Source organism: Sorghum bicolor, chromosome 4 (genome assembly GCF_000003195.3).
Source record: "Sorghum bicolor cultivar BTx623 chromosome 4, Sorghum_bicolor_NCBIv3, whole genome shotgun sequence".
Taxonomy (NCBI): domain Eukaryota; kingdom Viridiplantae; phylum Streptophyta; class Magnoliopsida; order Poales; family Poaceae; genus Sorghum; species Sorghum bicolor.
This window is the reverse complement of record NC_012873.2, coordinates 66,427,962-66,485,201: the sequence shown is the minus strand read 5'-3', so window position 1 is coordinate 66,485,201 and position 57,240 is coordinate 66,427,962. Positions and strand designations below refer to the sequence as shown.

General features: G+C 44.7%; 8 protein-coding genes across 11 annotated transcripts; 5 read left to right on the top strand and 3 right to left on the bottom strand.

Moving 5' to 3' along the window:
* LOC110434826 (aspartate aminotransferase, chloroplastic) lies at window positions 1,115-5,141 on the bottom strand. The gene is made up of 11 exons (XM_021459565.1): window positions 4,806-5,141; window positions 4,628-4,693; window positions 3,591-3,785; window positions 3,476-3,514; window positions 3,298-3,387; window positions 2,955-3,063; window positions 2,697-2,806; window positions 2,351-2,494; window positions 2,108-2,274; window positions 1,602-1,866; window positions 1,115-1,458 (listed from the first exon to the last, which is right to left on the bottom strand). The coding sequence occupies exons 1-11, from the start codon at window positions 4,866-4,868 to the stop codon at window positions 1,327-1,329; spliced, it is 1,380 nt and encodes a 459-aa protein (XP_021315240.1). The 5' UTR covers window positions 4,869-5,141; the 3' UTR covers window positions 1,115-1,326.
* LOC8056390 (DNA replication licensing factor MCM5) lies at window positions 7,259-11,830 on the top strand. The gene is made up of 19 exons (XM_002454668.2): window positions 7,259-7,512; window positions 7,600-7,714; window positions 7,793-7,936; window positions 8,023-8,202; window positions 8,494-8,592; window positions 8,687-8,814; window positions 8,897-9,002; window positions 9,083-9,217; window positions 9,322-9,399; window positions 9,603-9,707; window positions 9,789-9,880; window positions 9,999-10,131; window positions 10,234-10,329; window positions 10,401-10,495; window positions 10,574-10,664; window positions 10,747-10,856; window positions 10,991-11,120; window positions 11,202-11,303; window positions 11,398-11,830. The coding sequence occupies exons 1-19, from the start codon at window positions 7,346-7,348 to the stop codon at window positions 11,479-11,481; spliced, it is 2,190 nt and encodes a 729-aa protein (XP_002454713.1). The 5' UTR covers window positions 7,259-7,345; the 3' UTR covers window positions 11,482-11,830.
* Window positions 11,817-15,362, bottom strand: LOC8056389 (ATPase 2, plasma membrane-type). Its single transcript, XM_002452938.2, has 2 exons — window positions 15,019-15,362; window positions 11,817-14,914 (listed from the first exon to the last, which is right to left on the bottom strand). Exons 1-2 carry the CDS (start codon window positions 15,064-15,066, stop codon window positions 12,107-12,109), a joined length of 2,856 nt encoding a protein of 951 aa, XP_002452983.1. The 5' UTR covers window positions 15,067-15,362; the 3' UTR covers window positions 11,817-12,106.
* On the bottom strand, window positions 21,564-22,292 carry LOC8084645 (60S ribosomal protein L39). Its single transcript, XM_002452937.2, has 3 exons — window positions 22,162-22,292; window positions 21,953-22,056; window positions 21,564-21,865 (listed from the first exon to the last, which is right to left on the bottom strand). Exons 1-3 carry the CDS (start codon window positions 22,162-22,164, stop codon window positions 21,817-21,819), a joined length of 156 nt encoding a protein of 51 aa, XP_002452982.1. The 5' UTR covers window positions 22,165-22,292; the 3' UTR covers window positions 21,564-21,816.
* Window positions 30,274-31,268, top strand: LOC8084644 (ethylene-responsive transcription factor ERF003). The gene is made up of 2 exons (XM_002454667.2): window positions 30,274-30,552; window positions 30,647-31,268. Exons 1-2 carry the CDS (start codon window positions 30,470-30,472, stop codon window positions 31,029-31,031), a joined length of 468 nt encoding a protein of 155 aa, XP_002454712.1. The 5' UTR covers window positions 30,274-30,469; the 3' UTR covers window positions 31,032-31,268.
* On the top strand, window positions 33,587-36,232 carry LOC8084643. Of its 2 annotated transcripts, none has more exons than XM_021458839.1 (7): window positions 33,587-33,860; window positions 34,754-35,056; window positions 35,153-35,196; window positions 35,284-35,346; window positions 35,473-35,605; window positions 35,699-35,753; window positions 35,821-36,232. In XM_021458839.1, the coding sequence occupies exons 1-6, from the start codon at window positions 33,731-33,733 to the stop codon at window positions 35,734-35,736; spliced, it is 711 nt and encodes a 236-aa protein (XP_021314514.1). In that variant the 5' UTR covers window positions 33,587-33,730; the 3' UTR covers window positions 35,737-35,753; window positions 35,821-36,232. The 2 variants fall into 2 exon arrangements, with proteins under 2 accessions (XP_021314514.1, XP_002454711.1); XM_002454666.2 differs by having other exon boundaries at window positions 33,590-33,860; window positions 35,835-36,232.
* Window positions 36,843-45,622, top strand: LOC8084642 (probable serine/threonine-protein kinase vps15). 2 transcript variants are annotated; one of them, XM_002454665.2, is made up of 12 exons: window positions 36,843-37,233; window positions 37,345-37,419; window positions 37,870-37,992; window positions 38,241-38,286; window positions 38,371-38,531; window positions 39,059-39,138; window positions 39,858-39,963; window positions 41,047-41,223; window positions 41,305-44,226; window positions 44,471-44,706; window positions 44,798-44,933; window positions 45,071-45,622. In XM_002454665.2, exons 1-12 carry the CDS (start codon window positions 37,033-37,035, stop codon window positions 45,248-45,250), a joined length of 4,443 nt encoding a protein of 1,480 aa, XP_002454710.1. In that variant the 5' UTR covers window positions 36,843-37,032; the 3' UTR covers window positions 45,251-45,622. The 2 variants fall into 2 exon arrangements, with proteins under 2 accessions (XP_002454710.1, XP_021314649.1); XM_021458974.1 differs by lacking the exon at window positions 36,843-37,233 and having other exon boundaries at window positions 38,206-38,286.
* LOC8084641 (protein ABHD17C) lies at window positions 50,052-54,188 on the top strand. Of its 2 annotated transcripts, none has more exons than XM_021458201.1 (6): window positions 50,052-50,534; window positions 51,644-51,680; window positions 52,410-52,646; window positions 52,741-52,788; window positions 53,441-53,697; window positions 53,810-54,188. In XM_021458201.1, exons 1-6 carry the CDS (start codon window positions 50,230-50,232, stop codon window positions 53,832-53,834), a joined length of 909 nt encoding a protein of 302 aa, XP_021313876.1. In that variant the 5' UTR covers window positions 50,052-50,229; the 3' UTR covers window positions 53,835-54,188. The 2 variants fall into 2 exon arrangements, with proteins under 2 accessions (XP_021313876.1, XP_021313875.1); XM_021458200.1 differs by having other exon boundaries at window positions 53,804-54,188.

Sequence of the window (57,240 nt, the reverse complement as noted above, 5' to 3'; positions counted from 1 at the left end):
CTTCTCGTAGTCTCGCCGTGTCACCAAAAGTTTAGAAATCGCGACTCGTGATCGATATGTGTGGCAACTCGTGTATAAGCATTGGTGACTTGACTCCTTTTGGTTCACGATTTTTTTGTGATAAATCATTACACCATATATATGTATATATTAATAAACAAAGACTATAGCTAAAGGATATGTTGTATTATATACTTAGGTTTGGGCCCCCATCTCGCAAGGGCCCTCGGCCGTCGCACCTCCTAATTAGTTTTTATTTTTATTTATATTTAATACTCCATGCATACGTTTAAAGATTCGATGTGACGGGAAATCTTAAAAAAAATTAGGTGAAAGTAAACAAAGCCTTGATAGTCTCAATCAGTTTCCAATCAGTAGCTCCATGTGAGGCTGTCACGACTGCTACCACCTGAAGGATATCCTCTTGCTACATGCTACACCTGAAGTATGACCTTGTTTAGTTTATGAAGGACAAAATTTCGCTATAGTGTAGCACTTTTATTTATTTGTGGTAATTATTGTCTAAATATAGACTAACTAGGCTCAAAAGATTTGTCTCGTCAATTCCGACTAAACTTTGCAATTAGTTTTTATTTTCGTCTATATTTAATACTCCATGTATGTATATAAAGATTCGATGTGACGAATAATCTTGAAAATTTTTGGATTTTTAGATGGAAGTAAACAAGGCCTATATCTGCAGCTCCTTCCACGCTGTTCGCTGGGCCATGATTGAGGCCTTATTTAGATGCCTTTAAATTTGCAAAAGTTTACAATGTACATAAAATATTAAATATAGATAAAAAAATTAACTAATTGTATAGTTTATTTATAATTTGTGAGACACTTTTTTTTAAGCCTAGTTAGTCCATGATTGGACAATAATTGTCAAATACAACAAAAGTACTACAGTAGCAAAATACAAAAAAAAAAATCTAAACACGGCCTAAAAATACTATTCGCTGATGGTATATGCTAAATAGCTAAACACGTAAGCTCAAGCTCAACCCAACTAAAATAAAAAACCGAGCTGTCGAAATCTCCAAGATAAGAGTTCTGCAGCACATACCGGCCAGTTGGCCGTCGAGCAAACAGTATGCACGCAGGAGTAATATGGGGGGCAATTAATATCGGTAATATCATTGTTTCATTCAAGTGTTACGATCCTGTAGCCACGTACTGATTTTACAAGTAAAATAAGCACATGAGTTTTGACAAAATTTATTTAATCAAAGTTACACCAAATGGAATACACAGGAAAAACTGTATAGCTGGAAGGACCCAAAAATCCCAGCCTAGTTGACCCTCAACTATTTGTACCTCAACCTAGTTGACGTTATGGAAGGAATCGATGATGGCGTCGGCAAGATAATCGCATTTAGCTAGGGACAGCCCAGCTAATGAGATCCGCCCATCCTTGGTCATGTAAACATGCCATTTATCTGTCATGTTATCACTCTGCAGACAAAGAATGGAAATTATGGGTTTGTGTTTTTCTGTAGATGATATGTAAATGTTTCGACAAATGGAGGGCAACCCGTGATTGGAACTTTAATTTAGCGTGTAAGTCTGCAATGGAGCACAAGTGGAAGCAGTGATACCTGTGCTTTGTTCAACCCAGTGTAGGAGAACATGCCAATCTGCCTCAGAATGAAAGACCAGTCTTTGCCACTCTGGTCCTTCGCAGACAAACTATCGTAGAGCTTCTGTCTTACATTCTTGATCCGCCCAGCCATTTCCTCCATCTCTTGTTTCCATTCACCAAACATAGTCGGATCACCAACAACATTGGCAACTATCCTGGCACCATGAATAGGGGGGTTCGAGTACATGGGTCGTGCCAATCGTTTCAGCTGGCTCTTTACCCTGAAAGAAAGCGATGTGGAATGCAGTAAAGAGATAAGTCTATTGCAGCAATAGGAAGACTATATTGCCTGCCAATTCTGTATATGAAGCAACTATTGGAAAAAATTGATTGCTAATGAAAGAGAAAAAAAAAACAAACGGGTTGCCTATAGTGCTTGTTCAAGCAGTTGCAACTACTGAATGAAATTGGATCGAGGGGGACTGTTGTACGCAAGCAATCAGTAAAAAAACAAAAGAATACCTATCTGCAATGTCTGGTGCTGAGCACACAACATTTATTGCACCAATCCTTTCAGAATATAGACCAAGATTCTTGCTGTAAGATTGTGCAACAAACACTTCCATGCCACGTTTAACAAAAAGCCTCACAGAAAATGCATCTTCATCAAGGCTTCCACTGGCAAAACCCTAAAAGGAAAACCTACCAGTCAGTGGAAGAGATATTGTGATTAGAAGAAAAGGTACTCAAGCGAAAACAAATCACCTGATATGCAACATCAAAGAAGGGCATATGTTTTTTCTCTTGGATGACATCTGCAATTTTCTCCCACTGTTCAGGAGTTGGGTCTATTCCAGTTGGGTTGTGAGCACAACCATGTAGCAGAACAAAAGATCCTTCAGGAGCAGCCTGTTGTGAAAAGAGGAAATGAATAGATAAAGGCATAATCAATCAATTGAAAGTGAATTGTTCATTTTCAGAACAAAAAATTCTTTAGGCGAATTCAGGACTAATTTATTAAAGCATTACTCCTTAGACACAACAAAGGTCATAAAATGGAAGATACATAGCAAAAATAACAATAGTGGAATAAATGCGAACATCCAAGTACCTCAATGTCAGCTATCATTCCCTCAAAATCCAACCCAACAGTCTTGGGGTCATAATACCGGTACTCTGACCAAGGTACCCTAGCATCATTGAAGATATTCTTGTGGTTACCTGTCAACAAGTAGAATGAGTGAAATTAGAAGTCCGCCACTGAGACACTTCACATTTCACCAAAAACAATGATAGCCCAAGACTTATGAGAGTCATGATTTGGATAGGTACATCAAGTCATGAAGAATAGTTGCATCAACATACTTACCCCAGGTGGGCGATGATATGATTACTTTAGCTTCAGGGAAGTATCTTTGTATGAATGCTGCAGCGAGACGCAGTGATCCAGTGCCCGAGAGAGACTGAATTGTAGCAACCTGCAAAAGAAGAGATGTTAACTAAATGAAGCATAGGAAACACCTCCCTTTGTATCGAATACACATGAGATCTGCACATCTTTGCATTAAGAAGAAATAGTATGATAGATGACGTGCATGCCTTGGCTGCACAAGTACAAACAGATCAACCTAAATTCTGAATTCTAGGCCTTCAGCATTGCATAATACAATATACTGGTACAATAACGGCAGCAAGAGCTGCATAGCACATACCAGCCCTTGCTTAATAACAGGGTTATCAGCTCCAAGCAATAGCTCTGCTGTTGCTTTGTTAAACGCGGCTAAACCTTCAATGGGAAGATACTGCAGCGCAAACCATAGTTTCAGTGACTTCATATATATATAAAGCATAAAACTCAGGAGAAATGAAACATTGTGATCGTCGATGTACCTCTTTGTTATCTCCTTTCTCCAACATAAGCTTTTCAGCCTATAATAACATGCAAAAGAGAACATGAAAACAGGAAGCTCGACTGTTAAGCAAATCTGCTTGTGATTAGGCTCACCTTCTTGACTACATTGAGCACATAGGGCTGCAACTCTTCTGTCCTATAGGCACCAACACCAAGATTGAGCTTCAGATCATTTTTATCCGCTTTAAAAGCCTCTGAAACCCCAAGAATTGGGTCTGGAGGAGCCATTGGCACTCCTTCAAAACGAGAAACATCCACTGCAAGGGCCATCATAACACGGCCAAAGTTCTGCATTTAAGAAAGGAACGATGTAACTAAAAGCATAAATTAATTACATCATTGTACCAATAGACGTCAAAGAATCAGACAGGAACAAACATTAAATGAAGGTGGCACAAATACACTAAACATCATACTTAACGACAGCAAAAAAAAAATGCTTGCATAACTAGCTGGCCTGTTGATTGTGATGTGTCTTAGTTTCGACATAAGAAATTCTAGAGTGTACCTATCAGCACACTAGAATACAGGTATTGGTAATATACTATTCCTAGAATAATCCTACAGCACTTGGTGCACCATTTTGTTTATTATGAAATGTGAATGACCTCAGTTCCTCTAAGGGCCGAGGGCCCTAATAAAAGTCATGTTTGCCTATGCCCTGACAGCTGTGTTCATTAGTTAACTTATGCTATTTTTGCATGCAGAAACACAGTAACATATTAGCGATAATTGTCCTCCATGCAAAGATGGCGAGTCTACAAAATTCTGATAGATCAATGGTTAGCAAGAAGTTTGTGCTTGTCTAGCTCTAGCATATGCGAAGGCAGATGCCCAGTGGATATCCATAGCCAAAAGTTAACAAAAACCATATGCATCTATTGTCCAAGAAAACTACAGTGTCAATCATAGAGACGCCAAAATTTGCAAAAGCCACTAGCAATACCAATTCCTGAATTTGCTAATCATGGAACTCCTAATCACAGACCATGAGACCATGCATGATCGACCATACCCATGGCCATCTAACGCTACAGGACCCAAGGTCCCAAGCAATTCACGAAACCAGCAGCAGGATCTACGACAATCAACTGGAGCAACTAGAAAAGCCAGCAGGCGGTGGCGGTCACCTTCCGCGTGATACCGACGCGGCAGCCAGTTCTATTTCTCCCCAGATTAGCTCCACGTCCAAGCACCTGCAGCCATCAAACAAAACCAGCACAGGAGACGTTCAGACCCCCGGCCCACTGAAACCAAGCGCAAATGAGCAGGAACTGAATGACGATCGGGGACGGCGCTGGGCCCTGCCTTGGATCGCGCGGCGACGGCGGAGGCCGCCGGCGAGGAGACGGCGAAGGCGGCGGAGGCCATCTCCGGACGGCGAGGGAGCAGCTAGCGGATCGGAGGCGGGCGTGGGCCGGGCGGCCTGCTGCTGATGCTGCTGCACTGAAGAATAGAGGAGAGATCAGGAGCGGAGTGGATATGACGCCCGTCGCTTGCGGTTGTGGGGAGATCAAGCCCAAGCGGAGGGGGCGGGGCGGGGCGGCCGGAAGCGGAGCGGGTGGATGGCGCTGGCCTCGGTGTCTCCGTCGCAAAAACTGCCAAACTGGGAGTTTTTTCTTTTTCTTCTTCTTTTTTGAAAGGCACGAACTGGGAGTTGAGGGACGAATCCTTGAGGTTCTGGTAGCCGTGAGTGGTACCGTGGGCGACCTGAGCCACCGGATTTTGACCCAAATGAGGCCCCATTGATCGAGCCTACAGATTTTTCACTAATACTCAATAAAATCTGATTTGTGTTGACACAAAGATAATTAATAATTCATTTTATTTTCTATAGGAAGATAAGGACAGACTTGTACTAGTTAGAGGTAGAAGAGTGTTGTCTGAAATTATCTTAAAATTCGAGCACTTAAAATATAGGAGAAATGTTTCAAAATTAGCTTAGTTTTCGCTGATATAGGTTGCCATCTAACTTTTATATATCACTCTGGTCTTCTAGCTTGTGGGATTCATGTGAGGGTATAGCCAAAAAGGTGAAAACACCAACCATGAGACTTGTACATAACTAATGTGCCATAGACCAACCATGTTATATGACACACATAGACCAATCATGCTCATAACGGATCTTTCTAATGTTGAGCATGTTCCATAAAAACCATCATTGTGGAACTGAGCATGGTATATATATGCTACGCCTTTCCAAACTCTATATTTTTACACGTATGAGAGTTGTGAGTGCTACACATCGAGGTGATGATCAAGGTGGTCAAATATATTTTTGAAACCAAAAAATATTGGCATGTGGACTAATGAAGTAATGTGTCACACGTTATTCCTTTTTAGGGTGAGTCACGCCTTGTTAATTTGCTTGAAATGGCAGGTGATGCTTTTATTTATTATTACTGAGTTCACTCGTCGATGGGTGGCAAACTTATTGTTCATTTTATTGGTGACTTAAAGTTTATCCTAAGTTAAACTATTATAAGTTTAATATAGTTTATATAACATGTAGATTAATATGCATCATAAGCGAGTCAAGCTATTATAATTTTTTTATAGTTTATATTTAAAAATAATTTAAAAAATGCATCATAAGCTAGAAGTCATTCTATTATAAGTTTGGTCAATGTAGCCGTGCAATGAGTTATATGTAAAAGGGACAAGAGACAAATAAATAAATATTTGGAGTTCATACCTTGTTTTTGCAAACATATACAATGAACAAACTATTAATCCGTATGCCCATTTTTATTTTGCACTCATCGTAAAAACTAAACCAATCAATGTTAGACTAACAATTTCCCATAGACCGCTTGTTTTATGTGCCAGAAGAGCAAAATGCCAATTGGAGAAACTAAATACTAAGAGTCAAATAGATGATAAAAGCACATCATATTATTAGACCACACCAATAAAAGAATACAAATATAAGAACCTAATAAGATACATAAATACTAAAATCACCTGTAGAATGATACATGCATTTATTATAATATTAAAGCATGTACTACCTCCATTCCAAACTATAAGTCGTTTCACTTTTTCTGGAGAGTCAAAGCATATCAAAATTGACCAAACTATTGGAATAAATACAAGGATTTATAATATCAAATAGCTATACTATGATAATATAATCTGCTCGTATGAGTTAGAATCGACTCCGACATAGTGGAGCGTCACAAAAGTCAATTCAAGATAAATGTTGTAGGGCATTGAAATTGTAGTCTGCAGACATATAACATATACTTATGGTTGCATCACATGTACATATGTTTGCCACTATTATTCCTTTTTTAGCGAAGGTCTCGTTTTGTTAGCACTTACTCTCTCCATCTACAATAAATAACTTTATATACATTTGCCAGCAGATTAAGCACGCTGACAAAGAACGCATATACTCTCATTTTCTTTCCTTTGTGTAGAGCATATCGCCTGAATTTGGTACTTAGCATTTACATGCACCATAACTAGCTTCCACATTAGAAGACAATCTAATATAGAATGATATATTTTTTTGACAAATTTTAAATATCATATAAAGCTATTTATTTTGGAACGGGAGGAAGTTGCAACCAATGAAGGTTCAAGCTTCCATAGAGGCCCACAATCTCGAAGCCAGCCCAGCCCATGAATAGCAGGCCTGTTTAAGCCTCCCCTTCCTCCGCCAACCGCCCAACCCTAGCGGCGAGCAGCTCCCCTCCTCCCGCCAAAAGCTCCGCCGTTTTCCCGCCAAACCCCTCCTCTATTACCCCCTTCCCGCCACACCCGACCCCGTCCCGTCGCCGTCATCCCAGTCCACGCCCACGCCAACGCACCCGCATCCCTCTCTCGCCTCCGCCGCAACGATGTCGGGCTGGGACGAGGGCGCCGTGTTCTATAGCGACCAGGCGCAGTTCCCCCGCGGCGGCCCCGGCGGCGACCCAGCCGCCGACCTCACCCGCCACTCCGCCCTCCGCAAGTTCAAGGAGTTCCTCAGAGGCTTCACCGGCCCCACCGGCGACTTCCCCTACCGGTGCGCCCCCCATCACTCTCCCCCCTCCCCATAGATTTGACGCGTCCACTGCGAAACAGAGCTGATTCATGTGTTCATTTGGTTCAGTGAGAGCCTAGTACACAACCGCGACCATGTCACCGTCGCCATCGAGGACCTCGACGCCTTCGATGCCGAGCTCTCTGACAGGATCCGCAAGTCGCCGGCCGATTATCTTCCGCTGGTACGTTGTTTTTCAGAGTTTTCGTTACCTGTCTGGGCTGTGGACTTGTAATTGACTCTCGCACATGGGTCCGTGTAGTTTGAGACGGCTGCGGCCGAGGTTCTCGCAAGCCTCCGTTCGAAGGTCGCCGGCGAGACCGGGGAGATGGAGGAGCCCGTCACGGGAGATGTCCAGATCTTCCTCTCCTCCAAGGAGAACTGCCTGTCCATGAGATCTGTTGGGGTCAGTAGCGAAGCAATCCTAAAAGGGATTTCGGTGTTTTGTGCATTCTAGAGAATTCATGTCGGTATTGCTCTTTGAAATGTCAGGCTGATTACATGTCGAAGCTGGTTAAGATTGCGGGAATCACAATTGCTGCATCGAGAGTAAAAGCCAAGGCCACTCATGTAACTCTTATCTGCAAGAATTGCCGGAGTGTGAGGACAGTGCCTTGCAGGCCAGGCCTCGGCGGGGCTATTGTTCCACGTTCTTGTGACCATGTTCCTCAGGTACATTCCTCAGCAATCTACTCAACTGTCAGCAGCATACTGACCACCCTCCAAAAAAGAAACATTTTTAATTATTCCTCTGACTTGAAACCCAAGCTAGTAGGTCCAATAGAAAAACTTTGATAAAGATTGTTTGACATCACGGCTACAAATAACATCCAAAGCCTAGCCCAAATTAATCTTCACATATAACAGGAAAGAACATCTGAACAGACTTGTTGTGAGTCTGTATTATCCTTGTCGTTAAATGGTTATTTTCTGACAGTTATGTATATGATTTCTTACCCTTAGCCTGGAGAAGAGCCCTGCCCCCTGGACCCTTGGATTGCCGTCCCGGATAAGAGCAAGTATGTGGATCTCCAGACCCTCAAACTGCAGGAGAATCCTGAGGTTAGTTGCTATTCATCCTTGATGCAAGTTGCTGAGTCAAAGCAATCATGCTCGTGTCTTGTAAAATGACTGATAATGATATCCTTTTGGCCAGGATGTTCCAACTGGTGAGCTTCCAAGGAATGTGCTTCTTTCTGTAGATAGGCACCTAGTTCAGACTATTGTTCCAGGGACTAGATTAACTGTTGTTGGCATCTACAGCGTCTACCAAGCATCCGCAACGTATGATGAAATCTAAAGCTTTTCACTTAATCTGAACTTGGGCAAGTACATGATTAATAATGCCACTGAGACCATTTTGCAGCCAGAAGGGCGCTGTTGGTGTTAAACAGCCTTACATTAGAGTTGTGGGTTTGGAGCAATCTCGAGACAATAACTCAAATGGCCCCTCAAACTTCACTCTCGATGAGGTGGTTTCTTTTTTCAAGGTTTACATTGATAAGGGAGATACATTTATCTGTAAGGCTGATTTTTTCTTGCTGTCTTGTAGGAAATGGAATTCAAAGAATTTGCACAGAGACCAGATGCATATGCCAAGCTTTGCTCAATGATTGGTCCTTCAATTTATGGTCATTCTGATGTCAAGAAAGCTATTGCATGCTTGTTATTTGGGGGATCTAAGAAGGTATGCATTCTTAGCAAGAAGCTGATATGTGTTCATAAAAAAAATGCCATTCCATTTGTCCTAATTGTGTTCCCATGCTGTGCTTCAAACTACTCTTATTGCAGAGGCTACCTGATGGTGTACGTTTGAGAGGGGATATTCATGTCTTGCTTCTGGGTGATCCATCCACAGCAAAATCACAGGCAAGTATTGTTTGGTGTTGTCATAGCATTTAGTTTGATGGAAAATAGTGTGGCAACAAGACTCATCTGTCATAACTTGTGATTTTGATGTGAATTGTACTGTAATTCAGTTTGAGTAATTCGACACTATTCTACATGAATTCTTTTTGGCTATTTAATACCAAAGGTCTCTGATTCAGTGACACTAATGTGTCTTTCAACAGTTCCTCAAATTTGTAGAGAAGACTGCACCTATTGCAGTCTATACATCTGGCAAAGGATCATCTGCAGCTGGTCTTACAGCATCTGTAACTCGGGATGGTAGCTCGGTAAGTTTGTTTCACTGAACTGTTTGCTGTTTACTGAAGTTTGGTTATCATAGGCTGTAAACATTTCTTTTTTTTCTACAGCGTGAGTTTTATTTGGAAGGAGGAGCCATGGTACTGGCTGATGGTGGAGTAGTCTGTATCGATGAATTTGACAAGATGAGACCTGAAGACAGGTATGCATCAATTTATGCATTTGGTGGAACTATAATAAACATATCACATATTTTCCTTTTCTGGTCTGTACTCTCGAAAGCACATTAACCCAGCCCCCATTTTCTTATGCAATTCCAGAGTTGCAATTCATGAGGCCATGGAGCAGCAGACAATATCTATTGCCAAAGCTGGCATTACAACAGTTCTCAATTCAAGGACTTCAGTTCTTGCAGCTGCCAATCCAATTGCAGGACGCTATGATGATCTTAAGGTTGGTAAACATGTTCTTTACTGACTCATTAAGTATAAGCTGTTCTAGCAATACATGCAAGACAATTAATTTAACAATTTTTAATATTTTGCTGCTCATCAGACTGCACAAGATAATATTGATCTGCAGACGACCATTCTTTCTAGATTTGATCTAATCTTTATCGTCAAAGATATCAGAATGTATGATCAAGATAAGGTATGAAGCAAAATCCTTTCTACAGCTTTTCTATTCTAGCAGCTGAGACTAAGCGCAACTTCAAAATACAGCGAATAGCAAGCCACATTATCAAGGTGCATGCCAGTGGTGCTGCAGCTTCTTCCACAGGCACAGAGGCAAGTGATGGAGAGAATTGGCTGAAAAGGTGTGACCTGCGTCTTGTGTTTCTATAAATTTGACTTTGTTTCATTGTCTTCTAATGCATAAAACCTTTTATGTATAGGTACATTGAGTACTGCCGTGCCACATGCAGACCACGGCTTTCAGAAAAAGCAGCTGAGATGCTGCAGAACAAATATATTGAGATTAGACAGGTATGCAGCGGATATTATTCACACAATTAGCTGGTTTAGGATTCTTCATTCATTTGTATTTATCTTAAAATTCATTGCACAGAAAATGAGGCAGCAAGCTCATGAGACAGGGAGGGCAGCAGCGATACCCATCACTGTGAGGCAGCTTGAAGCCATCATACGTTTGAGTGAATCTCTTGCAAAGATGAGATTGTAAGTACTAGATGATCACATGCTATATGTTTTAATGACATTGATCACATGCTGCATAAATTCTGCCTCAAGTGCTGTGGCTGTAACTCTCGCTTTTTGATTGCATTCATGGCTGATGTTTGAATGACTCTTAGGACAAGTGTGGCTACACCAGAACATGTCGAAGAGGCATTCAGACTGTTTAATGTCTCCACCGTTGATGCTGCAAGATCCGGAATCAACGAGCATTTGAACCTGTCACCGGAGATTGCTAATGAAATCAAGGTTAGCCTCTGCAGCCCAGAGTACAAAATTCAGCTCTTGAACCTTGCATTTTTCTCAACCTCTTGCATTTTGTCCTGACAGCAAGCGGAAGCACAAATAAAGAGAAGAATGGGCATTGGAAGCCACATATCTGAGCGACGGCTGATTGATGAACTAAATAGGATGGGAATGAATGAATCCATTGTACGAACCTTTTGTATCTTAAACCTGAACTAGTTAATGGCTTTTAAGTTAGAACCATTCATTTTTCTAATAATGTCTTCAAACTTTGTTTCAGGTCAGAAGAGCCCTTCTGATCATGCATCAAAGAGATGAGGTGGAGTACAAGCGAGAGCGCCACGTGATTGTCCGAAAGGCTTGAGGTGCAGAGTCCAGTCAGATTCATGGGTGGCAGACAACATAAATTGAAGGCGTCCTTCCTCTTCAGACGTGTGTATACCTTCACTGAAACTGCACCTCTGTCCAGAGGACGAGGCACGCCTTAGTTGATCTCTGACATGACTGTTGTAACCTGCAAACGAATGGATGCAACTTGTTGCTTCGTGGAAATGAAGCTGTGTAGCTGTACCGCAGTAGTTTGTTACTGCCTGTGATCTTAAACCATCTAGTGTGTGAGCATTGTTTCGGAAGTAACCAAAGGTTCTGAACCTGCATTGTGCTGTGTAAACTCGTCAATCAATTCTGAAATGCGAAATATGTTGTCTGCATCACCAGGAGTGTAGGACAGACAATGTGTGGAGTTTAGTAGTAATAATCATACATGCTTTCACCAAGACACGCTGTGGCCTGTGGGCATTCACAGGGAGGAAGTGGTGATTGCTACAACGACGCGCCATGAATTCAGGAAGAGTTTACAGGAGCAACTTACAAGGAGGGAGGAGGACAGTTAGAAATCTTCCCGGTGTAAATGAAAATACGAACGAATCTTTACAAATAATATGTGTGTGTATGTATGTGTCTAATCCAAAAGAAACCTGAGTTTGAGTTTACACGGTGTAGCTCTGATTAATGGTGTCAATGTCGAGGCCCTTGAGCTTGACGACGGATTCGACGTGGCCCTTGAGCGTGTGCAGCTCCCTGAGCCTGGCCACCTCGGCGCGCTTGGCGGCCTGGTCGGCGAGCTCGGACAGCTCTCGGTAGCCCTGGTTGTCGCCGAAGAGGTCGGAGGTGGCGGTGGCCTGGTTGAGGCCGTGCAGCGTCCTCTGCGCGGTGGCCCACTGCGCCTCCCGCTCGCCCTTGCCGTAGTCGGTGCGGTTGGTGAAGGCCGTCTTGTTGTTGATGTTGTTCCAGGCCTTGCCGGAGAGCGCGTAGCGGATGGCGAACTTGAGCACGTCCAGCGGGAAGTAGGTGACGACACTGAACGCCCAGATGGCTCCTCCCCAGCCCCAGCCGATGCCCTGCATCTTGCAGAACTCCCAGTTGGCGTACACGGCGATGCACGTCGCCACCAGCTGCGCCGCCAGGAAGGCGATCACCAGCAGCGCGCCGGGCCGCTCCACGAAGGACCAGCTCCGGGACCGGGTCACGAAGATGAGCGCCTGGCTGATGATGCTCACTTGCAGGTACAGCGCCGCCATCAGCTCCTTGTCGTTCTCCTTGATGGACCGCACGCCGAAGGTCTCGCTGAAGAATTCGGTGTCGTGCGCGAGGTAGAAGAAGAGCGCCGTGGCGAGCGCCATGTAGGTTCCGAGCACGATCCCCGTGGCGAAGATCTCCTTGAGCTTCCACGAGTCCGGCGTCGGCGACGGCTTCACGCGGTCCTTGGAGATGGTCATGATGGTGCCGTCGTTGAGGATGGCGATGATGAGCACCATGAAGGGCGCGAAGTCGAACTCCCAGACGAGCGCGACGAGGAGGAAGCCCAGCACGATGCGGATGGTGATGGACACGGCGTAGATGGTGTAGTTCTTCATCCGCTGGAAGATGGCGCGGCTGGTGAGCACGGCGCTCACGATCACGCTCAGCCCGGGCTCCGTCAGCACGATGTCCGACGCGCTACGGGCCGCGTCCGTCGCGTCGTCCACCGCGATGCCGATGTCCGCCTTCTTCAGCGCCGGCGCGTCGTTCACGCCGTCGCCGGTCATGCCGCAGATGTGCTTCCGGTCCTGCAGCCGCTTCACGATCTCGTACTTGTGCTCCGGGAACACCCCCGCGAACCCGTCCGCCTTCTCGATCAGCTCGTCGATGTTCAGCCCGCCCATCTCGCCGCCCTTGTTGTCGCCCAGCAGGGTGGTGGACGGGTACATGTTGCTGCCCATGCCAAGGCGCCGCGCCGTCTCCTTGCCGATGGCCAGCTGGTCGCCGGTGATCATCTTCACGTTCACGCCCAGGTGGAGCGCGCGACGGATGGTCTCCGCGCTGTCGTGCCGCGGCGGGTCGAACAGCGGCAGGAGACCGATGAACTGCCACGGCTCGCCGGCGCTCTCCTTGCTCTTCTCGGGCACCTGCTGGTACGACACGCCCAGGGAGCGGAGGCCGCGGTCGGCGTAGCCGTCGATGACCGCGTGGATCTTCTTCTCGGCGTCCTTGCTCATCCGGCACAGCTCGATGATCTGCTCGGGGGCGCCCTTGCTGACCCTGTGCCAGTCGCCGTTGCCGTCGATGTAGGTGATGGCCGTGCGCTTCTCCACGGGGTTAAAGGGGAGGAAGTGGACCTCCTTGATGCCGGCGCGGGCCTCCTTGGGGTCGGCCAGCATGCCGACGATGCAGGTGTCGATGGCGTCCTGGTTCTCGACGCGGGAGGCTCTGGCGGCGTAGAGGAGCACCATGTCCTTGTCGACGCCCTTGCCGCACACCTCGATGAGGGTCTTGTCGACGGTGAGCTTGTTGAGGGTGAGCGTGCCGGTCTTGTCGCTGCACAGCACGTCCATGCCGGCCATCTCCTCGATGGCGGTCATGCGCTTGGTGATGGCGCCCTGCTGGGACAGGCGGTGGGAGCCGATGGCCATGGTGACGGACAGCACGGTGGGCATGGCGATGGGGATGCCGCCGATGAGCAGGACGAGGAGGTTGTCGATGCCGTCGCGGTACGCGCGGTGCTGGATCGGGTACATGACGATGATCTCGATGACCATCCCGACGGCGATGGAGATGATGCAGAAGTTGCCGATGGCCGTGAGCACGAGCTGGAAGTGGCCCACGTTGTTGGTGCTGTCCACCAGGTGCGCCGCCTTGCCGAAGAATGTGTGCACGCCGGTGGCGATGACGACGGCCTCGATCTCTCCCTGCTTCACGGTGGAGCCCGAGAAGACACCCTGCCCCGAGTGCTTGTTGACGGGCAGCGACTCGCCGGTCAGCGCCGCCTGGTCGACCTTGAGCGGGTCGCCCTCAAGCAGCCTGGCGTCGGCGGGGATGATGTCACCGAGCTTGATGCTGATGATGTCACCGGGCACGAGGATGGACGCGTCCTCCTCCTTCCACTTGCCGTCCCTGAGCACCTTGGTCTTGGGCGCGAGGCCCGCCATGAGCGCGGCCGCCGCGTTGCCGGCGTTGTTCTCCTCGATGAAGCTGATGGTGGAGTTGATGAAGAGGAGGACGACGATGCCGACGAAGTCCTGCCAGTCGGGCGGCTTCCCTCCGCCGTTGGCGAGCACGATGGCCATGATGGCGGCTGCCTCCATGACCCAGGAGAGCGGGTTCCACATGAAGCCCAGGAACTTGAGCAGCTTGCTCTCCGACTTCTCCTCCAGCTTGTTGGGACCGAAGATCTTGAGCCGGTTCTCGCCCTCCGCGCTGGAGAGCCCCTGCTTGCTGCATTTCAGGTGCTGGAACACCTCCTGCACCGGGACGGTCTCCTGCACGAAGCAAGCACCACCGTGCCGTGCCAAGCGATTAATTAATGGAAGGGAAAAAAAAATTAAAGGCGGAGGTGCCAAGCGGGTGGGGTGGGCGCGCGTACGAGGTCGACGGTCTCGTTGCGGACGTCCTCGAGGGAGATGGACGCCATGGTTGTTTATTAGTCGATGATGATGTTGTTGCTGCTTCTGCTAGCTAGCTAGCTAATGGGTGGAGCGGCGTCGGCGGTCGTCGGGGGTCGATCGGCGCCGGCGTCGTGCGGTGGTGGCGGCCGGCGCGCGGCGGACCCGAGGGAGGGAGGCGGCAGCTAGCGCTGGCTTCGCTCCCGGTTGGCCGCTCGCGCTCACTCGCGCCCTACTAAAGCCTGCCCGCGCGGGTTAGGCCTTCATGGAACGGGACGGAGCCGGGCCTGCCCTTCGCCTCGGTCCGCGCGCTGCTTGAAGACGAGATGGCCGCGACCCGCCGGTGCGACTCTTATACTTGTTGCGGGCGACTGCCACGCGACGCGAGACGGGCGCGCGGGACGCGCGGCGGGCCGCTGCCTCCCGCCCGCCTCTGGCTGCCATGCCGTGCCACTCGGCTCGCGCTGCGCCATCCGTACCCAACGGCTCTCCTTCTGCCTATCCGCAAAGATTTTGAGGCTGTTTGGATGCCCGCCGCCAACCTTCCACACCGCACTTGTGGCAGATTATGGCGCGCCGCCACAGCTCGTGGCATAGGAATCGGCAGCCACCAAAGTATGGTGAGATTAGTGAGAGGTTTTCCAATATCCGTGGCACTTCGCATGCAACCTGAGGAGAGGAACCAAACAACCCCCTTTAAAAACTGGCATCTCGTCTTCAAGCCTGCAACGAACAGCCGTTGGGTGCACCAAGTGTTAAGTAGTAGCTAGTAAGTTGCAAGAGCAAGTGTTTGGCACTTTGGCTATTAGCTAAGTTGCAAGAGCCAAGTTATACAATAATAGTCTATTTTTTATCTAAAAAAATTATTGCTAATTTTACTTATGCCCCGCCTTCCTTTTTCTAATCCTTCTCACATTCATTTAGTGTATGGACCTACCACCGCATATGCATTCGTGCTCAGCTTGTCGCTTGTATGAGAGCCAAATTTTCCTCTCACTTCTCCCTTCTCTACTCCACATCATCATTTGCTTCTATTTCTCACGTGTTTGGATCTTGGATAAGGTATTTTGTTCCAAGGCTAAGAAAACAAATGATAGTGGGGGATAGCAGCCATCTGCTAGATTTTATGGTTGAATAAAAATGATGCGGTGTTTCAGAACAAAATTGCTAACTTCTATTTGCAGGTAATTTTTATGGGGACGTACTGGATACGACAATAGTCTCTGTTGTCTAAAGAGGAAGAGACGAGAAGAATGAAGGATAGTTGCAGGCAGGTGAAAGGTGTGGCTCTACATTTCTTTGGTTTCTTGTGGAAACAGAGGAGAAGGATAGGAATGTAGAGTCGGTGGAGGCTTTTGTTATAGTCCGCTGATTCGGCGCTGATTGCTTCCTAGATGTTGTTGGTAATATGTTTGGTGTGCATTCCCAGGTGGTCGTTGCTTGGTTAAGTTTCTATGTCTTTGTTCTAGGTGTTCCTAGGTGTTTGTTTAGGTGTTTGTTTAGTTTGCTCGCTGAACTGGTTTTGGGCTGTGTCCCTTATTTGTTTCATTGTGTAAGGTGCCGATATTGTTGTTGGACCTCCCGCTTTGCGGTTTTTAGGCTAGGTCCCATTTTTTTATGGATTGGCTATTAGCAATCGCTTGTGATTGCGAAGGTCAGAATGTTTCATTCCTTTATCTAAAAAAATAAGCCAATTATTGTATCAACTCTAAGCATCTTCAAGAGTAATGAGTAGTTCTTGCTCCTCGAGTCCTACAGTTCTACTGTTCTGGTTTTGTGCAGCCTTGCAGGAGCAAAGGTGCCACATGTTGACATTTTTGGAGAGTTACAGTCCCTGTTAAAGTTCACTCGGGCAAGGGAGTCCAGTTTCATCTCTAGTTGGCTTCGCCCTAGCTAGAAAGTTGCCCCACATGTCATGGGTGCAACAAAGAAAAATGGATAAACTTGTGTGTGCATCTACCATTTGTTTCTTTGGCTTCCAAGAGAATGGATGAGAAATATCTGGGACACTAGGGCCTTGTTTAGTTCCGAAAAGATTTCGGATTTCGGTACTATAGTATTTTCGTTTTTATTTGACAAATATTATCCAATCATGGACTAACTAGGCTCAAAAGATTCATCTCGTAATTTACAGTTAAACTGTGTGATTAGTTTTTATTTTCGTTTATATTTAATGCTTCATGCATGTGCCGCAAGATTCGATGTGACAAGGAATCTTGAAAACTTTTTGAATTTTGGGGTGAACTAAACAAGGCCTAGTATAACAGTCACTACTACTTCAATTTGGCTCTTCTGAAGACCAGAAAACGAGATATAGAGAGAATAGTCGCTCCTGGTGTGTGAGTAAAGACTAGCCCATTCTGCTCCTTGCGTGTGAGAGAGGGAAGAAAATCAGAGAAGAAAGAGATAGACAAGGAGACTAGAGAGAAGATTCGTTCTTGTGAAACTTCAAATCCATATCCTTGGTGTCTCTAATCTGAGTTCTACCATCATTTGATGATGTCTTTTCACTCTCAAATAGCAGCTTAAAATCTTATTGTTGCTATACAAGATCTGTAAATCTTGATGTATAGTTGCCTCTAGTGGTACCTACAGATGAACTTTTAATCCCACAGGCATATAGTGGAAGAAGTTTTAGTTTGCTTGGTCCCGTGGTTTTACCCTGTTTTTTTAGAAGGGGTGGCCGGGGGGGGGGGGGGGGGGGGTCTTCCATGTTAAATCAGGTGTCTCTTGTTGATGCGTGGATCAGTTACAAGTTGTTGCTACTATTGTCATTTTCTCTATTTATATGTATGATGCATATGTTTTCCTCTTGTGAATAGGCTGAAACCTTGGGCTGATTTTGGGCCTGTTTGGTTCACGACCACGATGTGCCATCCATAATTGTTTTAGTAATTGTTTGGTTCGCGGACACAACTACAACGTGCCGCACTTTCTCAGCACCGTATTCCATACATCTTAGGCTTATTTTCTTGTGAAACTTTACCACAAATATGGCTTTAATTTTGCTTGCAAGGAAATAAAAAATCATTCTCACACTCCGTGCTAAATGACATACACCTATGATATACAGAGTATTATTTAGCTCACACTTGGTTTGGATGTTGATACTAGGGGAGTTGAATTGAATTGGGTTCAATACTAAAGCAGTCATGGTATTGAAATGATCACAATTCGAATACTATTGTTTGGATAACCATTAAATTGACTTTTGGAATTGGCTCAATACCATTTTCTGTTTAGATGCAAAAGAATAGAATTGAAACGTTGAGCCACGATAGTGGAGCTAAATTGCGACATGGGGGAGCTTGGCCCCGGCAACGACGAGGGGACCTCGACCCCGGACAAAATGGTAGGCGGATGTTGCGCTACCGTCCATTGTGGATCTCGCACTGCTGGTCATGGGGGAGGAACGAGGAGGTCGCACCAATGTCCATGGGGAAGAGGAAGTGGATCTCGTGCCGCCGTACATGGAGAAGCGGAAGAGGTCACCGGCCATAGGAAAGAGAAGAGGAGGTCGCGTTGCCAGCCACGGGGAAGAGGAAGGAGATCTAGCGCTGCCGACCATGGAGAAGAGGAAGACGAAGTAGCGAGGCATGGGTCAGGCAAGAGGAAGAAGGTGGCGCCGACGAAGAGTGCGCTAGCGGATCTTGTGCCACCACCAACCCAACCGTTGCCTCGCTGCCGCTCACCTGCTCGCCTTGTGCTGCCACTAGCCCGCATGGCCCGCATCACCGCTCGCTCCATGGCCTGCGCCATCACCCACCTGTCTCGAGCCGCCACTCGTCTCGTGTGGTCGCCCGCCTGGCTCGCGTCGCCTGCAATGAGGAAGGAGGGAGTGCTGTTCGCCGAAGAGTAGTGAGTCTGTGTCCGCCCAATACACATGGTCGCAGCTTTGTATTGAGGGCAAGGGGGTAGAGATACAACGAATACTCCTTTGGCATTAAAGATGATTTCCAAATCCAAAGTCTAAGTCATCCAAACAACAGCATTTGGTGCTATCCAATGCCAAAGCCAATTCCAGAGCATCAATGTGTACATCTAAACACAGCCTAAGACAATTATTAATGTCTGCTTTAATCCTTACCACTACTAGAATCATTCTCACTCTTAGTGCCAAAGGACTTTCTCCTTTGAAGAACATGTTATGTCTTAGACATTGATGTGTACTTTAATCCCGACAAGATCACTCCAAGAGCTGAGCTCTACTGTCTATAGAAATAGACATCTATATCTCTTATATAGATAAACCCCACTAGCTAATTCTCTTGACATGCAAAGCATCCACATCATCATCCACTAGAGCATCTCACTAACTAATTCTCTTGTCATGCAAAGCGTCCACATCAACATCCACTAAATCATCCACTAATACATTATCCCGTCATGTAAAGTGTTCACATTATTATCCACTAATAAATCGAATTAACACATATCATTTATCCTGCATCTATGTTATTCACATTAGCAAACCATATCATTTTCTAACATATATTTAGTTGTCCATGCTAGAATACTAAAAATCAACCATTAGCATATTTTATGATAGTATAATTTTACCGGTAATTCCCGCAGCAACACGTGGGGCATTCTCCTTGTATGTGACAATTTTTAATGTCTACTTTAATTTGATGAGACCACTCCTAGAGCAATATCTATAGACTATAGTAAAGATGTTTCACAACAACATTGTCCTCCTTCAAGGACATCGGCAAGGTCATTGTTCGTTTGGTTCCTAGGCAAGAGATGGGATGGTCCCAAACCTGTTTCTGGGGAGGCCCGTCCTATATTTGATTACAATGGTTAGGATTATATCTAGGTCTTGTTTACTGGCAAAATATTTTACAAAATGTAAATAGTACCAATTTTGTTGTATTTGACAAATATTGTTTAATCATAGACTAACTAGGCTCAAAAGATTTGTCTCGTCAATTCCGACCAAACTGTGTAATTAGTTTTTATTTTCGTCTATATTTAATACTTCATGTATATGTTTAAAGATTCGATGTGATGGAGGATATGAAAATTTTTTAAGAACTAAACAAGGCCCTATTTTGTGTTTTGTGTTTCGTTCGAGAACATTTAATATAGAATAAGCCGTACTTTTATGTACGGCTGCCTTTTTCTTCATTGAAAATTCTCAACGTTGTGCGCACTCCGCCAGCCACAAGATTGGAGTCGCCACATCGTTTATACAGGTAATCACGCAAGATCGGAGTCGCCACATAGTTCAGTGAACATATCCGAAAATATACGAACAAGATTCAGCAAACAAAAACAACGTTGACGCACAAAAAGGAAAAGAAGACAAGCAATACGTGACAAGCAAAGCAATACGTGGGATTACTCTGGGATTTTCAACGCAACAAAATAGCGCCAATCACACCAGACCAACACACCACGAGAACTGCGCACAACAAACAATTAAATAAATCAACTTGGTTTGCTATGGGCACCAGAATCAAAATCCTGACAATATCCTCACATCAAAATACACCACCAGAACGCAGAAAACACCAAAGATTAAACTATTCTAACGAACAGAGTAAAAACGAGTGCAACAAAATGCACAACAAAATACACCCGTCATTCAGATTACTGGAAATGATTCTTATTACCCCCAACAAGTTTCTGAAATGATATAGAAATAGCTCTATGATATTGGTAATAATAACACAAGTCATCCTACATCGTGAATAGTTGTGGCGGCTTATAGGTATATAAGCTGAGACATAATAGTTCATTGCCTAAGATGTACTATCCATGCTTTCTAAAGATCATAGAACAGGGGGGGCTTCCCAACATCACAAAAAACACAGTACCTTCATAACACAGGCACCTGTTTTTTAAAACCTTTTTAGACGGAACAAACATCATCCGTTGGCTCCCTCTGCCTCCACTACCCCCCCCCCCCTCTCTCTCTCTCTCTTCTTCAAACCGCCACAATCAACAGGCTTGTATACCAAGTTACCAACCACAGACCGTTTCTAAGTCCGGCAGACATGAAAACCGTTCTCCAGAGACCATACTCCTCTAGTTGCAGCCACTGATGCAACTGTTGGGCAATTTGAATGCCGCCTTTCACACCAATTTCAGGCGTTGAACTATAGACAATGTGCAATTTGAATGTCGCCTTTCACACCAATTTCAGGCATCTGAATTCTAATACCCATCACAAACAACCATACATAGCCACTAGGTTTATCCTCCCAGAAATCATATATGGATCTAGTACACTTAAGACATAGGACTCTAGGAGACAAGCAAAGAGTTCACTAGCAAAAACAGGCATTCACGAATATACACACACAGTCCATACAAAAGAAAAGGAGCAATGAAGTCACAATGGTCGATTCCTAAAAGGTTGTTTTAGAACTAAATAAGCCACACACCTACTACACTGACAAAGTGACAATTTATTCTATAGAAAGTAGTATGAATGGCTCCTGTTTCTATTCTAACGAAAACAATGTGCTACTCAGCAACATAACAAAGAAAGACACATGGATCCATACAGATGATCAAATTTAGGCCTCAGTTACTGCAAAAACATATATATAATGATAAGGTAACAAGGGTTCTTTACTTAGCATAGCAATGCAGCATGTAATCCTGAGTACACCACAGTAGTACCAATTCTCTTGACATCAGCAAAATCTTAACAAAAGCATCATGGCATCACTTGCTAGCTTACAGAAACACTGTGGCAATGATAAAACAAAAGGAAGATAGCTCTTAGACCCTAGAGTTCCGACGAAGCAGCCGGCCAATCTCCTCGCTCAGAAGCCGAGCTTGGTGCGGCGCCAGTGCCTGCGCTTGGCGTTGTACCTGAAACAACACAGAACGCAGCAGCTGGGTCAGCACAGCCGAATCCAGATCAAACAAGCGGGAGTTAGTGGGGTCGCGGTCAATCACCTAATGGTGTTGTCGGTGCGCATGCGGATCCAGTAGGGGATGGGGCGGTTCTGGCGCATCTTCTTCGCCAGCTTCTTCTTGATCCGGAAGGTCTTGTGCGACGGCTGCGCGAACAAGGAAGCAAACCAGCAAACACGTCAGAGAAACACCGAAATCAAGGCGGCACAGGCCATCTCCATGGGAAAAGAGGGCTAGGGCGAGGCTGTTACCATCGTTGCGGCTGAGACGAAGAAGCAGCAGCGGCAGCGGCAGCGGCGGCGGCGCGAAAACCCTAGGAGCGTGAAGAGACGAGGTGGCGGACAGCGGGGATTATATAGTGGAGGAAGCGAGAGGCGCGATATTGGGGTGGGCTTGTTCGGCTCATGGGCTGGTCTCCTCGTCGTCCGATGCTTGCATGTTGCTGGGCAATATAATGGGCCGTATATGCAATAGGCCCCATCAGCCTGTAAAGCTTTATACGGGCTGGATTGGACGGAGAATGGTTTGGGCTTGATGCCCTGGTTGAAATTGGATCGGAGTTTTTTTTTTTCCCGAAGAAAGGGATGTATATATAATTGTAGTATATTCGGTACCGATCATGATGATTTATTCAGGGACTGATTGGTTGCTCTGAGCTTGGTCATCCGGTATGGAGGACCTATTCAGCCTCTTCCTATCCTGGGTGAAACGGTTCACCTAGCTTTGTTTGGTTGCAACTTCTTAGGGCATACAGGAGGACAATCATCTTGTTTGGTTGCCCCTCTGGATTGATTTAATGGTACAAGTTGGTGCTTGCCTTCCTGTTTGGTTGGCCGCACGGCATAAAGTGCAAGCACCCAAGTAGCGTTTTGGTGTGGTTACCACCATTCTCAAGAGAACAAACAAGGGTAGAAGAGTTTCTAAAAAAACAAGAATACAGAAAAAACATATTTTTTTTGCCTCAGTTCACCGAGCCTATTGTCATTGATAATGACCTTGGAGCATCTAATGACATAATTAAACCATACAACATTAAACCAATGTAACTGGGATGGATTGGTTGCCCAGAAAAGTTACAATACCTCACAAGGTCATTGTCATTACATTTGTTCATGGCAGTTAGCAACATCACAGGCAATTTGAAACTATCACAGGAAATTAATGATCAACAGATTGGCCTCAGCTAAACGACATGCATAATAATTTCATCATTGGTGGCACAAATAAACAATGACTTCACAAAAGTCCACTGTCAGCCATCCAGAATGGCATTGACCATTCGGTTGCATTGACAAAGGATCAAAAACAGGGTAACAAAAAGAGCCACCTCAGATTAGAAGTAGTTGCATCATAGGCCAAGCAAGAACCCAACCATTACCTCCATCATGAACAGAACCTATGAGCAAATATAACCTACATCATCAACCAAACCCATGAGCACATAAATCTTGCATCACAAAACAAACCAAATCCACAGCAGGTCCCAGGACATCCACCTCCAAGGTGGATCTGTCCACATCACAGAATCCCCACATCGGCACATAGACAGACAGGGCTGTCGCACTAACAAGTGCTCCTCCACCGTCTAATCTAGCAGAAAATAGTAATAATCATCGACCCATGCACTGTGCTCAGTTAAATCCATACCAGAATCATAGTAAAACGAACAGATCTGAGCCAGGAACTAGTGGTTTGCACCACGAACTCATAGATCTATGGGTACGAGCAAGAAGAACACGAACCCTAGGCAGAACCACAGACGACAAAATCAGAGAAAGAGGAAGAGGGGTAAGGCGAGGTATACCAGCCGAGGCAATGGAGAACCATCGACAGAACTGTTGCTGGAGGGAGATGCCGGTGAGAAACCGGTCGGGAGCAGGAAGCAGAGGTCTCACCGGAGGAATGGAGGCATGAGGCGACTGGAGAAATGGAGGCAGTAACCCTAACTCCAAAACCGTGCGCGCCCCTGATGGATCCGTCTCCCGCCAAGCCTTCCCGCGCGCGCCCAGGGTTCCAACGTCGCGCCGCGCCGTCCCGGCTCGCGAGGGAAGCTCGCCTCGAGAAGACGGGGGGAGCCGGGATGGAGGGGTGGAAAGGAACGAAAGGATACAGGCAAATAATACGAGACGAGCAACCAAACACGGGCCGAGTGCATCAAATGGAGCCGGATGGGCCTTTGCACCATCCCGTTGGGACAACCAATCAGCCGCTCATGCTCCCATCTCAAACTATAAAGCATGTATGTATTTAAAAGTTCAACCTTTGTAATTGCTGGTGAATACAAGCCGACAGACTAGTACATGCTAGCATTATGATCGATGAATAGGTACTGGAGTTTTGCTTGGCAAGAATCAATCCTGGTCAGAAGTTAGCTATATAAATTACCGAGACATTTAAATTAGTTTATGATTCTGTGGAACCGAACGTAGCCTTAGGCTCCGTTCAACTGGTCGTGTAAAGTTTATATAAACTTTTGTAACGAATTTGGATAGAATTGTTCCTAGGGGTCATTCCCCAAAAAACAAACACGGCCTTAGAGAATCACCAACGGCTCTCATTTCTCGTTCCTATCTCCATAAACCAATTATATTGGAGAAAATAGGCCAAATACGATGCCCTAACAACTCCCCTTTACCATCATCTTTTTATGGTGATCTCCAATATCTTCTCCATCCTCCCTCTAATAAAGGGGGAGTTGCATCTTCCCTGATAAGATGAGGTCCACCCCAACTGTTGTTTTTTCCATCTTCTTCCCCATTGATGCTCCAGCTGCACGGCGAACCTCATGGCAAGCTCCTCCACGGTGAGCCCCATGGCGAAGAGGAGGCGGAGCCAGGTGCGGCGCGCGGGGTCGAAGGCGTGGAGGCAGCCATCGTTGTCGAGCACGGGTGGCAGACGAGGAGGAGGCATGGGCGGGTCGAAGTGGATCCACGTCCGGGTCGAGACCGGAGGCGGCGGCCATGGTGGATTTGGGGTGGTCGGTGTTCGGTGCCGAGCTAGCTAGTGTCAAGCGGGGTGGAGATGCTGAGAGAAAAGGAAAGGTAAAAAAATGTGACCTGACATGTGGATCCGTGTTTTGGGAGAGATTATTAGTGATATGCTGCAGCACCTTCCCAATAAACCCAAAAAATAATATTGGTGATCCCCAATACCATTATATTAGTGATGGGATATTGGGAAACTGTTGGAGATATTTTTAGCTATCTTTTGATGGATGATTCCATTTCCATCGGTTTCATGGCGCCAGCTCTTTTGTCAAATTGGCAGTTAAATAACAACCGTCATCGTACCCCGCTAGATCCTCCGAGCACCGTGCTACAAACGTTCCAAGTCGTAGCCGCGATTTCCGGGGCTGTCCAAAGTCTAGATCTCTCACCTGAGCCTACGGCTACGTAATAACCAAAGCCGATCACGGCTTAATACTAAACAACAAGAACGAAACAGAAACCGTCCCCCTCAATCACGGCTCGAGAGACCTCCTAAGTACCCAACCACCAAAGCAAGCAAGCAAAACGCGTCGTCGTGAAGACTGAAGACTGGGGATGATGCATGCATCAGGGCACAGAGAAAAGCAGCACCTGATGATGCAGAACGCCAGAATCCAACGAGAAACCGTCGGCATCCTACGAACGACGACGTCGCGGTCACGGACATGGAGGTCATCCCGTGGCCACATGGGGATTCTGGACGCTGTCTCACCTCGCGCTCACCAGTCGCCGCCGGCCAGAGCTCAGCCGTTCGGTGACGGACTGACGGATCGGAGCCGCTGGATGTCGACGACGACGACGACCAGGACTAGGACCAGGAGCTGGAGCTCCGTCTCCGTTCATGAACCGACCGGGATTTCCTGAATACCGACAGGCCACAGGCGACAGTGGCAGCGGCGTTTCGTCTGCTGAGCATTCCGCGTGTCCGCGAGAGAGCTCCCAATGATTGACATGATTAGAGCCCTGGAACAGTGCTTTGTTTTCTCGCGATGGTTGGTCATCTCATCCCGTCTGCGTTAAGCTGCCCATCAGATATATAAGATAACAGGTCGCGATCACCTGATCATGGCCACATGGGCGTTTTACGTGCTGTCTGCCATGATCCATGGCGCCCGCCCGCCAGGGCCACCAGCTGCCATGCTTGCTTTGCACTTTAATTTCATCTCATCAGCAATCTGTCGTTGGATAAGGCAAGGCAGGTTCATTATCCCGAATTTCATCAGGATCTGAATATCTGATGCATCATCAGGTGCAGCTTTCTTGGTTCGTGCTGGCTGGCTGTGCAGTCAGCTGGAAGAAACTTCAGCTAGCTCGATCAGTCGCCTGAAATACAGCGGGAAGAAAGGGCGGCACCACGACGCAAGAAACACAAAAGCAGAAAATGGCAAGAGGGAATTTGACTGACATTTTTCTGAATCCAAATGCCAGCCACGGGTTGCTGTCAAGTTCAACGAACTAATGGCATCCTAAGATCTTGTCCCAATCATTACATGTCATCCCGGGTCAAATAAGATCCCACGAAACGCGGATCGCCGGGGGGCGAGGGCTAATGACTGCGTATGGCCGGCGCAAAAACCAATTGCCAATCATCCATATGATCAGAATTATTCAGATCCTCATGACTCCTGCAAGCTACTACTAACTAATTAGTACTAGCAAGTACTCCCTGCTAGACAATGACGTGCAAGCTACGTACAAAACTATCTTCAAAACCTCGGTAAGCTGTTTCTTTCTCATGCATGGGCCATGTTTGCAAGGCCAAGAGCTTTTCCGGGAAATAACGTCCATCAGGCTAATCAACTTGCAGGTACTTTTACTGTCAGAGAGTTCATGTCCTGGTACACCTAGCTCTGGTTTGCACATTACTGTCCATTACGGATTTGGATATGCTGGTTGGAACTCGTAGCTGACAGTAACATGACAATGTCGGGCTCAGCACCACCAAGCTGTTCAGTTCATCGATGCGTTTGGACCATGGTTTCAGGCTTCAGGGATGCAGGTAGTGCGTGCAGCAGCCTTCGTTAGCGACCTGGTTGTTCCAGTTTCAGGCTCACCCAGAGATTCCATAACGGTGCAGGAAAACTCTGCAGGCTAGCTAATTGGTTGCTACAGGCATTGGAGATAAGGTTTGCAACTCGGATAGATTGACGCAACGCGAGGACCATTTAACAAGTGCCTAACACGACAAGTTCGGCTCTGAAAGAACGACTGACCTGGTCTGTCCACGTTTACAGCTACGTGAGCTGGTATGTGCATCCTACCTACGCAGTGGCTATGCTTTTAGCTGCAAGTTCCGATCGAAATCCTTTTGTGACGCAATGCAATCGTGCGCGCTTTATACTCTACTCCCACTTGTAGTTTCAGAACTCACAAGCTGTCGAGTGTCGATCCAGAAGGGAATGCAGAGCATGTGCTTTGTTGCTGATGGCGATACAGGAGAAAGGAAATGGACGGATACTACTAATAACGAAACTAAGACCTTGTTTAGGCCTTGTTTAGTTGCAAAAAATTTTGCAAAATGGGTACCGTAGTATTTTCGTTTGTATTTGATAAATATTGTCCAATCATGGACTAACTAGGCTTAAAAGATTCGTCTCGTCAATTCCGATCAAACTGTGCAATTAGTTTTTAATTTCGTTTATATTTAATACTCCATGCATGCGTCAAAAGATTCGATGTGACGGGGAATCTGAAAAATTTTGCAAAATTTTTTGGGAACTAAACAAGGCCTTAGTTCTTAAAATTTTTTGCAAAATTTCTCAGATTTTCTATCACATCGAATGTTTAGACGCATGCATGAAGTATTAAATATAGACGAAAATAAAAACTAATTGTACAGTTTGGTCGGAATTGACGAGACGAATCTTTTGAGGCGTCTATGATTAGACAATATTTGTCCAATACAAACGAAAGTGCAGTGTCGATTTCCCAAATTTTTTAAACTAAGCAAGGCCTAAGAGTCCATCTCGAGCACAAATCGCTCTGAATTGATCTTTTACCATTTCACCAGCAGCAGATGATTTGAAGCTTTGAACAAGTCCAAACTCCAAAGCCGACAGACACGAGTTCACGACCAGGTTTCTGCCGCTCCAGTCCTTGAGCGGAGCAGCAGGCCATCATGGCTCTCATTAGCCATGGCCACTGCGCCTGCGCGCGGCTATGCATGCGCTCCATTCCACGCAGCTCCGTTTGCGCTGCGCAGCGAGGGGCATGATCTCCTCGTATCTATCCGTCAGTCGTAGGCTGCGCAGGTAGCTGAGCCTATACTCTGCGCCACAGCACTACGCGCCCAGGCGTAGGACTGCGTGCGCTGACGAAGCCGATGGGCGCCCGCGTCGCATGCGCACAGTCCGCACATGCGCGCGCGCGTTCCTCACTTTCCCTTGCACTTGCACTTGCACGCACGCCAATCCAATCCTCCTGCAACCTGCCACTGCAATGGTCGCGCCCCGAGCCTGAACGCCGCCGTGGAAGTTGGCGCTGCTGCCTATGGGCCGCCTGCGCTAGGGTCGCCGCGCTCGTCGGCTCCATTGCCGCCGGCCCGGTGAACAAGCTGCTGCTGGGCACACCAACCTGCGACACCGCGCAGCGGCAGCGGCAGCGTTAGCACGCACAGGGACCAACACGTCCTCTTGGCTGAAACGCACATAGACAGAGCACCGGGCGCCATGTGTTTTCATCTGGTTCTCTGCTCCAGTGATTCGGGTCTCAGACAAAGAGCACTTCAGTCTCGTCGACGGGCTGGCATCACCAAATTAAGCATGTCTCTTCGAGCGGGTCAATGGACAGGCAACATGTAGCGCGTAGTAGTAGGCGTAGGTGTGCTGTTCCAACGAACGGCAGAGGATCATGTCGTCGTCCAGAACGTCTATATGGCGGCATGGCCAAACACTACTAGTCGCTTCCTTTCCTAGTAGTCCTATCTCTCGATCCGCCCATTTTAGTACACCATCTAGCTGCTAGCTACTACACTGATGATGCAGAGGAGGGGTCACATGTGCTGTGTCTTGTACATGCATGCATGCATGCTCACTACCAGTAGCTTATCTAGCAGTAGCTAGGTTATGTGTTTTAGCGTAATCTAATCCATGGATAGCATAGCGCACCAGAAAAATTGGGTCCGGGTGCTGGGTGCATGCACGCACGGTGCACGGCGCATCGCATTGCTGCTTGGAGATTCCACGCCTTTTCTTTTCCCCCGGCCGGCAACTCATGTGTGCGGGTTCCATGTGGGCTTGCGTTGTCTGGCTTGCACCGGCGCACGTTCCCCCGGCCGACGCCCCTGGCCACTGGGAGTGCCCGGACCAATCTCCGGCATGCCCCCTTGTCTCTACGGCGAAAGCTCAGCTAGCTAGCGCCACAGTCAACAGGGGCGGTGAAAATTCTTCGCCTTTTCCGTGAACAGAGCATCCCCTGCATTCGCCAATGCTGAATCATCTGATTGGTAGGGAGCAATGGAGCATCATCCTTTTGGATGTGCGATGTGCATCACTCGACCACACCATGTTGCTGCGCTGCTCCACACAAGATGAGTTGCTGGCTTGCTGCCCAAAAGCTCAGCTCAGCACAGTTGGGTGATCAGTTCACAAATCACAAGTACTACCTCCAGCCAGGAATGCAACCCTCGTTTTTTCCTCTTTGAGAAGTCAAAAAGTTTTTAATTTAATGGAATCAAAATATAAGTACTATATCATTTACTCAATTGAGGGATATATTTTTATACACCCTTCCTATAGTGCAGATGCCTGGAAACGCAGAACCAAAGACACCTAACAACTAAGAGCATGTTCGCTTGAGCTTATTTGGTAAATGTGTCTATCATTTAATAGTGTTTTTCTCTCACAGTAGATCAGCGAATTTACTTTTAGACATTACTTCTCTGCCAAATGAATAGGCTCTAAATGAAAGAAATTAAGGAAGAAGAAGCTTGAAGCCATTTGATTTAGGTCCAATGAATGAGAATCATTGTCGGCTTTCATTTAAAATTTCAGACACCTGAAAATATAGCATGTCCCATTTTTATGATAGTAAACTTATCTGAAAATATAAATATTGATACTAGATTTTATAGCTCGGGATGGTAGCGTCCCAGTGATGGAAAGCTCTAGATTGAGAGTTCAACTCCCAATCCTCACCTTCACATGCGCAATTTACGCGTTGTAAAAAAATTTTCTCACCTATCTCACGCCCAAAGTACAAGTTTAAGGGCAGCCTAGTCCTATGTGCCAAACAAGCCCTAAGCCAGCACTCAGCAGACCACCACGCTGATGAAATCAACGACGGCACGAGGCAGGGCCGTTCTCTCTCGTGGGACCCACTTGGTAGCCTCCCTCCGGGCGTTGAGTAGATTTCCATTTCCCCCTCCCCTATTTATAGGTGTCCCTTCCATGTCCCGCGAATGGCGAATCACTCACACTTCCCTGCTCTGCTGCACCTCTGCAGCGATCTCCTCCTCACCGCGGGCGCAGCACGAGCCCGATCGCACAAGGGCGGGGCTCCGTCGCCGGACGGACAACGGGAAGGTCGAGCGACTCGGTAGTGGCACTGCCGCCGTCGACGACGACCGCCGACGATGGCCCGGCCGCAGCAACGGTACCGCGGCGTGCGGCAGCGCCACTGGGGCTCCTGGGTCTCCGAGATCCGCCACCCTCTCCTGTACGTAGCCAGCCTAGGCCTCGTTCCTCGGCTCGCATCGCATCGCATCGCCTCGCCGTCCGGTTCCCGGAGCTGACCGCCGTTGGCTTTGCAGGAAGGCGCGGATATGGCTGGGCACCTTCGAGACGGCGGAGGACGCGGCGCGCGCCTACGACGAGGCGGCTCGGATCATGTGCGGGCCACGCGCGCGCACCAACTTCCCCGCCGACGCCTCCGACCCGCCCGCCGCCGCCGCCTCCCCGTCGTTCCTCTCCGCGGCGCTCGTCGAGAAGCTGCACCGGTTCAACCTGGCGTCCGTGCAGGCCACGCAGCGGCAGAGGGAGGCGGCGGCTGCAGCCTCCGCGGCCGCTGCCGCCGCCTCCGCCGCGACGCCACCGCCGGGCGCGCAGTGGGGCGGCAGGTTCCTGGAGGAGCAGCACGTGGAGCAGATGATCGAGGAGCTGCTGGACTCCAACTTCTCCATGGAGATTTGCTGCTAGGCTTTGCCTGTGCTCTTGGCTAGCCGCGACGTGAGCAGCGCCCCTGTCTGTCCCCGCGCTCTGCTCCTTTCTCTGTTCGTGCGCCATGCGTGTGCCGGTGTGCGTGCGGCGCGCTGTTTCTTCGTGCTCGTGCGTAGTAGAGCTCAGCTGCACCGTGCGTAGTAGTCTGATTTGTACGTGTATAGTTTGTAGCAGTACGTATAAGTATATATAATCGAGCATTCTCATTCTTGCAAAGGCTGCGTGCGTCCAGAACGAGCTGAATTCGAGAGCCCGTGACGGCTGACGAGGATGGCATACGGTGAACATATCAGAAACCACAAGGACTGATTACTGCTATCGCTGCTCACCAGTCACCACCAGCCTGTTTTCACCGTGTCGACCCAAGGCCAAAATGGAGGCCGTTAGCCAGTACTAGTCCCTTTGTTTTAGATACATTTTAATTATTTTATATAAGAATAGAGTTAAGCTAAACGATCTGAAGCTCATCTAAAATACATGAAAAAGATATCTATATTTCTCAAGCTAAATACTCACATCGCCACAAAATAAATACACATCTCATCTTAAATTTGACCAAACAAATATAACTAGATCAATCATGCTCATGCTATATATTTTTATAGTAAATCTATTTTAAAATACAAATGTTAAAATTAAAATCTTCTTATTTCTCAAAATTTAAGATGTCCACTTATTTTGAGACGGGAGGAGTAAGCATATTAATTTTTCATTAAATATATTTTGATAGTTTGCCTATTTGGAAATTAGAATCATGAATGTTAACAGCATCTTTTATAAACTTATTAGATATATTTAGGATACTTTTTTCGAGACAACACACGACATCTTTTCTACACAATGATAGAAGATTTTTTGTCGACAAAATATGATCAATAGTCCACCGAGGTGTATGTACACCGCGGGTGAATTCTCATTTGCCTTGTGCTCTTGGCTCTTCAACTCGTGTATCCTCATGCATGTGTGCGGCTGATGGGTAGAATGGCGCACTGACACTGACACCGCACATGCTTCAGATGTCGAAGCGAGCGTGGCCGCGACCGAGCGAGACGGCGCGATATCCAGGGATCAGTGCACCTCACGGCCGGCATGCGCCGACGCCACGGCATGGCAGCACCATGAAACCCTGTTGCAATGCAAGCGACATCAGGTGCTCGGGTGTCCCGTCCAAACCAAACCCATCCCACGCGGCCGCTGCGTCGGGCACCCGGTGCCGCCCCGCGGTCCTCTCCTCTCGACGCCGCCGGCCAACGGGCAGCGGTGGTGGACTGGTGGTGTCATGCCATCTCAGGGACCCGAGCTCTGCTGCACCAAAGGCTGCTCCGTGTGTTATCTGAATGCTGAGAGTGACGCCGCCTTCAGATTGATTCCTTCTTACCTTGAATCATTGCTCCTGCAGTCATGCTATCTATCATGCTATGCCATACTCATACTCCTCTTTAAGTTTTACTAAGTTTTTGAAAAACTCGTACCCACATTTACGTCTACAAAGATGTTAACCTAGAAAATATATTCCATGATCAAACTAATGACATTTTTCATATCATAAATATTAGTAACTTTTGTATGTATATCTAGTCAGATTCGAGACTGATTGACTTAGGAAAACAAACTCAAATTGTACTTCATCTGTCCCAAAAAAGAATAATCTTATAGGTTGAGATAGTGACAATCTGAAATTGGCCATTTGTGCAGGCCAAACAACTTGCTATCTGAAGCTCTGAACACACTGTCTCTCCATCGGTTGTGTGTGTACACCAGTGACCAAATTCGTCCACGATCCAATCCATAACCAGTTCCAGCTTTTACAGTAGCATATCTGTCTACGCGCCCCCTGATGCAAAGAACAGGAGATAGATAGGACATTCGACAATCGATTTGTTGCTCCTTTTAGGACGAAGAAGGTGGGGCAGCCGCAGCCAAGGTTCATAGGCTCTCAAGGATAAAAGCCTGGCTGGTTTGCAGCCCTTGTGAGGTTTGTGTGATCTTGCTGCGAACCTAGGATTTCCCAGGGACATATACAGTCGAGGTTGAGAGGGACAGGGAGGAATCATGCATGTTGATGTGTTTGTGCGGGGGCATAGCTGAAGCATCCCTTGTGCTCCTGTCTCCTACTCTGGTGCCATCATCTCTGTTCCTCCCTCTTCTTGAGAGGAAGTGAGAATATTGTTACTCTGGAGAGAGTTCATTTTTTTATTTGTGATGATCAACTGAGCATACGAGATACGTACTTGATCATCACAAATAAATATCTGTTTAACTCATTTCATTTCAAGTATGCTAAAAGAAACTCATTTCAAGTACAAGAATACCTCCAATAAAAATGAAAGTACATGGGACCGGTACTTTTTATTTTCTAATTTTTTAATCTAAGAAAAAGAGTTTGTATTTTTTTTCTGTTGATGAGGCAACATGCGTAATGCGGTCTGGGCCCGCTCACTCCATATATGGGCCAACATGGACCCGGTAGCATGTACACTGGGCCGTCCGTAAGAACTGGGTGCCCGTTGCTCCTATTCGACCTCCCGCAGGCGGCGAAATCCCCCACGCCCGTGCCCGTTGCTCCTATTCGAAAATTTCCCCTCGTCGAGAGCTGGGGGATTCTCTCCTCCCCAAATCTCCCCTCCCCGCATCCACTCGCCAGATCCTCCTGCTCGTGGCGCAGCGGAGCCGACGCGATGCCGCCGAAGAGGAAACGGCTAGCGCCCTCCGCCAAGTCGCAGAGGCAGACGGAGCCGGACCCGCAGGTGCCTCCTGGCGCCGACGCGCCGCCGGAGGAGCGGCTGATATGGCTCAGCCAACTAGAATGTACGCCCCCCCCCCCCCCCTCTATCCCCTCCCCATCTCTGCTAGGGAGTGCGCTAGATTTCAGCTCTTGGTTGGATGTTGATGCATCATGCCAGCATATTATCTGGCCGTAGTCTCTGTTAGCTGGGGCAAGATTTCGGTGCGGAAAGAAGATCTCGTGCTCTGAAGTGGAGTATTTTGTACCAGCTCTACCGGTTGGTTAACCGGGATGGGTGGCTCAGTTGGCCCTGTGTATCAGGAACTCTTATTGGCAGCAACAATCAGAAACTAGTTGAGCTAGCTATTCTAGTTCCTAGACTGAAGAATCATTTCAATCTGACAAAAGTTAACTGAAACAGCCTGATAGTGGTAGGTCAAACAGCTTAGGGCTTGTTTGTAATGCAGGAATTTCACAGGAATAAGTTCAATCTTAGTGCAAAAATACAGGAACACGGGGAAAAAATAAATCACACCTTCCAAATAGGGTCTTAAAGTAGTTCTGTTTTTGCAGATTTAGAAGGGCAGCGTCGAATTATGGCCTTGTTTAGTTTGCATTTTTTTGGTTTTTGCTACTGTAGCACTTTCGTTTGTATATGACAATTATTGTCCAACCATGGACTAACTAGGCTCAAAAGATTCGTCTCGCAAATTATAGGCAAACTGTGTAATTAGTTATTTTTTAATCTATATTTAATGTTCCATGCATGTGCCACACGATTCGATGTGGTGGGGAATCTTGAAAATTTTTTGGAACTAAACAAGGCCTATGTTTCCCTAAATTCTGCTCAGGCGTTAACGTTTAAGGCCAACTGTTTTCTTTCTGAATCAGCAATGCATGGCATAATTGCACTGTTTACATATTCTCATGCAACGAGTAACATTCAAAATTGCTAACCCAGAGTTCCAATAAACAGGCGAGCGTCGGATTACTGCCATCAAAGCGGCACAAGATGCAGAGGATGGGAACATATCTTACCAGTTGCAATTGGTACGGTCATATTATTCCAAGGAGCAATTGGAGGGAAATGCTATGCAATATTTTCAGGAGAACTTGCCCGATGTATCGGTTGTTCCGAATCAGGAGTATGATGTGCTTGAGCTGAAATGGAATAACGGCGACGAATGGATGATTGGAGACTTTGCAGATGACAGGACTCTGCGAGCTTCAATTGCATCATTCACAACTGCTGATGGACTTCAGTTTCCAAAGGATTCAGGTTTGACCAAGTCATCTACCTACTAATGGTTTATTACTTCATTGTAGCCAGCTAACGTCAGACTGCTTAAATGATATTCTGCTACCGCATATTCAGTTGGGGAAGACTTCTATAGGCGCACTAGCAATTTCAGTGATTTTGTAAGTATTTTTGCCTGTAGCGACACCATATGTTTGTGCTGTAGACTTCACTACTCTTATGACTTATGAGTGCATGCTGCTTTGAAGGCTTGGAGTGAGCAGCCTGAAGGCCAAATGGCAGGAGCAGCAGAAGCTTTTCAGACGCCTGGGGTATGCATTTTTCTTCTTTCCAGTATATACATTTGGTAAAAATTGTATTGCATTATATTTCTACAGTATCATGTTTCCCAAGTAAATGCTTGCTCCTGGAATGCGTATAAACATACTCCTTAACAGGCTGTGAGTAACCGACTATCCTGTGGCATGACGCCCAAAACCGTAAGGTTACCCAAGAATGGCGAGATGCTCTTATCTGTGCGTGGTTCACCTCTTGGGGTCTACAAAGAAGAAAATTTATCAGCCATTGAAGGTATTGACCTTGTTCTCTTGCTAGTTTTCCACTTTTCCTGGCAGAAGCCTCATTAGGTGTTTTCCTGTTAAGTAACCATTTTTCTTTTTCCAGAATCTGGTAACGGAAATGAAGATGATGCTCCCTGCTAACTCACTAGACATCACCAGTAAGAAATTCGTATGACCGATTCATTGCTACAATTATAATTACACAACTATCATGACATTGATCAGTGTTTACATTGCAGGATGTTGCCAGCCTTTGACAATAACTGTAAGCGTTGCTAGAGCCTATGTGAGGTTCATAGACTGACTGGGAAAGAATCTGATTTGTTCAATGATTGGCACCTCGCTTCTCAATGTACCTTGAAATGAGTGTATTTAGGTCACTTTGTAATTTGATGAACCCTGTTCCTGTTGTAGCATGCCGACTTTATTCAGCTGACATTGTGCTATCAGCAGTGTTGTTGTGTGCAATTTCACTCCATTCTTTCTCTACTCAACCCTTGTTCCAAGCATTGCTGAAATAGATCACTAGAAGTCCATTTTTGACATATTGACTCTTTGATTTGTCGAATTTCTGTCCCTATCTTTACCTGTAAACATGGCACCTCAACTATCAAATATTGTTCATTTCTGATCCTAAGCCTACGTTTTTGTGTTTTTTCCTTACAACAAATTGCTGTTTTTATTTACCGCAGATTATGAACGTCAGGCATGTTTTTCATGCCCTCATGCCCTCACTTCTCTCTCTTTCTCTCTCCCACACACACAAAGCAGTGGATAGCGGGCAGAAAAGTAAATATATAATGAGAACTATTGTCATGTGACTCCAATCAAGCTTGACTTCAAATTGAGAGGGTATGGAAACATATACTCCATCCATCCCGAATTATTATAAGTCATTTTAACTTCCTTGAAGAATCAAAATATTCAGTTTGATTAAATTTATATATATCATAAAATAATAATATTTATGTTATCATAATTAGGTTTTTTTATTAATTATATTTTCATAGTTATCTATTTTATGTCATAATTTTTTTAATTTTTTATATAGTTTTAGTCAAACTTGAAACGTTTTGACTCTGTAACAAAATTGGAATAATTAGGTGCTAGATTTAGACGGTAACAGATGGATAAATATAATTAGCTCGGAACTGAAGCCGTTCCCGTGCAAAAAGTCCAGAAGACATCCGTGCAAAAACGAATCCCCATCGAACTGGCCGTGGCGTGCCGCGTGCGAACTGCGAACGAGGGCTAGCGTGTTCGAGCCCAAAACACCAGGCCAGACCACACATGACCTGACTGGCTGACCCGATTCGATCGCCTACGCCCCACGCAACGCCACGACGAACCCCGCGAAGCGAGCAGCGAAGCGAAGCAAGCCCCAGGCGTCGCCGGCGAGCCGGGAGTGCATCGCCGGCGGCGGAGGCGGAGGCCGCGATGGGGAATAAGATCGCGCGGACGACGCAGGCGTCGGCGACGGAGTACTACCTCCACGACCTGCCGTCCACCTACAACCTCGTGCTCCTCGACGTCGTCAGCCGCGGCCGCTTCCTCAAGTCCGTCCGCTGCAAGCACGACGAGGGGCTGCTCCTCGTCAAGGTCTACTTCAAGCGCGCCGGCGAGCCCATCGACCTCAAGGTAACCCGCGTGCGGCTGGCGGCTGCTCGCAGGCGCCCCCCAATCCCCTCGTGACTTCCATCGGATTTGGTTCCGGATCGTGGTCGTGAGATCCCGCCGCTGGTTTCGCAGGAGCACGAGCGGAGGCTGGAACGGATTAGAAACGCGTTCAAGGGGATCGAGGGGTCCCACGTATTGCCCTTCCAGGTGAGGATTCCGTGCTTAGGGCTTACCCTCCCGATTCTGGTGAACTTTCGCCTGTACGGCGTAGGCTACAGCTTCAGAGAAGGGGGGGGCATTGACGACACTTTACCAATGCGCAGTTGCATGTTCTAAGGGAAATTTAAGTGGGGTTTAGCGGTTTTTTTACCCCATGTACTGTACTCTGTATGTTTGGTTCAGCTAAGCTAACACTACAATGGCAATAAGTTGGTTTAACTTCCTTTTCAAGTGGTGTAATATTTTTTGGCCTCTATATGCTGTGGGTTACCTATTTTGATTATATCCTGATGAAAAGTTAGTGATATAATAGGCACTATATTTCGATGTTTTTTGCACAAGATAGCATGTGTCTGAAATTGCCACTTTATAGTACGAATCAATGGATGTACGTTGCATCTCAGTTCACGTGCTGAATTGGCTTCCAATGTTGTTCAGGTTTGGTTGCAAACAGATAAGGCAGCGTATCTCCTGAGACAGTACTTCTTCAACAACTTGCATGATCGACTGAGTACACGCCCTTTCCTCAGTCAGATTGCAAAGAAATGGCTTGCCTTTCAGGTGACGTCTCTTTTCTTTGGTGTAGTGTGTGTGTGTGTGTGTGTGTGTGTTCAACGACTATCAATATATACAAAGGTGTAGAAGTTGATCCTGCTGGTGTCCATACTCCATAGCCCATAGGGATAAATTCTCACTGCTAATTGCAGATATAAATGTTACACTAAAATTAGTGGGGCATGTAAGAGTCATTCTTTATTTTCTTTTCCTTTCCAGAGATGGTTGCCGACTCAGATCATTTGGTTGTGCAGTTAATTCATGCAGTGGAGCAGAGCCATAGTAAGGGAATTTGCCATGGTGAGAAGGGTTTGTCTGAGTCGCATTGGAAGAAAATTCTCTTGGCTGTTATTTTTCACACTTTTTTATTTATTTTGCGGTTAGGTGACATAAAATGTGAGAATGTGCTCGTTACTTCTTGGAATTGGTTATATCTTGCGGACTTTGCATCATTCAAGCCAACGTTTATCCCGGATGATGATCCATCCGATTTCTCATTCTACTTTGACACTGGAGGAAGACGAAGATGCTATCTAGCACCTGAAGTGAGCCCCTTAATCTAATTTACTTGAAATTTATATGCTATCTTTCTCTGTGCCTGTGAAAAATTGGGAGGTGCCACCGGGAAAGTTCCTAAACAGTCACTCTGGATAATTTATCCTTGTTGCTTCATTTTTCCCCATTTGTTCCTTTTTACAAATGCAGCTTGCTTCAGTACATGTATTTGCATCCTGTGTGTAATTGCAAGATGGTACAGGTTAAAACTATCACTGAGTGAACGTGTTAAGACTTAAGACTGGTTACAATCAACGTCTCATTTAGTTACTTTTCTTGACAACATTTTGATGTTGCCATTTTTGTGCGACTTGAAACATTGCATCCTGAAACCTGCTATTGTTATCAAGGATGGAATAGTTGCTATACTAGTGATTATTTTTTGTAGAAGGGATATACTCATTGTGATGCAATCTTGTCGATATCTATAATGTGAGTTGTTTATGCTACATCTTTGATCTAACACAACTGTTTCGTTGCTTCTTTTCTATTTTGTGAATGAATCCAATTTATGCAGAGATTTTACGAACACGGCGGTGAGTCCCAAGTTACAGCAGATGCACCTTTGCAACCATCTATGGATATATTTTCTCTTGGGTATGTTCACATTCATTTTAATTTTTCTCCATGTTCTTTAAGAGCTAGTTTTGTTTCAGGTTTGACCTCTTCACCTGGCATGACAGTATATCCTTTCCTTGTCAAATAGTTTGCCTATGATCATTTTTTTTCTTGGGCATTCTAGTTTCATCTAATGGGATGTAGTGTCATTTGTTCTTCTGTGGCAAGGGGGAACAGATTGTTTTACGTTTAGATGAAAGATGATGATTATTGCAAGACAGTTCTCATAAGTTAGTGCACAAAACTATTGTTATACCAACGACATTGAACCTGCATTCTCCATGAACTATTCTTTTCTTGACCCTTGAGACAGGCTTCCACTGAAATACACAGCTAGCTTGAAAATATTTTGGTTTCTTTTGGAGCTTCATGTTTATTCACAAATATATCATGTTAATTGTCACTTGCTTGCATATATTGGAAGCAAATTCAAATAGAGATTTTGTAACAGTTACTTTTTTTGTCCTCATTAACTTTGTTTTTGTCTACATTAAGTATTTTCACAAAATCACATCTCATGGTTTAGTTTCGTGGACTGTATGTCAGCTCCAAAAGTAGATTAGTGGTTGCTAGTTGCTAGAACTCTGGATTTTGAAACATGATTTTTAGCAGTACTCTATTAGGTTAGAGTTCTGGCAGCCATTTTCTTTTTTTAAAATGCTGACCATTGGACGGTATATTATGTATCTTCTTTCCAGGTGTGTTCTTGCTGAACTTTTCCTTGAAGGCCAGCCACTTTTTGAGCTTTCACAACTTCTGGCTTATCGGCGTGGTCAGTATGACCCCATACATACCCTAGAAAAGGTTTTTATGTTGTTCCTTTACTCTTCTTCAATAGTTTAATCCTTCGTTATGAATCATTGTAATGTTTCTATTATCGCCACTTACCTCTTAGCATCTATATACTGTTTTTTGGTTGCAACATGAGTCTGCGGTGTGCACATCTGTTTCCGATGGGACAATTAGTTCATATTTAATCTTGTTTCTGGTTCTAAAAGTGTACCTGGGTACTAGTTTTGAGACCAAGACACTCATGATATTGATATATCGTTTCTAACATATTCAAAACCTGTACTTTGCCAAATTTCTTGTATTATGAATATTTATATAGCATGTAAGAGAACATGGTAGTGAATGATTGCTATGCATGATTTAAGTTGGTACATCTGCACAGATATTGCATGCCCTGTTCTAAATGGCTGAAGCTGGGACTGTTCATACCTCTTATGCCTGAATAATACCTATGTATCCTACTGGACCAGTGTATATCATTAAAGAGATCAATATGGATATATTCAAATGGATTGTATTTGTAGAGTCTTCAACTCCAAAGAGCTTTCATGAGCCAAAACCTTTGCATACCTAAATGCAGCAATGCTAGATGCAATCCTGGATGAGCAAACTCATGATACTTTTCTCATGTTCATGATTTTCTGTTACATGAGTTAGTGATATATCAATTGAAAAATCTTAGCATTCATGTGCTAAAGGTTCTCAACAGTTTCCCATTGTTTTTTTTTCAACACTGCCAAATGCTGATAAAAAAGGGATAATCTAATCCAGTATGCCCCTATGCCCTTACTCCAGAGCATGATATTCTACAGAACTAATCAGTGAAAAACTGGAAATGATATTGATCCAAGGCACACTATTTTTCCCCCAGTTTGCGATTTATTTGTCAAAACTTTGTGCTTATAAAAGATGCATGTGGACAGTAAGACTACATTTTTCTCATGTACCTTCATTCGCACGCTATACCCTCATCATCAATTTCTTTACTGATTTTGTTTCTATTTTCTGGTTTTATTTGACTAGAGGATTGTTGGATTCCATTCAGATATTACCTATGCAAAGCCGCTAAAATATAAAATAACCTTGTGCATGCAGATACAAGATACTGGTATCCGTGACATGATACTTCACATGATCCAGTTGGACCCCAAAAAAAGGCTACCATGTCGAAGCTATCTGCAGAAATATGAATCTGTTGTTTTCCCATTTTATTTTTCAAAATTTCTGCACAAGTTCTTCTCGGACATTGTTCCACTTGACTCCGATGCCAGGGTAAAGGGTCATTCAAGTCTGTAGTAACCTTAGTTTCTCTACTACTGTTCAGCAAAGTTATAAACATAATTCTCTTTGCAGGTTGAAAAGACTCAAGAAAATTTTGAGAAGATACATGAAATAATGATGGGCAGCTCAACAACTGAACAAATTGAAAGATCTACATCATGTGAGCATAGTGAACCATCTGGGAGAAAAGTCATGGGAGGGGAAATTTTAAACTCACCTGGAGATTCTAGGAACAGCACATCCATAGTTAAGAAAATAACTCCTGTAGACCATCAACATATTGTTGGAGATATCAATTTTCTCCTCAAAGAAGTGGAGAGCAGGAGTAACAACACAAGCACAAAGGTCACAAAAGACATCGAACATTTTGTTGCACCAAGCATTTCCTGTGCAAGTGGTAATCAGTCCTCGCAGCTAGTTAATCCAGCAGGAAGGAAAATTGGAACTGGTTTGATGGGTCGGAACAATGTTGTATCTCATGTGAAGAAGATCTCAAAGAGTCATTTACCCTCCTTGGTGGCTGCTTATGATGACCAGTCAGATACCTATAGTTTTGACATTTTTCAGCAGATGGACTCCAAGGTGAGCTGTGAAGGCATGGTCTTGCTTGCCTCATTACTCTGCTCATGCATACGCAGTGTGAAAAAACCTGAGCTAAGAAGAGCCAGTCTCATTCTTCTGAAGTTCTCGTCCACATACATAGATGATGATAGTCGTTTACAGCTAGTGGTTCCCTATGTGATTGCGATGCTTTCAGATCCTTCTGCCATTGTCCGGTGTGCTGCTTTGGAAACCTTATGTGATGTTCTGTGTCTTGTGCAAGATTTCCCTATCAGTGATGCTGTTATATTCCCTGAGTACATACTCCCAATGCTCTCTTTGCTCCCTGATGATACAGAAGAGAGTGTTAGGGTTTGCTATGCTAGCAACATTCATAAGCTGGCTTTAACAGCCTATAGGTTCCTACTTCGTTCTCGTAGCATAGCGGATATTCGACCTCTGGATGAATCAGTGGTAGTTCCCAGATCACAGTCTGCAGATTTACCAGTGAAGAAGCAAGATACTTTTTTTCGCCAGCTTGCAGAGCTGAGGAAATCTATTTATGAGATAGTGCAAGATTTGGTGATGGGACAAAAGCAGACACCTAATACCCGTAGAGCTCTTCTGCAGGATATAGGTTATTTGTGTTACTTCTTTGGTTACAGACAAAGTAATGATTTTCTTCTTCCTATACTTCCAGCATTTCTAAATGATCATGATGAGCAGCTCCGTGCAGTTTTCTTTGGCCAGATTGTCTATGTTTGCTATTTTATTGGAGCAAGGAGTGTTGAGGAATATCTTTTGCCATATCTTGAACAGGCACTAAGTGATGGTATGGAGGCTGTCCTTGTAAATGCACTTGATTGCTTGACCATGATGTGCAGGAGTGGTTATTTGAGAAAAAGAGTAATTGTTGGTCTATTGGTAAAGGTTCTCCCCCTGCTCCGGTATCCAATCAATTGGGTTAAGCAGTCTGCAGTAAGATTTGTTGCTGCCTGCAGCGAGAGCTTAGGATCTGTAGATACTTATGTGTACCTTTCTCCTCATCTATGGCAGTTCCTACACAGGGAGCCACCTTCATTGGCCTCTGAAACTGCTCTTCTTTCATGTCTTAAGTCTCCACTACCAAAATCAATCTTCTACCAAGCTTTAGAGGATGCTCAGGACATTGGAGACATTTTACTGAAGAGCAGTGGCAACAAAGAACAGATAATACATGGTGGAAGATACCGTGGTACAGCACAAAGTGGATCCTCAGCCAACCTTGAAGATATTGGGCGACTGAAAGGCCCTAATATTTCCAGCAACATGTCTTTGGATGTCAAAGAATCTGTTTCTTTTGACAAATCGCTATATTCTGGTTTTGCTCTACAAGCATCTGCTGCAAATAGCTCCTTTTATGATGGATTATCTAAAGGAATACCATCATATTCTTTTTGTGCTGATAAGCGGGGTTTAGGAGAAACACACATGCTCCCTGATTCATCAGTGTATAAAGCTTCAATACGGCTACCTTGGTTGGAACCCAACCGTCCTGGCGTGCAGACTAGAGATGATCATTTCAGTAGCAAGCGGCGAGAGTTGAGCATCAGTGACTCTATGAAGAGCAGTTCCTCTTTGCAAGGGGATAGCATTCCAAACTCTGACACTGGAGGATTGCCATTCTCCAGATCAGCAGTGAACCTGGAGACTGGATGGAAGCCTCGTGGAATTCTAGTGGCACATCTCCAGGAGCATCGCTCGTCTGTCAATGACATTGCCGTGTCAAATGACAATACCTTTTTTGTGACTGCTTCAGATGACTCAAGTATCAAAATATGGGATACAAGAAAGTTGGAAAAGGACATTGCCTTCAGATCTAGGTTAACATACAGCATGGGTAATAGCCGAGCTCTATGCACGACAATGGTTCATGGTACTTCACAGGTTATTGTTGGTGCTAGCGATGGAACATTACACTTGTTTTCTGTGGATTGTGCACGTAGTGTTGGGAGTGTTGTGGAAAGGTATGCTGGAATTGTTGATGTAAAAAGGAATGATATTAAAGAAGGCGCGATTCTCAGTGTTGTAAATTGTTCATCAGACAGCTTTAGCCCAACTGTTCTTTTCAGCACTGAACATTGTGGCATCCATAAATGGGATACAAGAACCAACTCAGAATCTTGGTCATTTAAATCCTCTCCGGAGGAGGGCTATATATCAGCACTTGTTGTGGGCCAGTGCGGAAATTGGTTCATCTCAGGTTCTTCAAGAGGCGTCCTTACATTGTGGGACAATAGGTTTTTACTGCCTGTTAACTCATGGAACTATTCAACAGTAAGCCCTATAGAGAAATTATGCTTGCTTATACCTCCACCAAGTTCAATATCTTCTGCTGGAAGGCCATTAGTTTTTGTTGCCGCCGGATGCAACGAAGTTTCTCTGTGGAATGCTGAGAATGGAAGTTGCCACCAGGTAATAAAAAGTTTTCTGATTCAGTGCCATAACCCAAAAAATATCTATTCCTTCCCGAATTAAATCTGCTCCTGGTGTGAAAGATTTATAAAGTGAATGTTTCTATTGTTTTAGTATTTTCATGTTCCTTTTCCTTGTGTCATGTTCTAAGAAGTATTTGCACTTTTTTGAGAAGTGAGCAACTAAATCATATGCCCATATCAAACACTAAATTTGCATCTGGAATATTCAACAAACTATGCAGATGTTTAGAACAGCGAGCACTGACAATGAAGCTGTGATGTCAAAGGCACCATCAAGGCCTGTTAACAAGCCAATCATCAAAGATACAAGAAGAGCAGGCAATTATAAGTACAGAATCGATCAATTGAATGACCCACCTGTACGCCGTCCAGGCATACGTTCTTTGCTGCCCTTACCAGGTGGTGATCTATTAACTGGAGGAACAGATTTGAAGATTCGTTACTGGGATCAAGCAAGGTTCAATTCTATCTGTACTGCCCCTCTTGGTTCATAATTGGTTTTTAAATCCACTTACTGTCATAATGATGATTTGTATTGACATTTGAAGGCCTGAGCAAAGCTTCTGTATTGCTGGTCCCTCGGCGAAAGAAGTCCGATCAGCAAAAGGAGATATTTTGGAGAAAGCAGTTGGAAACGATGAGAGTTACGATATAAGATCCAGTTTTGGAGTACAAGTCGTGCAGGTAGCCTTCAGTCCTTGTTCGGTAGTTCTTTTGCCTTAACCTTCCATTCACGCTTCCCCAGTATTTACTTAACAGCCATGAAAGGCATTCTGCTTCTGCAAACTGCTGTTTGTAACAGATTTTTGTGTTCTGCCCAGGAAATGTACAAACAGAGTACCACGGTCTCTGGTTTGACGCCCAAGACTCAGCTCGCAGTGGCAGCCGCAGATTCTGCCGGGTGCCATCGTGATGCAATACTCGCGCTGGCATCCTTCAACTTGTCTAGCCAGAGATTGATATCAGCCAGCAGAGACGGTGCTGTCAAAGTGTGGAAATAGCTGCTCTAGCATGGGTAAGATGACAAGTCCTCAGGCGTGTACATATTTGGCCTGTTTAGTGCTTACACAGTACATATGCCACTAGTTATTGTTGTACAGAAGATGCTTTCGATCAATACAAGAGTCAAAATTGACATGTACGCTTTCATCCGGTGTGACCTCACATGTTTCGGTTGATATAGACTAATCGCTTATCTTATAGGAGTATCATGGATTAGTAGACAATATCATGATGAATATGAGGTAGGAGGCTGTCCAACTACAATTGTAAAGGGCTCCAACCATAATCCTCCACACAAAAAGGATTTGTAGATGCTGTTATTTTGGACAATGAAGGACCTGTTGTTAGTGTTCGGGCGGCAATTAAAAGAAGCCTGGAGGCTGAAGTAGCTTAGCTACAATAGTATGCTGCTTGCGTGCCTGTGTATTCTATCTCAAATTCTATCTATTCATTCTGGTAGCCACATGCAACCAGGTAAGGGAAATTCTTCCGTTGAACGGGCCTTTCTTCCTTTGACCACCTAGGCCCATCAAAGGCAGAGCTGCATGTGGTCCCAGGAAACTTTGGAGGTGTGGGTCCTGGCTGGTTGGTAGAGGGAATGATGAGGTCATGGTCCTACGCCTACCTCTTGAGCACATTGGTCATTGGTGGTACTGTACATTTGTCATATTCAGCATGTGTCAATGGTCGATCCAAATCCAACCATAAACTATACTCATACAATAGTTACCTATTCACTATTAATATATGGCTCACTTATCTCTCTCGCAAAGTTTTTTAGTTCCTATGCCTAAGCTGGCTGTAAGCTTACAGCCTGCCTCACTCCTCTTATCTCTCCCTGTGTACAGTACAATTATATGTACAATTTCACTGTACAATAGCAAAATCCCTAGGAACGAAATGCGTACGAATTCCAGGATGCAGCTGATGGTGTATCACTGTGTCACGTTGAGCGGGATAGTGAAATAAGCGGTAGCATTCTTGACTTTGATATAAAAGTGACATGCATACTTTGCATAGAGATGATAGCAGAAATGCAAAAGTCGCATTGCATCGAAAAAGAGAGCTACAGAAGGAGAGCTTGCATAGCTGTGTATAGATGCCATCACTCGCAGAATGCCTTTCTCAGGCACAGGCAATTTATCTTGTTTCATAGGAAATGACGCCGCTTTTGATACGCTAGTTTTACATCGTGATGAATTCAAAAAAAGAACACCTGTGGTTACTAAATTAAAAGGGAGTCTTGTAAGACCTTTGTTTGAATGTAATGAGATGCATATCAATTCAGTTTATCTCTAATCTACCAAAACATTTTTGTAAATTGAGGTAAATTCAATAACATCTAAACATGTAACTTGTGAATTGAGGTGAAACCGATAATCTTCAAACAAGACCTTAAACGAGAAATGGATTGAAGGCTATTCCAGTTCCAGGCGCAGGTGAAGTGATTGAGGCGTCAGTTGAGAGTTGAGACTAGAGAGGTGCAGTGCAATGGTAGGGGGTTGCACTAGCACATGGTTTTGTCTCTGCTGCTATACTCTGCTCATGCACCGTACAGTAGATACTTGCACATATGGTTGCGAGGAAGTTTACGTCTGCCAGTCCACTGCGTTGGCACACCACACCAAAAGCTGAGGATTCCAGAAATGCGATGCGACGACGTCGCCATCTTTTTCCATGGTGAGACGTCCGATGCGTGCATTTTTTTTTCCCTCTTTACCCGGCGATCATTCTTACGCAGAGGGCAGAGGCTTCAAAAGATGAGCACAATGAGAATGTTCTGTCCAGTACTCTAGTACGCGTTAATTATGTGACTTTACCATCGTTTTTATTGAAATTAACTGACTACTTGTGTCTTCAGCCCCTCTATCTCTACTCCCGCAAGCAGTATACTAGCCACGCCTTCCGGCTCCGACAGAGCATTGCGTTCGTCAAATTGGAAAATGCAGTGCTCACAGGCACTGTAAATTTTCGTCGCTCCATTATTGTTCCTTGGCAACTTTCAGCAACCAACTCGAGCAAGCACCAAGAAGAGCAAAGAATGCCGGACTGCCGGTGGTGCAGGAAACCAGAGGGACGCTGGACATCATCAACGAAAACTGAGGTCCTCATGCCTGACGGGCGACGGCAGCTGCTGCTAGGGCAGGGCCCACGGCACAGTGGCTCACAGCCATCTCAGTCACTCATCATTTCACTGGCCGTGGCCAGTCACTTGCCACTGTCCTTTGTGCTTTGCTTTACTACGCTTCACTTTTGACCGAATCTTGACCACCTCCCTCCAACCAATTCGTTGCTTCTGTTCTGTGCTTGCTCACACAATAGTCACAGACTCACAGTTCTCTCTCTCTCTCCTGTCAGGGAGGCGTCAGCCATCCTTCACCTCACTTCCTCAGCTCCTGGAAAAGTCAGTCGCTACGTATCGAGGAGCTGATGAAATCTCAAGTTTAACCTACGTCTTGTTTAGATTAAAAGTTTTTTGATTTTAACGCTGTAGAACTTTTATTTTTATTTGATAAATATTATTCAATTATGGAGTAATTAGACTTAAAAGATTCATCTCGTGGTTTACAGACAAACTGTACAATTAGTTTTTTTTTTATCTATATTTAATACTCATATATGTGCCGTAAGATATGATGTGACGGAGAATCTTAAAATTTCTTTGGTTTTTTTATGATCCCTAAAGTATGTTTGGCGGAGCTTCCTTCGCCTCTGGCTCATTTGAAGAAGCCGATAATGGGAAGCTAGTTTTTCCTTTCCGTGACTCATATTTCTAAAAGAAAGAAAAACAACTTTTTTAGTACAGCGTAGGAGCATCTCCAACCATTATGTATTTGAAGTTATGCATTTTAGGCAAATTGCAAACCCCCAAATGAAAATGGCAAGGCTAAAATCGGGTGATCTCCAACCGTTATGCAAAATGCCAAGTCCATCATCTTTTTTTTTCGGAAATTTTGTTTCGCAGCACTCCTTCCCGCGCGGCCAATCGATCCCGCGCCAAACAGCCCGCCGTCGTCTCCCATTCACCAATTCCCGCACCAAACAGCCGCGCAGTACCGATCGTGAGCTGCGCAGTTCGTCGTTCCCGTTCGCAGTACCGATCGCAGTACCGATCTCCCGTTCCGTTAGTTCCCGTTCACCGTACCAGTTCGTCGTCTGTTGGCCATCAGTTCGTCGTACCTGGCCGCCAACAGCAAAACCCTAGATATCGCATTGATGAAGAAGGCGTACCTGGCCGGCGTTGATGAGGAAGGCATCGTAGATTTGTCCTATCGCGCGTTGCGTCGTCCTATTGTGCGCTGCTTCGTTCAAACGCACGCGCGAAGCTGGCGAAGGAGGACGCGCGATGCTTCTCCTATCGCGCGAAGTGGTGGCGGCGCGAAGGGAAACCGCGCGAAGGGAAGAAAAAAGCCCGCGAGTGGAACCGAGAATCCCGGATCTCTATTTGCATAGCCGGACTCCTTTGGCATATATGTCAAGTTTCTCCCTCCAAATGCATAGCTATGTAAAATGCAAAGTCCAAATGCATAATGATTGGAGGGGCTTTTTTTGGAGTTTTATGCATTTTGGTAAATGCCAAGTCCATTTGCATAATGGTTGGAGTTGCTCAGAGTTGTTTTATATAGGCCTTGTTTAGTTTCAAAAAAATTTTGCAAAATTTTTAGATTTCCTGTCACATCGAATCTTTAGACGCATGCATGAAATATTAAATATAGACGAAAATAAAAACTAATTACACAGTTTGGTCGGAATTGACGAGACGAATCTTTTGAGCCTAGTTAGTCCATAATTGGAAAATATTTGTCAAATACAAATGAAAGTACTACAGTGTTGATTTTCCAAAAAAAAATTAGAACTAAACAAGGCCAGAAGAAACCCTTTCAAATGAGACCCAATATTATGTATAAAAAAGGTACAAATAAATTATCAAATTTCATGTTTAATCAATTTTATTTAAAAACACTAATATTTATGGTATTAAAAAATATCACTAATATTTTTTTATATTTCATTTTTGAGATATAGATATAGATATTACTTTTTATAAATATAGTTAAACTTGGAATTGACTGCCAAAAAAAAATGAGCATATGCATTAAGTCAAAGGCTTAAACTTGAGGGGACACTTAAAAAAACAACCAGCCGAATTATATTCGGTTCACTCAAGGTTTAGTTTTTTTCACGTAAACTTAATATTTTTGAGAGAAATAGAGAGTTTGCAAAATATGAGCAACCAAAGAAAAAATACATCCAAATAATCCTTCCATCCTAAAATAAGTGTACTTTTAGCTTTTTTAGAGGATATAGGAGGGGAAAAGACTCAGTCTATTCCACATCCAAAGCACAAGAATTCGAAGGTTTTCTCGATCTGTGTAAAAAGATCTTCTTGTGAAGTCAAAAACCAGAGCTATCCATCACCGATTGAGTTTTTGTTCAATATTATTTATTGATTAAATATTTAACCTATTAAATATATTTTAGTATGTGACGATTGCATTTTAAAAGTAGATAAAGTAAAAAAAATACTAGAACTAGGTGGATCATACTTAGGAGTGTACTTATTTTGATACAAATTTGATTTTTTTTTGATAAGGATACAAATTTGATTTAAAATGGTAGAAGTGTACGTATTTAATTGTGCACGCAGGGAGGGAGTACACACAAAAGAGAGGTGACACTATAATAATATAAAAAAGGAAAATAAGTAAGGTAGTATAAGAGAAAATGCCAAAAAGGAAAACGAAAAAGAAACAAGAACTCCACCTGTCCACTCGCTTCCTCATAAGGACGGAGGGAAGAAACGAGGCCGCAAAACTCCGCGCGAACAACAGCCAACCACCCACTCACGTTGCGACCTGCGAGCTCCACCTCCGCCCGCCCGCGCCCGGAATAGGCAGTGGCAGCAGCAGCCAGCCAGCCCCGCCCCGCCATCGTGGGAGGAAGCCCATGCCGCGGGGGCAGCAGGGGGCAGGGTAGAATGGGCAACGTCACGTCGTCGGTGGCGGCGCGGCTGGCCTTCTTCCCGCCGGAGCCGGCGACGTACGGCATCGAGGCCCAGGACGGCGCCGGCTCCCTGCTGCGGATGACGGGGGTGTCGCCGGACACCGGCGTCGAGGTGCGCGCGCTGCCCACCAGGGCCGGCACGCGCGTCGTCTCCGCCTTCTGGCGCCACCCCGCCGCGCGGCTCACGCTGCTCTACTCCCATGGCAACGCCGCCGACCTCGGCCAGATGTTCGGCCTCTTCCTCGAGCTCCGCGCGCACCTCCGCGTCAACATCATGAGGTTGGTGAGCTCAAAACATACGCCGCTCTGCCCTCCCCTCCATTGCTTCTGCTGCTCGATCGGTTCCTCTAAGATTTTTATTTCTCCACTAATATTATTTCTACGCGAGTAGATTTGGATGCCTGTTCGTTGTTTGTACGCCATCCCATTACGAAGATACGTACATTTATTTTGATCAATGTAGGGCATGTTGCTTTTATTCCAAAGGGGAGTTCAATTGGATTATCTTCTCTGTTCGCAACGAGTCAGCCAGTTGCTAATTGATTGTGAGGAGATCTGATTTTGTCCATGTTATTGAACAATCTGTGAACTCATGTAGTCATGTGCTCTCGTTTAATTTTCCTTTTCCTGAATAGTTCGGTCAGAGCTGCAAGCCTGCAAAAGTACAGCTTTAGTGTCTCCGTTGTTTTCTGCATGGCAGTTATAAGCTGTCCTGATCTCCTTACCACGAATCCGAGGCTAGGAAAACAAGTTCTTTAGTTCTTTTTCCTTATCATCTATACTTGGAGAAGGCATGTGGAATCCCATGTCTCATGAACAGTTCCAATTATTGTACTGGTACATCGTTTCACAAGTCTTTGTTCTGTTGCTGATAAATGCTGCACCGGGTCCTGGTGTACCTCCACCATTCTTGCCTTCAGAAATTTCAGTTAGTTACCGGCCACCACTACGACACAAGATCAGAATTTGTATGCTCAAAAGCCTCGAAGTGTGCCCTAATTATGTTGTGTATATGCGAAACTGCGAACCCAGGATCAATTTTGTGCCTCTTATCGGTATGACTCTGTAAAAGTTGAGATTTGCAGAGTAAAGCAAAGAGTACCATGTCCTTTGTTCTTGTTCTAGCCCATTGTTTCTGGCCATCCATAGAAAACAACCAGGATATATCTGCTAATTTTGCATCAAATTCAAGTTTAACTTTCTAGTGATCTAGTCGATACCTACAAAGTTTTTCCACACCAGAAAAGTTGCTATCTGGATTTGATGGGATGCTTTGGTGAATTTTCTTTACAACAATAAAAATATTACTATTATGTTGGATTGCTTGCCGACATTTTCTTCAATAATTGTTACATTGACTAAAGTTGTTTCCTCTGTTTTATTTTCAGCTATGATTATTCAGGCTATGGTGCCTCTACAGGAAAAGTAAGTCTCTTAAATCTAAGTGATTTTAAGGGTAGACGTGTGGTTCTCTTGTTGCTTGAATTTGACGTTAAGTTGTCCTGGATTAAATTGTCGGTTTGTCATGACGTATAGTCACCAATTTTTTATTTTTTTTCCCTTGAACAGTCACCAATTCCTTTTTCTCTTGAGACCATGATGTCTCCTGTATATGATCGTGCCACACTGTTAGGGATGACGCCTACTAGATTGGACTGTTCCCTATCCTTTTAGCACTATGTTTTTCAATAGATCTATGGGCACCGTTTGTCATAGCAAGGAATTATTGAACACGCTACCAAGGTCAGGACTTTGGCAAATATCTGGTTAGCCTCTTTCAATTTTCACCTACACCATCAATACTCCCCAAGGAAGCGGGGAACGACTGACCATTGCTTTCTTGATCTAGACCATGATGGCACCTTTGCTCTGGTAGCCATACTTTTTACAAAATTTTTGAACTAAGGGACCATCAGCTTAGGTAATCATGCCTACTCAAGAACTTTCTTGGACTATGAAGAATAATGTTGCATGTGTACTTGCTCCCATAAGTCGCACATAGATTTATGAACTAACGAACACTTCGATTTAGAAAATAATAAATGATGGTAGGCACGTTGCTGTCTATGTACTGTGCACCTAGCTGTATCCATTTTCCAGGTTGTATGTAATGCAGATGCAGACTAACTGAGTTCCCTTTGTGGTCTAACACAGCCATCAGAGTACAACACATACAATGACATAGAGGCTGTTTATGATTGCTTGAAAAAGGAGTATGGGATAGAAGAAGAGGATTTAATCCTGTATGGGCAATCAGTTGGAAGTGGACCAACATTGCATTTAGCCTCGCGTTTGGAGAAGTTAAGAGGGGTTGTCCTTCACAGTGGTATACTCTCTGGCATACGGGTTCTGTATCCAGTGAAAGTGACACTTTGGTTCGACATCTTCAAGGTGAGTTTGCACCATAATTTGATAATTTACCTTCTGCTCCAGAAAAGCATTTATTTTGATATCCTAATCTGGTTAACTTCCATATATTTTACAGAACATCGACAAAATAAAGCAGGTTGCCTGTCCTGTGTTAGTCATACATGTGAGTAGGCTTCTAACCTCGTTTTCATAATCTGAAATCATCTAACTTTTTCCTTCACTGTGGTTGCATTCTGCGTATCTGAATTAGTATTATCGAGATGCATCATACAATTGTATGATTTTGTTCCATTTAGAAACAAAATTATGAAAAGATGTAACCACAAATATTTGACTAATCTGTCTCTCAGCAACTTATTGACCTCAAGCATTTTTCTTGCATATTGGTGTTTCCTGTGTCTGTTTTGACTTGCAAATGTATGTCCAGGAACCAGGTTTCTGCTTCATAGAACTTACAATCGCTTGCATTTGTGCGTGCTGCAATGATCATCTAATTCAAATGTCTGTCCAATCTATTAATCCTTTGATTTAGACACCTCTCGTACCAGTCAGGAACTGTATATGCATGCATGCCCCTATATATGATCCCTACTCTGAACCATGATACATTTAATCCATTTCCCAAGTATTATTTTCAAATGTGCATTGCTGAACAATGTCTCCTGCCTGATGAATGAACTAACGAACGACCAACAATGTCGCCCAGACCAAAAGTTCTCAGATTCTCAGTTACCACCACCACCAAGTAGTTTCTACTGTTTGTGCATATCTTGATCGACTTTGTGAACCGACAACCGTATATCCATATATGGCAGGGAACAGCGGATGACATCGTGGACTTCACTCACGGCAAGCGCCTGTGGGAGCTAGCCAAGGAGAAGTACGAGCCGCTGTGGATCAAAGGCGGTGGGCACTGCAACCTGGAGACGTACCCGGAGTACATCAGGCACCTGCGCAAGTTCATAAACGCTATGGAGAAGCTGGCCAAGGACAGCAAGGCGGCCCAGGCGCCGCCATCGTCGAGCTTGGCGGCGGAAGCAAGACACTCCAAGTGCTTGAGATTCGGGAAGAGGTGAGGCCGGCGGGCGAGGCCGCGGGTCTCGGCCGTCTTTAGCTGTGTACAGGCCCAGTCACTAACCCTGCTGCATTGCATTGATGCTGCTCTTGTCGTGTGCAAGTCGAAGAAGAGATAGCACAGGTCGTCAATGAGGAAGGCAGGCAGGCGGATGGATGGATGGATGGATGGGGTTTCCTGTTCTGCAAATGCCGACGACCTGGGAAGGAAATGCAGCACAGCAGCAGCAGCAACCCTAGTTCATGTATGATGCCTGTGAGTTGAGTTCAGAGTAGCCAGAGCTGTGGCTGCTGCAGTGTGCTGGAGATGAGGAGATGCCTTTGTTTTCCTAGTGGACGCCACGGATTAGCCTGTTTGTAGCTCTCTTTTTTTTTTGCTTTTTCTTGTTGATTTTGGTTACCTGTATTGTAGTCACTGTGCAAAAGAATTCGTTGTGATTGACGATTGGTTGTTGCAACAAAATGAAGTGCGCTGTGACTTGTGAGAGAGACTGACGAGTGACGACCATCATGGATGCATGTCCATGTCCTTGTCCCTCGGTTTGAGTACGTAGGCTGCAGGCTGTGCTGAGGTTTGTCCTGGGCTCAGAAAGCTAGCCCAGTTGCGTGCTGACCGGCCCCATCTCGCGCGCGCCTCTGGGCCGTGATGGAAGAGAGCGTCGTTGGGCTCCCATGGTTTGGGCCGCTGGTGAGAGGAAGGAATCACCTGTCTCTCCCTTCCCTGGTGCTGCTCTGCTCGAGCTCTCTCCGCATGCTGGCAGACGACGACGCAGATCTCCATGCATGCTATATGCTTGTGTGCAGGCTGCTTGCAGTTGCAGCAGGGCAGGCAGGCACGCTGCTAGAGGCTGCAGCTTCTGCTAGCCGGCAGCCAGATAGCATGTCCATGCGGACAGGGATTCGGTGACTTGCCTTGAGCAAGTCACGGCGTAACTTACCTCCTCTATCTATTTCTTCAAGGCTTTGTTTAGTTCTCAAAATAAATTTTTGTAGAATTTTAAATTTTTCATATTTCTCATTATATCGAATTTTATGATACATACATAAAACAATAAATATAGATAAAAAATAATTAATTATATAGTTGTCTAGAATTTGTGAGCCATTAAATATTTTAAGCCTAGTTAGTCTATTATTGGACTTGTGTTTTATTGTGCTTTGATAAGCTGTTATCTACATGTCCATTTGAATTATAGACCTGAATTATTGTTTTTTTTCTTTTTTGAAGCTATGAATTATGCTGCTATCTGCTATCTATGTCCGAAAAAACAACCAAGTCTCATGTGAAGGGCTGGATCTAATTTGGGCATTGTTTAGTTTTATTTTTTTTACAAAATAGACATTGTAGCATTTTCGTTTATATTTAACAAATATTATCCAATCATGGACTAACTAGGCTCAAAAGATTCAGTGGCTCGCAAATTACAGACAAACTGTGCAATTAATTATTATTTTATCTATATTTAATGCTTCATGCATGTATCGCAAGATTCGATGTAACAAAGAATATGGAAATTTTAAAATTTTACAAAAATTTTTGGGAACTAAGGCCTTGTTTAGTTCGCGAATTTTTTTGTGTTTGGCTATTGTTGTACTTTTGTTTTTATTTGATAATTATTGTCTAATCATGGACTATCTAGGCTTAAAATATTCGTCTTGTAAATTACAGGTAACTATGCAATTAGTTATCTTTTTTATATATATTTAATGCTCTATGTATTTGTCATAAGATTTTATGTCACGAGGAATCTTGAAAAATTTTGAGAACTGAATAAGGCCTAAATAAAGCTCAAGGCAAGTCACTGAATCCGTCCTGTCCATGCATGTGGTACTGCTGTGCAGCATCAGTGCATGCATGCATGCTGCAGTATATGCATGCATGCAGAGTGGCTCTGCACCTGCACGTAGCTGGTGGCGCTAGCGACCTGCCCCTCTCTGCCCGCAACAGGCATGCCTGATGCCTCGGTCATCGTGTTTGGCTGATCGAACGAGGCAAGGCAATCGCTCCGACGATCCATGCCATTGCCTCGTTCGATCAATTTTTAGTTGCACTATTTGAACGTGGTTCTAAGAAATAAGAGTAAAATCCGTACGTGCATGGTTCGGTCCACCAGCTTCTGCGTGCCTCCTGGGAGAGTGCGTTGCGTGCATGCAGTACTAGGAGAGGAGTACTACTAGTAATTAAACTAGAAAAGGGACGCGGCGTTGCCGCGTAGGAGACTGTTTAGTGTAACAGGTTTAACTAATTGATTGATAATTTATTTGAATACAATTTAGGTATAAGTATTGGTTCGCTTGCTGTATTTCATAAAGAGACCCATGTTAGGAGAAGTGGTCATTCCAATAGATTTCAAATAATTATATATCATATGCAACAGTTTATAGTATTGAACTTTGAATGATCAAATTATTCTTGAATAGGAGCATGTAACAAAGATTCAACAGAGCAAGTATTACTTCAATTATTTAAATTTACAAACTGAGCTATGCGCACCTGGTTTCGTTTATTAATTATGTCTTTTTTGCACTATATTGTTACTTGGGGTAATATTATGTGTAGTTGAATACATATTTTTTTAGGATCATAAAGCTGGTGAAATCACTCAATCGTTTTATATTATGCATGGTATGGGTAAGGTACCATAAAAATTTCATAACAATTCTAATAAAGACAGTAACACTATTACGTATTTATATAAAACTCTAGAGAAATGTAGATCCACATTTATAGAAATAAAATTGCACTAAAACATGTTATGTTATGTGTTTACAGTGCAGTATTAGTTATATAGACCTCGTGGAGTGAACCAGTTGTTCAGTCCACAGTATAACACGTGGTGAGCTGCCAGTCTATATTACTTATTCGTAGTGTTTAGTTTGTTTGTATACTATTTAGATGTAGTGATTTTTAACTATTTTTTCTTTTTGTATATTCTTATTTGTTTTCCTATTTTTCTTTGAAATTTAAGGATATAATATATTATCCTAGGTGTTCAAATAGAACTATTATATTTTTTACAAAGAGAGAGGAGCATTAGTGTAACACGCGGTGAGCCTGCTAGTCTATATTTAGATGCGGTGATTTTTAATTATCTTCTCTTTTTGTTTATTATCAGTGATTTTTAACTATCTTTTTTTTTGTTTATTATTTTTTGTGGTTTTTTATTTTTATTTGAAACTTGAGGATATAATATATTATCCTAAGTGTTGGAAGAGAACTATTACATTTTTTTTATTAAGAGAGAAAAGCATTTTTTAAGTAATTTTGATATAGTAATATGGATATCGTACGATAGATTTATATTTATACAAATTAAATTCCATGAAAATATGTGATACTATGTATTTAGAGTGTAGTGCTAGTTGTGTAGAGCACAACAAACTTGGTTTGGTATTCTTTTGTTTTTTATTTGATTTGTTATGATTTTTATAATATTTCAGCCGGTTTAGATAAATAATAAATCCGCTGGAAAATGGAAAAGGCCATTGGGCCCAATTCGGCCCAACGCCGAGCGGCGATGCGGGCCGAGGCCCATAACGT

What these genes read in the sequence shown, in the direction of transcription:
- LOC8084645 (XM_002452937.2), bottom strand. An exon ending in CGCACCGACAACACCATTAG is followed by an intron (nt 21,866 to 21,952) that starts GTGATTGACCGC and finishes GTGTTGTTTCAG; the next exon opens with GTACAACGCCAAGCGCAGGC.
- LOC110434826 (XM_021459565.1), bottom strand. Translation starts at nt 4,868, where the DNA reads ATGGCCTCCGCCGCCTTCGCCGTCTCCTCGCCGGCGGCCTCCGCCGTC. An exon ending in TGCTCAATGTAGTCAAGAAG is followed by an intron (nt 3,515 to 3,590) that starts GTGAGCCTAATC and finishes ATGTTATTATAG; the next exon opens with GCTGAAAAGCTTATGTTGGA. An exon ending in TCTTTGATGTTGCATATCAG is followed by an intron (nt 2,275 to 2,350) that starts GTGATTTGTTTT and finishes TTTTCCTTTTAG; the next exon opens with GGTTTTGCCAGTGGAAGCCT.
- LOC8084641 (XM_021458200.1), top strand. Translation starts at nt 50,230, where the DNA reads ATGGGCAACGTCACGTCGTCGGTGGCGGCGCGGCTGGCCTTCTTCCCG. An exon ending in ATGGTGCCTCTACAGGAAAA is followed by an intron (nt 51,681 to 52,409) that starts GTAAGTCTCTTA and finishes GGTCTAACACAG; the next exon opens with CCATCAGAGTACAACACATA. An exon ending in TTTGGTTCGACATCTTCAAG is followed by an intron (nt 52,647 to 52,740) that starts GTGAGTTTGCAC and finishes TATATTTTACAG; the next exon opens with AACATCGACAAAATAAAGCA.
- LOC8056390 (XM_002454668.2), top strand. Translation starts at nt 7,346, where the DNA reads ATGTCGGGCTGGGACGAGGGCGCCGTGTTCTATAGCGACCAGGCGCAG. An exon ending in CTTGTGACCATGTTCCTCAG is followed by an intron (nt 8,203 to 8,493) that starts GTACATTCCTCA and finishes TCTTACCCTTAG; the next exon opens with CCTGGAGAAGAGCCCTGCCC. An exon ending in CAAACTTCACTCTCGATGAG is followed by an intron (nt 9,003 to 9,082) that starts GTGGTTTCTTTT and finishes GCTGTCTTGTAG; the next exon opens with GAAATGGAATTCAAAGAATT.
- LOC8084642 (XM_002454665.2), top strand. Translation starts at nt 37,033, where the DNA reads ATGGGGAATAAGATCGCGCGGACGACGCAGGCGTCGGCGACGGAGTAC. An exon ending in AGAAATGGCTTGCCTTTCAG is followed by an intron (nt 37,993 to 38,240) that starts GTGACGTCTCTT and finishes TTGGTTGTGCAG; the next exon opens with TTAATTCATGCAGTGGAGCA. An exon ending in CCATACATACCCTAGAAAAG is followed by an intron (nt 39,964 to 41,046) that starts GTTTTTATGTTG and finishes TTGTGCATGCAG; the next exon opens with ATACAAGATACTGGTATCCG.
- LOC8056389 (XM_002452938.2), bottom strand. Translation starts at nt 15,066, where the DNA reads ATGGCGTCCATCTCCCTCGAGGACGTCCGCAACGAGACCGTCGACCTC. An exon ending in GCAACGAGACCGTCGACCTC is followed by an intron (nt 14,915 to 15,018) that starts GTACGCGCGCCC and finishes TGCTTCGTGCAG; the next exon opens with GAGACCGTCCCGGTGCAGGA.
- LOC8084644 (XM_002454667.2), top strand. Translation starts at nt 30,470, where the DNA reads ATGGCCCGGCCGCAGCAACGGTACCGCGGCGTGCGGCAGCGCCACTGG. An exon ending in GAGATCCGCCACCCTCTCCT is followed by an intron (nt 30,553 to 30,646) that starts GTACGTAGCCAG and finishes TTGGCTTTGCAG; the next exon opens with GAAGGCGCGGATATGGCTGG.
- LOC8084643 (XM_021458839.1), top strand. Translation starts at nt 33,731, where the DNA reads ATGCCGCCGAAGAGGAAACGGCTAGCGCCCTCCGCCAAGTCGCAGAGG. An exon ending in ATGGCTCAGCCAACTAGAAT is followed by an intron (nt 33,861 to 34,753) that starts GTACGCCCCCCC and finishes TCCAATAAACAG; the next exon opens with GCGAGCGTCGGATTACTGCC. An exon ending in AAATTTATCAGCCATTGAAG is followed by an intron (nt 35,606 to 35,698) that starts GTATTGACCTTG and finishes TTCTTTTTCCAG; the next exon opens with AATCTGGTAACGGAAATGAA.